We start from the raw sequence: 72089 nt of genomic DNA, 5'->3' as shown, positions 1-72089 counted from the left end.
TATATATTAAGGCTTATATATATTACCCCTACTCTCAGAACTTAAAATTCCTGCAGTGTTCACCCTCATTTTCTGCCACATTTTATAGCATAACTCAGTCAGTCTTGCTGTTCCTATTGGTAAGGTATTCATTCATTACAGTGGCTAGTTGCATCCACCACAGAAAGCAGGGAAGCAGTCAATTTGTTTTACCTAATGGCAACGAAACTCTGCTTCATCTGTGATGTGTAAACTCATTTGAACATGGCAGGTTAAAATGGGAAGCAATGCTGTATCGTAAAATAGCTCATTCTAAGCCAACACAACATTTTCAGTCTTGATCTATAGTGGCTTTACAGTATTGGACACCTAAAATATATACATTTTTGTGACATTTTTACTTTTTGGCTTAAATCATTAAGTACGTCTAGTACTTAAAAAACTACAACTGTAATTTTTTAACTAAAGGGAAATGTCAATTAATGTGATGAGCAAGCTGTCTTTAAGAACAGTGTCTTCTTACGGTTTCACAGCTGGGCGTGAGGTTTGAACAGGAAGCCCTCAGGGCAGATGCTTAATCGTTAGCATTCAGCAAATCCCTTTAAGTAACTGGCAAAGTTACAACAAACCAATAAAATATCAATCTAAGAGTGGATGTTCTGTCTCCTTTTTAAAAGATTAAAAGATATTCTACCGTAAATAGTGCTATTGTGTTACAAATTTGGTTTGTACAAAATGCAAGCATAAAGTTCTATCATAATTCAAAATCAATAGCCACCTTCAATGACAGGATGTAGTGCTTAGATAATATCGGGAAAAGCATAAGATAAGAGAAGAAGCATATGGGGTGTAAAGATAGCTAGAGATAGAGGATGCTTTTATGATGATGATGATGATTCCGGCTTTTCATCAATCCCATCACTCTAGTTAAAATTAACTTGATGTTTCCTGGTCAGCGCAAATCGAAACATCAGTGGTGCGCGGCCTCTTGCAAGGCAAAGAAACAGGAGACAGCATCACTTGAGCATTGCCATTTGTTTATACAGAGATTCTCAGCAAGGTAAAGGTCATGTGTTTTTGAATCAACATTATAAAATGGATTTATGCCTCAGGTATAGTTATCCACAGCACACAACGCTTTTTCACATCTGCAGAATGTACTTTCGTCAGGTCATAGAGACAATAAAAGCCTATGCAAGTCAGTTATAGGGCAAAACAAACACCATCAATTCCTATTTTAGTTTTGTTTTCCTGCTACCATGACATTTATATTAATGTAACTCCACAGTTATATGCAGCACTTCATTTACATTTTCTGACTTTCTCTCTTCAAGGGTATGTGTATCTACAGTTGCATATCATTTATACACTGAATGATAGTCACAGAGTGCACGTTGTATTTTGAGGTTCAACACAGCTTTGGTGTAGTTTCCTTGCAGCTCCACAGTTTGCATAGTGTTCACAGTGGAAGACATGCCCTCCATATTACTAAGCAATAGGAGTCACAGGAAACCTTGGGCTGTAAGTGCTGAAGGTCATTATCAAAGGATCCCTTTTCTCTCTATTTCTTTTAGTTTCTCCTCCTTTCCTCTTTCCATCCCCCTTTCTTTTGCTTTTCAGTACTTTGACACATTTGCGACGTGTGCGTGCATGCGTTTGTATTATTCAAATACTTGCCCATGCACTCTTTGTATATGTGTGTGTGTGGGGCCCCTTACCAAAAAAAACTCCCTTATTTTGAAACCTAAATGTTGGCAGGTATGCTGATGGGATGTTTCCATGGTACGTTGTGGTTACCATGGCAGCTGCTCTGCTTTACAATGAACAAATCCTGGTGCTGATTCCTCGTGTATTAGCCAGGAAATGATCAGATTATCAGTTTTAATTACTTTTTAAATTATTAAAGGAGGAAATTTACTTGGTAACCTAGCATTTTTTGGAATCTGGAAGAATCTATTTAGAAAATGGGGAAAAAAAATTAATGTAAATTGATTTATACTCAATGAAAATAAACACATTCTCTCAGAAAATTGCCTGCTGTTGAATCTGTTGACAACAAACTATCACTCTGGAAACCTTTTTATACATGACATCGATGAAAACCTACAAAAGTATTGAGGCCTACAGCTTTTTCTTTGTAGTTGGGTACATGATTGAGTGTGTGTGTGTGTGTGTGTGTCCCATAGTTGTCCATAGGCGTTTTTCCATACAAATGTGCTGGCTTAGCTGGTCTCAGTTTGACTCAGTGCATCAACCCATCGCAGCTGGGATTTGCATTTGCATCACAACAGGGCTAACCCCTTGAAAGTGTGTCTTTAAACTGATAACACGCTTGTCTTGTCTGCAGAACAGGCCCGCTAACTTCAGCTATATGTAACACTTGGCTGTATGAATGTCCGCTTCTGAAGTCATTGTTATGTAAAGTAGCTCTCTGCTCCTCCTCTCATTCCATTCCCAAAAACGTTCACATTCACACATTGGCAGAGTCCATAAAGCGAGAGAGTAAACAAAGTATGTTTGTCACTGCTGACTATTGTAGCCTCTGGTTCAGCGCTCAGTTGATGCCACTGATCTATAATATATTCTATAATATATTGTTTTTATTATAGTTCTAACATTGCTAGCACTTCCGAGTCCCCCCCCATGAACAGCAACGAGGCAGGCAAATATGGGATCTGCCTCCTTAGCAGAGGTCTGTGCTCTAATGAGCACATTTTCTAGTTCTAGTGAAGAAAACTTTATGAGGCAAAGTTGAAAACATGGCATGTAATTTAGTTAACTTACTTGGGTGCAAAGAAGACTCCTTTTTTGGAAGCAACAGTGATTTCTCACAATCCTGTGTCTACAATCTGATGTCACCACAGCACACTTGGAAGTGGGTCCAGCATGCTATGGTCCATCTCAGGTGCAGCTCGGCACAACTCAGCATGGTTAAAGTGGTAATGGAAACGCAAATCACTGTGGCATGGTTTGACTCGGCACAGCCAATAGTGCCAATGGAAAAACCCCACATGTTGACTGTGTGTGTCCCTATAGTTGTATTTGGGCTGTGTGATTTTGTGTATAACTGATATTACAATTATTTTGAATATGCAGTATTGTGATTATGATATGATATACATTTAACCCACGTGGCGCTGAGAGTCACTTTAAGTGGCCATTCACACTGAGACAAGCCTCCTAAGAAGAGAAGCTTGTGTAGGTCCAGCATTGGTCGAAACTTAAACTCATTCACAATGCAAAACTGTTGGCCCACAAGTGATCTAAGGAAGTGTGTGTGTGTGTGTGTGTGTGTGTGTGTGCGTGTGTGTGTGTGTGTGTGTGTGTGTGTGTGTGTGTGTGTTGACACTTGACAGACAGTGATGGATGAGGGGGGGCTTAAGAAGCATTACATGAAGACTTTTTTTGCATTTCATTTTGAGAGCACATTTGAGAGTTATAACTTGATTAATAAAAGGTACACATTTTGATTTGACATAAAATCATAGAGATGTTCTGTTGTAGTTGATATAACTTCTTAGTCCAACAGGCAACCTGTCAGACTGTTTGTCTACCAAACAAATAGGCTCACCCAAGTTCTGCACACATTCTGGAGATGTAATGGGCATTCAGACGATTTCAGGACATTTAAATATTTTAATTTTAAATGCTACCTGGAAGTGAATTTAAGACCAGTTAACAAGACAAAAACAAATTAAAAAACAAAAGAAAGCTGAGGGAAAGAGCTTATTTAGAAACAGACAGGATAGAGGACAAAACACTAAACATGTTCTGTACCTAACATTGGACATGCAGTAGATAAAACCTGTCACTGCATCATGAAAATTTGACTTTTCACAATTCCATTAATAAAAGTTTAATATTATTTAAGGCCTTGAATTATTTTAAGACTTTTTAAGAATCAGCTGATACTTTGATGATTTGTTGTCATGTCTCCAAACAGAAGAACGATGATACACTAGGAAGGTCACATTATAAAGGAATTATGTGCATGGTCGCTAAGTTGTCATTAGAAGTAAAATTAGAGGCTGACCAACATATCAGCCGATCATTAAGTAGTTTGTCCAGAAGACATTGTTTACGATACGTTGTGTAGCAGTTTGCCAGTGTATCATAGCTGAGCAGATGGCGGTAAGGATTGTGTTGAGAAGTTAAGTTTAAGTGGATAATTCAACCAGAATTATTGGATTACCAAATTTGAGCATTCCTTGCTATACAGGTGTTTGTTTGGTGTTTATTATAAATCATTATCAGATTTTTTTTTATTCCATACAAGTACACATTAAAAGCTATAAGCAGTAATGTTCACCTCTCCAAAGTACTATTGATATCTATGTCTAGTAACTTGTTTGGCATATTGTAATGTGACTCATATTTAAATATAGTAACTTTACCATTGTATGTGGCTCCAAAAGCAACCAATGCATGTGTTTATAGCCAGACTAAATGTACAAGATTCAAATCACAAACCTTGATTTTTCCTTTATTGTTTGCCGCAATCAGTACATCCTAAAAGACAAATGTGTTATTTACTGAAGTGCATGTTACTCCATGAATATTTAATTCCTTCTGAGGAAATCAAACCCTTTGGCTGACAAAAATCTCCAGTGCTTTGATGTGAGAAATAAACTCCATTGTGAAACATTTTTTCTTCAATTTCCTCTCTTGCGGGCAAGTTGGACATAAAACTGTGTCTGAATTTCTCACAACACAGTATAATAAACACTAAACGTAACAGAATATCATTTGTGTTGGTTTGCATGGCTGAAGAGACACCTCTCCATTGTGACAAGAGTGTGTTATTTTAGCATCTCTTTAACAATTTAGTAAAGGCAGACAGCAATGAGAACTCGGCTTCGCCCTCCAGCAGACAGCGCTGACAAACTTGTTGGTGTTGTCTTCCTTCATGTCCTTGTCCCGGATACTCCTCACTGTGTCAAACTTGAATGAAAACAGTGTTGTGGAAAAGTCCTTGTAGTCCATGTCACTGGGGGTCCTGGGCCTTGTTGATGAGGCCGGCTGCAGTCGGGAAGAAACTCCTCTTGAGGCGTGAGGTTTTGGTCTTCAGCCTCTTGCCAGAGGGGAGCGTTTCGGAAACTTTGTTCGGGGTAGGAGGGGTCAGCAATGATCTTTCTTGCTCTTTTTTGGAGGTGCTCAGGCCCTGGAGGGATGGCAGATTGCATCTGATCGCCTTCTCAGTGGATGATCTGCTGCAGTTTGCCCTTGTCCTTAGCAGTTGCAGCAGCGTACCAGATGGTGACGGAGGAAGTGAGGATGGACTCAATGATGGTGTTAAAGTGCACCATCATTGACTTTGGCTGGTTGAACTTTTTCAGCTGCCACAGGAAGTACATCTAAGCTTTCTTGGTGAGGCTACTGATAGTCAGTTCCCACCTGAGGTCCTGGATTATGATGGTTCCCAGGAAGTGGAAGAATTCTACCGTGTTGAATGAGGAGTCACACAGGGTGATTGGGGTGGGTGGGGCTGTGCCCACAGAAGCCCACAACCATCTCCACTGTCTTTAGAGTGTGGAGCTCCAAGTTGTTTTGTCCGCACCAAGTCACCAGGTAGTCAGTTTCCCCCCTGTAGGTGGTCTCATCTCCAACAGAGATAAGCCCAATTAGGATGGTGTCATCTGCAAACTTCAGGAGCTTGACAGACAGACAGACTTGACAGAAAAGAAGCAGCCTTGAGGGGAACTGGTGCTGATGGTCAGGGAGCTTCACATGCTGCTTTCTGTCAGACAGAAAGTTGGTGATCCATCTGCAGGTCAAGTCAGGCACATGCAGCTGAGAGAGCTTGTCCTTTAGCAGGGCCAGGTTGATTGTGTTAAAGGCAGAGGCGAAGTCCACAAACAGGATCCTGACATAGGTCCCTGCAGAGTCCAGGTGCTGGAGGATGAAGTGGAGGGCCATGTTTACAACATCGTCCACAGACTCTGTAAGCGAACTGCAGGGGGTCTAGGAGTACAAGGCACTCAAAAGACTTCATGACCACAGAGGTCAGGGCAATGGGTCTGTAGTCTTTAAGATCTGTAGGCCTTGTTTTTTGGGAACAGGGATGATAGTCAAGGTCTTGAAGCAGGCTGGTATTTGGCATGTCTCCAGTGAGATGTTAAAAATGTCTGTGAACATCAGAGACAGCTGGTCAGCACAGTGCTTCAGAGTGGAGGGAGAGATAGAGTCTGGTCCAGCTGCTTTGTTGGGGTTCTGTCTCTTAAAGAGGCTGACGTCACTCTCCGGGATGGAGAGAGGTGTCGAAGGGGGGAAAGGGGACCTCAGAGATGAGAGAGGCAGTTGTGGAAAGGCCCAGGTCCCTGCTGAGATGATTGAGGAGGGGTGGGTGATCTAGGGCTGATGGATGGAGTCACGGGGGATGAGGTCAGGACTGCATTGTCTTTCAAAGTGGCAATAAAACTCATTCAAGCTGCTGGCGAGGTGTAAGTTGTCAGTGGAGTTGGGGGCAGACAGCTTAAAGTTGGTTGACAGCCTCAGGCCCTTCCAGACAGAGGCCAAGTCATTGTCTGAGAACTCTGGAGTCTCTTTGAATGTAGGTGTTTAGCATATCTCACTGCCTTGCCGAACCTAAATTTAGACTCCTTAAAATGTCCTTTGTCCCACTCCTAAACGCTTCCTCCTTTTCCAACCTTAGCTGTAAATCCTCCTTTTCCAACCTTCTGCTGTAAATCAGGGTTTGTTGTTGTAAATAACCCTGGTGCATGATGGAATACAGCTGTCCTTGCAGAAGCTGATGTATGATGTCACAGACTCTGTGTACTCATCCAGACTGTTGGTAGCAGTCCTGAAAACATCCCAGTCAGTACAGTTCAAGTACATATGAAGACCCTTCATAGCTTCACTGGTCCACTTCTTAGATGTCTTCACAACAGGTTTAGACAGTTTTAATTTCTGTCTGTATGCAGGAATCAGATGAACCATCGAGTGACCTAGTGCAGCACTGGGGGCCTTGGAACACCATAAATGGCTGCTTAGTGTAGCATACATCATAGTAGTAGACAATAGTCGAATAGGTGTCTCATCATTGTTGGTAATCAGGCCTATCACTGTCATGTCGTCATTGTCATTGAACTCAATTACAAGTTGGAGCTGTACATGGCCACACAGTTGTGGGTGTACAGGGAGTAGAGGACAGGGCTCAGGACACAGCTTGGTGTTGAGGGGACTATGGTGTTGAATGCAGAATTATAGTCTACAAACAGCATCCTCACATAAGAATTCTTCTTCTCCAGGTGAGTGAGGGTAGTGTGGAGTGTTGTGGCTATGGCGTCATCTGCAGATTTGTGTAGGTGGTAAGCAAATTGATGGAGGTCCAGGGTGGGCAGTATCAGACTAGGTCTTTAACATACCTCTCAAAGCATTTGCTCACTATGGGAGTGAGGGCAACAGGGAGTGAAGCAGTGAGCAAACAGAAGAATACAGCACTGAATAAGAAATGGTATGTATTAAGACTGGAGGCAAGGCCAAGTGGTATAATCAATGATGTTTGGGGCAGCAGGGAGATATACAAGATAGCTCAACTAGACGTCCTTTATAATTGGCTATGTGACTGCAGACATACTCAAATGTTCACAATAGGTGGGTGTGAACCTCAATGTTGAATGTTAGTTATATGGAAAATTGATGTTTCTTTGTTGACATTTGTGTTAAAATTAGCTTTTCTAACAAACTGTTTTTCCATCAGTTGTGCTTTTAAATATTAGACATAAGATGCCAGCTGGCTTCAACCCTTAACGTCTGAGCTTTGCTGCAAACATTTCAACTGACAACTCCAAGGTCAAGGTGGCTTCCTTTTCTCAGCCCAGTGAACCTGGTGACAGTGGAGAAGGGCTAAATTAGCCAGGGCACTTAAGCCGCTGGATGACGCCAGCTGTCTGTGCTGCAACTCTTGGGCTGTGTTGCTCCAATGTTTTGTTTTTTTTTTTTTTTAAAGATAGTTTTCTTTGGCATTTCTGCTTTATTTGACAGCAACAGCATAGATAGACAGGGAAGATGGGGAAATGACATGCAGAAAAGGGCATCGGTCGGAATCGAACCTGCACCGCCGCAGCAACAATACATGGGATGTATTGTTGTACTCCACATAATGAGTCACCGGAGCACCCCGTATTACTCCAGTGTTAACTACTCAGAGAACCATTTGTCTGTAGAATACCTTAATATTTTTATTTTTCCTTAGGGAGAGCAACACATGAAATTTTCAGAAGCCAGGCTGGACCATCAGCATGTAACCAGAGGACTACTACAAGGAAAAACACTTGCTAAATAACAGCACACTGTAGCACTGTAGGTTGGTGTTAGCAAGAGCACCACCCTTGGATCAGAACAAAAGTAACACATAATGATGAATGTTGCTGGAGAAAAACATTCAAGTGTCCTTCACCCATGACTTTCACATTGCAAGCTTTCATGCTCCCTTCTGATTTTTCCTTTCACACTCATGTTTATATGTGATCCATGTCTGACATCACCATGAGCAGATCTCTGCCCTGGGCTGGTATTGATGCATCTTCCCATGTAGCTTTTATATTTACAACACCACTGTCCACATCAGTGCTGCTATCCATTTTTATGTTTTGGCTTGCTACTACCAACACTGAATGATGACACCCTAACAGTGATGAGGACCCTTGCATTGTTTTGGCAAGGCCTGGCCTCAAGCCCCATGGTACTGAATTGTAAAGATACTGAAAATTTCTTCTCATAATGAAAGAAGAACTAGAATACCTTCACGACAAAACAGTTGAGCTAGATTAACACAGAAAATTGAAAAACAGTTTTGTACATATAGCAATGTATTACACCATTAGACATTTGCATCAGTGACAATTTTGTCCATAAAAATTCTGACAAAATATTTGTTTACAACCATTTGTAAACCTCAGTCTTACCTGCACAGCTGAAGACCTGATGAAAACTGGAGGTTAGAGTGAATTTAACCTTGGCCTTGATGCTGCCCCGCAAGTTGGCAAGGTTCGTCGACCATAACTTCACTGAAAAACAAAACAGGCATTGAGGCGTGTGACTCAGGAAAAAAGGAAGGGTATTTTGCATGAGGCTTGAAGCAAGAAAACTTTCTGAGCCTGAGTCTTCCAAATATTATGGATTTTATGAATCTAAAACAGCTCTTTGCTTGCAATGAGACATGGTGCCTGAGACCTTTAAAAGCTAAAAACACATCCCTGTACATATGTACCCCAGATGCCTAGCCCCCTTTTACTCTATTGATAAGTATGACTAAATAATAATAATAATAATAATAATAATAATAATAATAATAATAATAATAATGATAATAATGATGATGATGATGATGATAATGATAATAATAAATAAGTATGACTACTTAAGCTAACTTAAAAAGTCAATCTTAAGATATTCAGTCTTAAAAGTCTTAAAATCTCCATTTTCTTAGGTGGAACTTGACTATGACATCTTGACAAATTCAACCATCTGCCATATTTCAAGATACTGCAGTAAAATCATGGATTATCCAATCACTGATAGGGAACGGCAAACAATTCAGAGCCGGCATGTTTCAATTACCTTTGTCATCACCGGAACCCGAAGCTAAGAACTTGGGATCCAACAGATTCAAGTCAACATTCATATATATTTTTTCATGCTCCTGAAAAGAGAGCAGCATGTATCTTAAAAAGGTGTAATGGCAAGGGTAAGTTTTAACCATTCTGCTTCTGTTGGTAATTCACACCAGGGATGTGCAGAGAGCCCAGTATTTGTTATCTGTATTTGTTGAAGCAGCAAAATTATTTGTATTTGTATTTAAATAAAAGTGGAAATAGGTGTAAAAATCCTGTTTTTGATATTAAAGTGTTAAAATAAAGTGCTCAGCAATAAACTTTTCTGCAAAGGAGGTCCCAACAGTGGGTCTTGAACTTGGGGGCCATTGATGACTGCCTTTAGCTGACTACTCAGCTAAAGGTCAGCTCTGCTATACACAGAGACCTGCAGCTATTTATACATTCATGATACAGAGGAGAGAGACAGAGACAGCAATGTAACCAGCCTGTGCACTGTTATTTTACATCCTTTTGTTTGTGCAAAATATATATGCCTTTAAAAAACACTATTTGTGCTATTCGGATTTGGCTCCATCCCTAATTTACACAGAGCATGGGCAATCAACTCCAGATTCAGCCCGGGGGACAGACACCCTCTCTATGTTTAAGAGTAGGAATAAAATTTTCGTTTTTGATAAAGCTTATAGTTAGGGCCGGCCAGGCTTGCCTTGGACCAGCCCCTAGTTATGCTGCTATAGGCCTAGACTACCAGGGGACATCCCATGACAGTGCTATTACTTAAACGTAACCATGGTTACAGCTGTAGCTGCTAGTTACTGGCTGGTTTTGGCTGGTTTACTTCTATTGCAGCTCCCGGGTTCACTATGCTCCCTGACGGATGGCTGTCAGTAGGAATTGTTTACTTTTGAAATAAATAAATGAAGAAATGTAGAATTACAGAAATGAATGAATGTAGAATTACAGAAATGAATGAATGTAGAAATACAGAAATATTCTAAATATAAGTTGATGTATTCAAATGTAGGAATAAATTCAAGACATTTGACAATTGACAATTATGTCCCTTTTCATTACCAAAATGCATTAATATATTAATTAATTAAGAGAGATATTCTGCTAATCCACAATCTCTTTTTAAAGCCAGATAAAATTCTAATCTATTTCAGCCTTAAGTTTCTTCTTTCCAATGTTCCAAATAGGTTTCTTTATATTGTGTTTTAATTTGGTTTACTCTGATTGGTGTTTGGAAAGCAGTGTAGGTGTGAGACTGGTCAGAGTGTGTCTGAGACAGGGGAATTAGTCTCAGCACCAACTGACCTAAGTGACTCTTTTCTGGGCTCAGCTCTTGGGTTTGAAGGGCTTTGGACTCTTTGGGCTCTCTGTCTGTCTCTCTCTCTCTCTGCCCCTCTCTCTTCCTCTCTCAACCCAACCAGTCGAGGCAGATGGCAGCCCACCCAGAGCCTGGTTCTGCTCGAGGTTTCTTCCCATTAAAAAGGAGTTTTTCTTTGCCACTGTCGCCAAGTGCTTGCTCATGGGGGAATGTTGGGTCTCTGTAAATAATATTGTAAAGAGTACCGTCTGGACCCGCTCTATATGAAAAATGCCCTGAGATAACTTCTGTTATGATTTGGCACTTTATGAATAAAATTTACTTGAGTTGACTTGATGGGCCAGTCACAGTATTGTGGGTGCTACCCCCTCCTTCTCCTCAAATTATGCAGACAATGTGTATATTGCTCTTAATTGGTCCAGTGTGCTTAAAGTAGTTGTATTCTTATATCCCAATAGTTTTGATATTGTCTGTGCCTGTCACACAGCCTTGCAATTTTCTGGACCAGTTAGGAATTCAATGAATTTTGGTTAATAGCCATCTTTATAATTAAATTTACCACTTCAAAACCCTGTGATAGTCTGGCTTTAACCTCAATCACAGCTGTATAGTCATTGTATAGACACTTCCAGAAGCAAAACATTAATAAATCTCATGCCCTGCAGCTTCAATCTGTCACCACTGGTTACAGGTTTAAAAGTGAAATTAGACAAAGCTGGATTTTACTAATACTACAAGCCTGTAAATACTGACTTTTGGATTTGGAGGCACTTACTCCAAGGCACTTTTCAGCCCTTATGAATCTCCTCAGTGGCTTACAGCAGAAGACAGTGGTGTGTATGTGGTTAAATTTGTTGCTAAGCCAACCCAGTCTCACATCAAAATGTTTAATAGCTACGTTGGTCCACAGAGCAAAACATATTAGTTTCACAATAATGGCTCTGAAGTTGTGAGATGCCTAAGTTATTTTGGCCTATTCTTTTCTGTTGCTCTGCGTCCACGTCACGTGACTGTCAAGTTTGTCACTATGAAAACAAAAAATAGCTGCCATTTCTTTTATTCTCAGTGGAAAATACAATATTTTAAGATAGTTCTGGCATCAAATGCATTTTGATACCATTTGATATCAAGATTTTTTCAGGCTTTCTATCATTGCTATAGTGGTTGCTATGGACACTGCCATCACTGAAACTAGGTAGTTACATGTTGTTTGAATCATTATCTTTGCATTGTGTAGGGGTTAATCTCTACTTTTATTCTTTAATTCAGCTCATCAGGCTACCACTTCCTTTTTAATGTCAGGAGTAAACATGTTTGATCAGTCTCGAATTAATCAGTCTCTGTTTGCTGTGCTCAAAGGAAATCACAACAACAACTTCTTAAGGTAAATGAGGACATTTATTAATACAGCAAAATGTCTTAATAATACATGATAAAGAAAATAAAACAACAGAATAATAAGGCCTTTCAATGAGAGTAGGAACTTTAAATCATTGGGAAATAGTGACTTGAAGTGTTTGACTTAAACCTAACTTAACGTTATAGCAGTGGGGAATGCTAAGAGAGCTTCAGCTTATCTAATGAAATTATTTATCATTTTATTTTATTCAACATCAACCTTGATCACAAAGCCATGTTGTGCCTTACTGTTGAAGAGTTTTGTTGTAGCTGATGTCATCTCAGCGTTGTGCAGGCTTTTTGGGCGGCTGTGGCAGAGTTTGGGCTGCTGGCGTGGTGGACCACCAGTGAAGCTGGGCAGTCTTGTTTCAGACTGCCAGGAAAAGTCTTTGTTACCGGCTGAGCTCCCAGGTGACAAAGTGAAAAGTGTCTGTTGCCAAATAGTGAGCCTGACAGAGGGTATTTCAGCTCATGTGTCCGTTTAGTTTTGGCAGATGACCAGGGGTCTGGCTGAGGTGCCACTGTCTTCTTCAGAATGACGTGAGTTGGCATTGAGCTCAGGCTTTTGTTGAGTCTTTGTGATCTTGTTGAGAGTCAGAAAATTTACTCTGGATGGTCTAACTCTTTAGTTGGCTAGAGTAATCACTTTGGTGGGATAAACTTCAAAAGGAAAAATTTGAGGTTTCCTCAAAAAAATTATAAAAGCAAAAATAACTGAACTTTTCAATAAAGGATTAAAAGGTGTGTATACTTTAGGTAGAAGAAATAAGTTCTTGAAATTATTGAGCGCCAGCCTAAAGGCATGGGGAATGCCTTCTGGCATTTTGCACCAAAGTTTGAATGAATATGTATTGTCTTTGTATGGGGAATTCTAAGGTGGGGTCGTTTTATGATCTCTCTATCTCTACACTAGTGACTTTTTATTGAAACTTTTTGTGAAAAATCACACTTAAGAGTCACTATACCTGAATCATTCCTGTCAACACTATAGTGTATCATAAGACTATTCAGAAAACATAGTTTTTATATGAATACACCAAACATTACACATAAACACATCTCATAATATCAAATCAACAAATCTGACATTCTTCAATGATTTAACTATCAAACAATATCAAACAATACATATACATTATAGTAAAGTTAAAACAACAGTTAGGTGACTGTAAACATAAGATGTTGTGACTAAACATTCAGGAAACACAGCTTCAAATATAAATTCCACATAACTATTATTTCATAATATGAAAAAAAAATCACCCTGAAATTCCTCAAACATTATATCTTTACCTTTCTCAAAAGTTTAAGTATATATAATATGTAATACTTGCATCAAGGTTAAAGCAACAGTTTAAGTGAAATTAATGCAGTTTTATGAAACAACCCATACTCTTTAATGTTAAAAAGACCAGATGGCAGATGGCAATGTTATCACAGGACGAAAAATGTAATAAAATTGAATTTTAATATTTCATCAATGGATTTTCGTACAGCTATCAAAGTTATATCATTATTCTTGAAATCTTAGGCAAAGCACCATTATCTGGTTCAAGTAATGATCAGATTCTTGCTTCACATTAATTCAGGCTTTGGCTTAAAGAAAGTCACTCAGCAATGTACTCTCAAATTAATGATAGTTCATGTGTTCATAAGTGAAACCCAAAAAGGGTTTTTTACCATTCCAGCAGTCCTGTTTGTGTGAAGTTATCTGGTTCTTTCCCTGGTTCAAATGATCCCAGAGGTCATTTATGCTTTTAGCTCAGGTGATAATTCAGTTATTTTTGTCCGAAATGTGCTCTCAGGAGGTCTGTTTAGCCTCTGTTCTGTCACAACCCCTACTGTACTTGGGAGAGTTGGAAAGGTCAGCTAATCTGCAGGTGTCTGCACTCACTTCCCCTGTCTGGAATTCAAGAAAGGTTTGTTGAATGGAGGAGTAAAGCAAGTCTGTCTTCCTTTCTTAGGAATAAAAATATTAGTTCAGAAAAGGTCAAAATGAACAAGCTGTCCTCCTACAATTGTGTAGTTATCTGAGCTGTTATGTTATTTGTGTTATTTTGTGTAACTATTGATAATGTTCTTTCAATAAAAACATATGTTTTAGAGCGCCCAGAATCCAGAAATTTGAAATCCAAAATTTGAGAATTTGTTCTGCGATTGGCTGACCAGAGGACCTGCTGCCCAGAAGTATTTTCCTCACCATCACTGTGTTAAGGTTTCTTTTAATGAAGGCCATCAGTTTTGATTATTTCTAAATAACAAAGTAATATTAAAATTTCATTGAAATTTTAAAATCTATTTACAGAATGGAATAGTAATAGTTTTGAAATGGGATATAAAACTTCAAAGTCTGAGCTTCAGAGCACAGGTTTGTAGAAGTGTGTCATGGCTCAAACAAAGGATATTTCTGAGGACCTTAGAAGAAGAGTTATTGATGCTCACCAAGCTGGAAAGCAAAACCATTTCTCCAAACTCCATCAGTCGACTGTCAGGCAAATCATGTACAAATTGAAGACATCCAACACCATTGTTACCCTCCCCAGGAGCGGTTGAACAACAAAGATCACACCAAGAGCAGGTGTGTAATAGTCCGGGAGGCCACAACGGACCCCAGAGTAACTGCCTCGCATGCAGTGGCTACAGTCGATGTTAATGAATCCACCATCAAGAGAACATTGAACATCAATGGTGTGCATTGCAGAGTTGCAAGGAAAAAAGCCACTTCTCTCCAAAAAGAACATTGCTGCCGTCTACAGTTTGCTCAAGACCATGTGGATAAGCCAGAAGGTGATTGGAACAATGTTCTGTGAATAGATGAGACCAAAGTCTTACTTTTTGGCTTGAATGAGAAGCGTTCTGTGTGGCGATGAGCAAACACTGCATTCCAGCATAAGAACCTTAACTCATCTGTTTGGGTTTGGGCTGCTTTGCTGCCTCTGAACCAGGACAGCTTGCAATCATTAATAGAGCTATGAGTCCTGAGTTGTACCAGCAAATTCTACACGAAAATGTCAAGGTATCTGTCTGTGAACTGAAGTTCAACAGAGAGTGTGTCATGCAGTAAGACAACAACACTAAACACACAAGTCGTTCTACCAAAGAATGGTTAAAGCAGAAGAAAGATAATGTTTTGGAACGGCCGAGTCAAAGTCCTGACCTTAATCCTAAAGAAATGCTGTGGCAGGACCTGAGGCATGTAGTTCATGCAAAGAAGCCCACCAACATCCTCGAGTTGAGACTGTTCTGTAAGGAGGAATGGGCTGAAATTCCTCCAAGCTGATGTGCAGGGCTGATAAACAGTTATCGGAAATGTTTGGTAGAAGTTATTGCTGCAAAAGGGGGTCACACAAGTTACTGAAAACCAGGGTTCACATACTTATGCCCCCCACAAATATGTAAGATTGAATAGTTTTCCTCAATAAATAAATGAAAAAGATGAAAAAATTTGTCTCATTTGTTCAATTGGGTTCACTTTATCTAGCAGCACTGTATTAAATAAGGGATGTGAAATCTAAAAGTTGATAACCTTGTTTTCATCCTGTTTATATGGCATGGCCATGGTACAGGATTTGATACACATACACACACACATATACACACATACAATGTTGGGTTGTTTTATTGGATGACTTGGCTCAATATTAATTGAGGTAGACTGTGTTTTTAAGAAAGATGATTTCATATTAAATATCCTCACATATTGTTGGAAATAGGAAATTGAATGAGCAACTTCACATTTTACAATCACAGGCTTGCAAGAAATAAAATCTTTGGATTTGGGTTGTCTGTAGCCTACAGCTATCAAAACCTGACAGAAGAAACTTCTTCAGAAATGAAGGAGAAATAATTAAAACTGATGGCCTTAACATTAACCATTAATCATTTTGTTGAGTCATCAAGGACATTTTTGTGTTTTTGTGTTGAGAAATGATAAAGATATCATTAAATGAAAACCTTAAGATGGTGACAGTGAGGAAAATACTTCCAGGCAGGTCATCCAGTCAGCCAATCACAAAGCTTCAAATTCTGGATTTCAAATGCAATTCAATTCCCTGGGGCGCTCTGAAATCTACATTGGTTTTTTTTTGTTTGTTTGTTTGTTTTATTGAAAGAACATCAAACAGTTACATAAAATAACACAAAAAACAGCGCAGATAATTACACGTCAATGATTCAAACAACATACAATTACGTGGTTCCAGCGACAGCAACCACCATAGCAACAATATCAAGCAACTAAACATCATTTAAATTCATTCGTTCAATTCTAAATGAAGATTAAAATGCACATTTCTCACTAGCAGTGTTATCAAAATGCATTTTAATGCCAAAACTAACTTAAAATATTGCATTTTCCACGAGAATAAAAGGAATGTCCGCCATTTTCGTTTGTTTTCACAGACAGAAACTTGACAGTCACGTGACATGGACACAGGCCAATAGAAAAGGATGAGCCAAAAAATGTAGGCATCTCACAACTTTAGAGCTGTTATTGTGAAACTAATACATTGTGCACCGTGGACCAATGTAGCTATTACACATTTTGATGTCTAAGCATGCTCGGCAGAAAGCACAACCCAGATAAGGCCCATGTTAGGATCATTTCAAGGTTAAAACAGTTGCTCTCGATAAAAACATCACATACATGAATGTGAGTATACATTGCTTCATGAGCTGGTAGAAGGCCATGCAGTTTAATGTGAACTCTCATATGTATTCATTAATTCCCTCAGTCCCATGGGCATGCTCGGATATTATCTTGAATCTGCACGTTAAGCATATGTCAGGGTTGGGTAGAGTATAATTTCAGACACGATGCATTGATTTTTATCTGTTTCAGACATTTCCTGATTTATTGTGTCATTTCTGTCAGTAGAGCGGGGACATTCATCAATATTTTGTGCATACATTTTTTAAAGACAGAGGGCAGGGCAGGACCTAGATTACTCAAAGTCATGAAACATTCATAGAATATGCTTTTTTAAAATAAGATTCATTACTGTGTAGAGTGCATGTGCTTATGAGCTTTTGGACTTCAATTTGACAGCAGAACTTTGAGGACATATGTCATATATCATTTGTATAATAGCATATGCCTTAAAGCTCATGTGATGCCATGCAATTTAAATGGTGTCATATTTCACATGTGTCAAACATACATGACTGCAAAAGTTGGGGTTTGCTTTGGAGGACAAAATAAAGGTCAAAGTTAAAGCAGGACTTTATATGTATCTTCATATTGATATTTCAGGACAGTCCAAACACTGCTAAACAGCACTTGGAATAGAACTTTGGCTAAAGATCAGATTGTTATTTTTGTTTTATTTGATACAGATATTATGACACAGCATGCTCGCAGGCATATTCTGTTTGTAACATCCCCAAAAGGACACTTCCGTCACAGAATTATATAACAAATCTTTGTTGTCATCATCACCATCATCACGGCAGGCCGCTGCTGCCCCAGAGAAAACTTTGAAACCTCTGAAATTTAGTCAGACATATTCTGGGTACAGCTCCACAAATAGAGCTTTTTTGCATAGGCTGGAGGAGAGGGCTATGGGCAAATTGCTTAGGTTAATGACTTTGTGCATTATTCATGTTCAGGTCTAAGTGAAATGGGGGAGTCTGAGTAATCAGGATGATAGTGGTAGTCATGGAACATTGTTTTGCACTCGCAACTAAAAACTACCTGATGTGAAACAGGGAACATGTCTTCTTTTAACTCTATCTCGTGTTCCACTTTCTTCTTCTTCTTGTTTTTTAAAACAGTGTCTAACAGAAATATTCACGCAAAAGTATTGCAAGTTTTCTTTTCTTTTATTGTTTTACAGCTCTGAATTAAATATGTGGCGTATCTTGACACTAATTAACAGAAAAATACTTTAATTTCAAATCGAAAACATATTTGAGTGAAGTGATCTCAGTCAATTACAAATATAAAATACTAAATATGTTTGCATACATTTTGGTAACGCTTTCTTAAAAACTCTTTATTTTACGGGTCCCTTATTTTCCTACTGCAGTAATTTTAAAGTGCTACTGAAATTATTGATTAGTTTTATAAGAAACAACCTAATTATGCTAATATTATCGTATTTTCTGTCTGTTAAAGACATGAACCCACATATAATGAGTGGGAACCACCTAAATCAACATTTTTTTCTGTTATTCTTATCATTTGTACCAAATTGTACTACCCTATTTTAAAAAAATAACTGTTAAATACCTGCAAATAATTCAGAAAATTTCCAGGAAATTTGTATGAAATTAAAGGACCCGTCAAATAAAGCATTACCTAAATATTCACACACCTAAATCATCACTAGTGTAGCCAATGTAGTCAAGGGGTTGCAACTGATTATAAATTAAGTACACCTGTATCTGGAACATCCAACCTTTGATGAGTCAGTATTGTGGGAAAACCTCAACCATGAAGACAAAAGGACACTCTAAGCAACTCAGCAAAGAGGTGAAAAGCACAAGTGAGGGGTGGATAGAAGAAAAATTTCCAAGTTACTGGACATCCCTTGGAGTACAGTCAAATAAATCATTAAGAAATTGAGACCAAAAAATGGCACCGCTCTAAATCTGTTCTAAGGAGGTTCTATGGTCTGGCCCTGGAAGACTTGTGAGGTTGGAGGGTAAAATAAATGCAGCAAAGTACAGAAAAGTCCTGTAGGAAAACCTGATGCAGTCTGCCATTTGGGAGAAGATTTTCCCAGCAAGACAACAAGCTTGAGCATAAAGCTACACAGGAGCGGCTTAAAAGCAACAATATTAATGTTCTTGAGTGGCTGAGTCAGACTCCAGATCTCAATCTAATCGAGGATTTGTGGCTGGATTTGAAAAAGGCTGTTCACTCACAATGCCCATGTAACCTCACAGAGCAGTTTTGAAATGAAGGAGGACATTATTAAAGGCTCTATTTCTGTTGATCGGTGTCAAAAAAGCCACATTTAATCTACCTTAATTCAATATTCTAAGACAATAAAACATAAAAACTTCCAAATACTGTATTTCTGAATACTTTTCATAGGCACTGTAAATTTCCGTCATGTTTGAGAGGTTCAGAGCTCCCTCCTAGAGCACCGTTACACAGTTTTAACTTCAAAAATGAGCCAGAAAATACTGCTCCTCAGTGGAATTTCTTGCTTTATCTGACTGACTGTGAAGCTTTTAATGGCTCATTTTCAGCAGAGTTCCCTCTTTTTCTTATTTGTTGAGAGCGAGAGGAGTCAGTTTCTTGAAACATGAACATAATTAGTTTTGTGGAGGGTTTTGACTGATGCTGAATTTCAGTTGAATATAGAGTAGGATTCCTGCTATATTCAATCATCTCACACACAATGTTACCACCACTGCTACAGAAAATGTTTCAGGTAATATTTGGGTGATTTTCATCCAGAAATAAAACCGTGAAAATCCTAGTATGGCGTATAAGTTTCATCACCTAATGATTTCTTTTTTCCTTTGAACCTTCCAAAGATCAAACATATACATCCCATTATTTGTGGATTTACCTCAACAGAAGCTTTTGCATCATTTTTGAGTGCACCCCTCCACCCCACCCTCCTTAAATCCAACCACCCACTCCACACACACACACACACACGCACACATATTTGATCATCCACTCTGGCACAAATCACCTTTTCCCCAAGAGATTGCTTCCTCCCTTGTGCAGTTTTAACTTCAATGGGGTTAGAAACACAATTACCTCATCTTCCCTTGAAATATAATCTGGGACTGTAAAGAAAAATGAAGGGAGAGAGAGGTGGTGGTGGTGGTGGTGATGGTGGTGGTGAAGGGAAGCGAGCAGAAATGAGGGCAGGTGTAAGGGAGATAAGGAACGTTAGCTGTGCTCATAAGATGATGATTCAGAAAAGGAACGGTAGGGAACAGAGTTCAAATGGGCTGAGCTTTCAAACGGCGCCTTAATCATCCCCACCGTGTATAGCCTCTTATGGTTTGCCAAAACCTCTGCAGGAGGAAAGGATGATTCCTGCATATAAAACTGCGGAATAGAGATTAGAATCAAGTTAAATCACTGCAGGAAGACATCCCGCAGACATGACTGTACAACATGTGGAAGCATTTCACTCTATATGATCACACAAATGTGTCATAAGAGCAGAATAATGTCACTTCTCCCCGTGAAACCTTTTTGAGCTTAAAGTTACAGATGCAAAGTCATATCTGACTGAAAACATGATGTCAGCTATTAGAAGGAATTAATAAAACCTGTCTAAAACCTAGTGAGGCCGTCCTCCCCAAGCTTTTAAATCAAATTAGATAGCATTCAAAACGACAGAGCTTTCAAGCTTTAATTGCATGAGATCACACAATAAAAGGTTTAGCGGATCTGTCTGTTTCATAGCAAAAAAAGTCTTTTACAAGACCACGCACTACTTTCACAGTACTGGGTGACTCATGCCACAAGTCAATCACACACATACATAAAAATGACACAGGTACACTCAGGGCCAGCCCTGACAGTGTTAGAGCCCTAGAGGAGATTTTAGATTGCCCCTCCCCATATTTGCCCAACCCTAAACACTAAATAACACCATTTTATTTCTAATTATCTTCTCACCATTGACTAATGTTGAATAAATGTAATGATGAAGGCAACTCCGTTCATCCTCTATTTTAGGGAAAATATAATCCCTTTCGACCTGATAAGGTCCTCTCGTGACTAATTCACTCCTCACTTTATCAGTGAGGACAGGCCAGTCTGCAGGATCCAGAGGTGATGGTTTGACAGACTCGCTAGCAACAGAGATAGATTCTCAGGGGGAAGTGGAAGAACCTGTGGTCTCCCCAGCAGCAATTGGTGACTCTGTAGAGGTAGATGAGCAGCTAGAGGCCTCTTCAAAGTACAAGTAGACAGAGAGCTTGAGGTCTTTTACAAAGTTTAGAAGAGGTAGATGGAGAGGCTGGCTCACCTTGTTCACTGGGAACTGGTTGGTATGAGGTAGATGGAGAGGTTGGCTCACCTTGGTCACTTGGGGCTGGTTGAGATGAGGTGGATGGAGAGGCTGGAGTCGCTTGTAAATACTTCATTAGAGAATCTGTTAGAATATGGAAGATACCAGACATGAGTCTTTAACACAAATAAAGACAAGCACAGGCGCACACCCACACAGACAAACAAACACAAATGCAAATGTTCCTTCACTCAGTAGGTTACACTCACTAGTTAATAAAAGAGAGGGTTAAAGAATTTTAAAATATGAAATATGTACCTAAAGTAAGATAATATTATTTAAAGTGTGCTAATCACTTAAATCAGCTGCTGTAGTGTTGGGTTGGAATGAAACCCTGCATTTACATGGCCCTCCAAACATCAGTTTGCTGCAGGCGTCCATGTTTTCCTGAGCAGATGTGCTGGGATGCATTTAGATTGGAAGTTGGGAATACCGACTCGGAACTACCGACTTCTGACTTGCAATGGATTGCAGCACTAGAATGTCTTGGAGGAAAGTGTGTAATATCGTGCATGCTGATTGGTTACATGTTATACACATATCACATCATGATAGCAGGCAGTGTTTATTCCATAATGTTGTCAGCTTATGACTAACAGTTCAGGGGGTGCAGTATGTTTATTATTGTAATTAAAAGGCTAATGTTACTTCCTCATGACATTTTGCACTTATGTCGTCTATGCCATGGGCCACCCCCTGGTATACTGAGTAGTGACAATATTAAAGTGTTTCATGTTTATTTTAACATCAATACAACATTCCAGAATTGAATAAACTGAATCATTCTTTTCAATTCGACTAGTCTGACTACATTATTTCAACTCACGTTAAATAACTGTACTGAGGCTTTTTTCTCAAGGGATGTTAGCAGCTCTTGATCCTTTTCTTCCTCCGCATAAAAAATACATAATGCATAAGCAAATGAAAAATGATAATAAGGAAAACTTGAGGCCAGTTCTTCCAGTGACTCACCAAGTAGTTCATCATAATACGTCAATGTACTGTTTATGTTCGTCAGAATACTGTTATTAATATACTGTTATTTTTGCAAAGGTGATTAATAGTGGTTTTTGGAAAGCACTGAAAGGTGATGTTGTTTTGCTGATAGGGATATCAGATCTGAAAATGATTATTTCTGGAGGACAATTACAAACATTGCATTTGTTGGTTTAATGTTTAGGACAGACAAGAAGCCCCCACCACAACCAATTACAAGAGAAAATGCCCCCATTTTACAGTTGCCACCAGAACACTGGATGAAGTGAAGATAGGCACCGAGATTTGAAAAATATATTTTCAGTACTTAAATGTTCAAGTTTTCTTGAAGCTCTTGTGGCCACATTTAGAACTGCAGCTTTAGACACTGTGGCTTCAATGGTGGTCAACTTTGGCTGCGGTCAATGTGCTTTCGTCTTGTTTTTCCCCCTTGTTTTGTGAAAACTAAACTACTATAGGTGTTTCTATAAAAAAAAAAAAATAAAAAAAAAATACATCACTCAGGTACCAGAGGTTTTTTCCCTGGAAACCACTACCTACTCTGAGATGTTCACAACAGCTTTCATTAAGTAGAAATACCTTCACTATTTCTATAGAGAGCATAAAGCATTTCGCTTCTGTATTAATCAACCAGAATACTGTTCCTATGTTCTTTTTAAGAAATGGTGTTTACAGAAAAGTAGTAGAAACAGAAAAAATAAGATTTTACAGTACCTCAGTCAGGGAAAAGGTTGGAAGTAATATAATTCTGACCTACAAACTAAGCTGTGAAAATGTTATCAGCCTCGTCTTTGGTATCTCCGCTGCAGTTCAGCCTCTCTCGACAATATCTTTTCCCAAGCTGCAAAACTTTACTGCTCTGACTTTTCTTCTCAAGCACAGTTCTTATCTGCCAAGAGACCTTCACCCAGTTTTGCACGTACAAAGAGTGTGTGAGGTTTCACGGTGCATGTACAGGACTTAGGTATAGTCTGCTCAACCCAGTTTACTTTACCCATATTTAACTGGCTGACCTGAATTCATGTAGATATTAAATTGCTGCTTGGATGGCACTTGAAAACAACACTAGTGTTTACTTCTTAAAGAATGCTAAGTGGAATAAAATCAACATATGGACTTCATTTACGTCCCTCACATGTATCAGATATTTCTGTTGGCTGAATACATAATAAATGAACAGCAGGGAAAGGGGATGCAGTAAACCGTGTCCCACTCGACACACTTTAGAACATGAGATCAAGGCTTGCTCAATTAAGAATAATTTTCCATGGAGCTTTATGCTAATCCAGCGCCATTGCTGCATTACTAGCAAGACTGGTGTGCATATTTAATACATGCGCGTCTATACGAGAGACGATCTTCAAAGCAGAGTGTGTGTCAGCGGCTACGTGTTGCAATCCCTCACCACTATCGTCTACCGTTTGGTCTTCTCAACACTGTTTCAGAATGACTCACACAGCTGGAGACTAAAAATAGCCCATAAGTCTCCCTCCTTGGCTCACAATCTCTCCCTCTTATCTCTTTACCCCCCCTCTGCTTCTGTTTCTCCAGTTCTGCTCCTCTCTTCATTTGTCTCTCGCTATTCCCGCTCTCTGTATTTTCCACACAAATACCCCAAACTGGTGAATTAGAGTATGAATCATCAGTGTCCTCTGGAAAAATAAAAAATAACACAGGAGGGGAGGGGAAAAAAAAGAAAAGATGATGTAGCACAGCTGGGGAATGATGAACTCCGAATATAGGTCATAGCAAGATGGTGTTATCAAAGCTTAAATCAGACAAAGGGAAATGATATGGCTTCGTTCCATGTTTGTTATTATCAAACGTAACCTACTTTCCCTACCCAACTGTGCCATGATATGATGATATTATTTTTATTATCTATTTAAAAAAAAAAAAGCTAAGTCAAATTAATCCAAATAAAAATTGTTCTGCAAAATTGCATTCCATATTGGAAAATACACTCTCATAAAGGATCTCTTTTTCCTCAAATGCCATGCTTCACTCTAATTCACTGACACTGATTTTCACGTGGGAGCTGCAGAGTATAACCACAGGCTTGTACCAGTGGTGTGTCAGTGTCAGTACACCAGGCTGATATCAATATCAGTCTTTTATTAAACATTATCAATTAGACATGTGTTTCCCATTGCTGTCTTTCACCAAAACTAAAACTGTCTGTAAAATATGCAATTATATTAGATTTTCTTCGATTTTTTAAAAATTCAAATTCTTATGGTATCCAAATTCCATTTTCACACCCGGGTGTGTACTGTCTGTGTGGAAGGATGTGGGAAAGAAGAGTTTATAACCACGTCTTGAGGACAGGGTCAGCTCCAGAGCAATTTGGATAGAAATAGGCTTTCATTGTGGGTCCGACATGTAGGGGTTTTTTTGTGTTGTAATTACAATACTCTCAATTTTACAGCAGGTATGTATTAAAGCCCAAATATTTGAGAGTTACAAAAATCTTAAATACTGACAGACTTTTTTTTTTTTACTCAAACATACATGATTTACTGAAGATTTTTTTATCCAAGATATGGACTAAGCAAGACTTGTCACTCTAGCAACCTCAAAGATCTCTTTGGCATTTCTGGTCTGCAATTTTTTATTGACTGACATATACGCATTTACCTGCAAAAGGCTAATGTCGGCCAGTATATCAGCTTGGCCAATTTATCAGCCTGGTACAGCCTCTAGTACATGTGAGAGTGACTAGACAGTGAAAAGGCAGAGAAAACAAAGTGTTAGCCAACACAAAACTTCAGCCGTTTCAGGTTCACAATACAAGAATGCAGAAATAACTGATCTGATTTTAATAAGTGACAGTATTTTTTTCAGATTTTTTATTCAATAGTATATTGTTCAGGTATTAAAATATTTTTTACAGTCTGTAGAAGGGAGTGATATTGTCTATCTGGAGAAGCCTTGAATACAGTAATGGTAGATCAAAAATGAACTTTTTGTAATGGTTTTGGAAGATACTAACAAAGGCAATATACTTAGTTTTGAGGACCTGTTAAATATTTTTGCTAGTATGGGTCTAAAATTAAAATGCAGTCCAATTTACTTTTTATTTTTGTGATTGAAATGTGTTAAATACAGACATACTATTTTTAACCTTCAGTCTAACAATACAGATACAGTATCTATAAGCTGAACCGCAATTCAGACTGTCAACTTTCCAGCTACAAGCCTGTTTTTGTGGCAGAGCACTATACATGTTGTACGTGATGTTTCAGTAATGCCTGCAGGTGGTTTGGGATCTGCCATTTATTCTTTTTTCTATCATTTCACAATAGTTTGACTGTATAATGTTCAAAGTCTAACCAGCAGCTGTCCTACACTACACATCCTCGCCAACTTAACTTTCCCTCTACCAACTCCTGGCGAAGAACATTTGTTCATTAGAGAAACAGTTCAGTCCTAATAGACTTTCATCTGTGTATTCTGTGTACTCAACATTCTCCAAAATATTACCAAGTGGGGTTTGGCAAGAACAGTGAGTGGAAATTCTATCCAGTGAACCTTGTTTACCTTAATAGGTTTGATACTAGCGGTGTTAATTCTGAGCACTATAGCTGCTAATAACAGGCACAGTTCCATATGGCCCGATGCTGGCACCTGTACTGCTAGAGTGGTAACGCAGAACACTCTGTGCTGTATAGAGAGCCTGTCATCTGGAAGCAGACTGTAATCACTAATCTCTTGGTGTTCCTTTTTTTTCTTTGTACATAGGCATTGAAGCAAATAACAGGAGGAGATCCAATAAGTGCATTTTTATTCTGCATTTCATTCATTAATATTCATGCAATTTGCCAGCATCAGTTCTGCGTGGAAGGCTCAGAGCAGCCGCAAGTCGTGCACTAGGGAGGACTTCCTCTAAAATGCAATTAGCCATAGAAGTGTCGGTGACAGAAAACAAAAAAAAAAACAAAAGTTTGCAGGGGAAGCTACACTGAATTAATGAAAACAACCAAAAATAGAAGCAAAAAGTGTTTGGTAGCCAATAAAAATGAATACAATATGACATTTGACTTAATTTTAAAGGTGTTGTGTTCAGTGACCCTGCATTGGTTACGATGCACACTGGGATGCAGACACCTTGGAACATAGGAAGTGACAGAGGAAGTTGTGTATGACTCATCTCTCTTCTCCTGCAGTTCTCAAACTTGTTTTATTACAAGCAAGCTTTTATTTTCTGTCTTTTAGGATATCTTGATTTTGTTTTTTTTTTTCTTTTTTTTTTCTTTTGTTTTTTTGGGTTGTTTCCCCTCAGGCAGACTTGAGTTGCAGCCATGTGAAATGTTTTGTACTTACTCACTATATTTCAGTATTGTTGACTTTTTTTTATTTCTTTTCTTTCCTGAGCTTGTTAATAGTTCCACCCTTGAGAAATTCTACCACCATGTGCATTAGGCTCTCCTTCACTCACGAAATACAATTAGTAGGCAGTCCCAGTGACGCTGTCCCATTACACTAACTGCGTAATTACAGTGGCTGCTGCTTTAGTAAATCAGACATTAATTTCACAGAGATTGCAAGTGCACATTGCATGAAAGGCGCTGCGAAAGATCCACTGCACCTTATCATGCATGTAAACCTGGCCTTGACTGGCTAAGTTATTATATATTATGATGGGAAGCCACCTACAGTAAGTGGAATGTTATTGATATTATTAAAGTGACTGCTGACTGTAAGGTAACATTTTTTGTGCTAAAGTGAGGCTTCACCATTGTTAAACTAGCAAGCATAAATGTCAGGGTGACAACATGGTGATTTAGCTTTGTATCTGAACTACAAGCAAATGGATGAAACCAAAGTAAGCTTTTGTTCTGCACACTTACACTGCCTTAACAGGTTCCTTCAAAGTAACACTACACACACAGGAGTGGGAGGAGAGCGAGAATGCCCGCTAACTAGCTCCCTTGTTGCTGCAACAGTTGGTGTAGCAATCAATAAAGCATGGACAGCTCTGCTCTGGGAATTATCAGCAGGGCTGGAATACATCTTTTGACCAATCAGATGGCTCAGATGACAGTACCTGTTGCGTAAATTATCTAAAAGGCCCAGAGACAGCTGAGTCCAGCGCCATATGCTACAGTAGGTGGATATATGAATGTGTGTGTGAGTATTCATCTCATATCTAAACCCTGACTACCTCGCAGGATGGCAGCGTCTGTTCCTCGTCGGGGTACAGACTCCAAGCCACTTCCCATCCATTTTTGATTGTTGCAGCGCCTGTCAGTCATCTGATATAGAGGGAAACTGCCACAGCCATGTTATCCATCGTGGAGACAGTCTGACTTGACAGACTCGCTCTGAAAGCCTGCAGGAGGAGCTCAGCTCACCGAAGCGGCGGAAACATCAGGGTATGTCAGGTAAAGACCGAGAGAGTTAAACTCCCTGATGGGTCTTCAGGGGAATTTTTTTTTTATCAAATCAATTTTGCATGTTTTTATCTTTTGTTTTGAACACTGGTAGCCAATTTAAACCAGAAACCATCAAACCATTATTGTCATTATTTTTCCTTTATTTACCCATAATTACACGTAGATTTTAGGCATCCAACTGGCAGTTGTGTCCACTGACACTAAAAGCAAGTATTTCACAGAAGAATTTATTTATGCTCTGCCAACATTTTTAGTACCAGCCAATAGTAATGTGTGCAACTGTCAAATCAAGTGCATGTTGTCTTTTCTTTTTACCAGACAGAAGCAGATTCATTTTAAATGTTTAAATGGACATGTACATATGGGTAATAGAGGCTTGTGAGCACACACGTGCATACACCAACCAGACAGCATGCACAGTATACTTAAAGTCTGTCTATCACCGCCCACCCACACATACACACACACACACACACACACACACACACACACACACAGAGTGTTGCTGTGTTACCATTTCTCATTCCCTTTATATCTCTCTGTTCTCTCTTTTCAGCTTCCAAGAGCAGGGTGTGGGGAGTCATTTGCTAATTGGTTTTGCAGAGGAAACGTATTCACTCACCTCTTTCTCCTCAATACCCCAGGGCTGTCTTCCTCTTAGATGATTCCCCTGTCTCTTGCTCCTGCTAACTCAGCCAAGCATTCACCGAGGCTTGTTATTCTTCTGCGCAGTGTAAATCTGCGGAGCTGCAGGGGCTTCAAAAACCACTTCCCCCAGACCTGGAATCCATAAAGTGTTTAAGGGAAGGACTCTGTTGCCTTACGCTTGTCTCACACAGATAGTAAATTATATGACTTTGACCAACTTTTGCCACTAAAAGGCTCAATAAATAAATGTAAGGTCACAATCACTTAGAAGATTGCAGTGGAAAAACTCTGCATCGCACAGTTCCTTGAGTTCGACAACATGGTGAGGATTTTCAATTTTGGTTTTCTAATCAATTAGTTCAGGAGGTCTTGTAGCAGGCATGAGCATGTGCAGTGGGAACACAAAAAAGCAGCAAACTCTCAAATCCACTGAATCGCCCCCAGCGAGAACTGAGAGTTTATATTTGGACATGGCACTCACGACACAATCCAGTTTTCAGTTTTTTATTAGAAAAAAGAGAAAGAAGCCTGACTTTTGCTCTACAAATTAAAGAAAACAAATTATATGGTACAAATATAGGGTTCTATTTTAGTGTGTTTTTTAGAAAGACCAGCTAAAAGTGCAAGCTCACAGGTCTTGGTGACCTAGTGGTTATACTATATACTGAAATCACAATGTTCCTGATGTTCCTGGTTCAATTCCAGTGGACCTTTTTATTGTCATGTCACGTCTGGATTGTTTGGCTTTTTATTGACAGTCAACTGTAGAAAAAGTGAATTCATACCATATATTACGCAAGGTGAATCTAAAAAGACCTGGCATTTCTGTTCATATAGGTGCAATACATAAGGGCAAAATGGTTGGTTAAAGTGGAATATAAATAAGATTGGATTCACAGGACATTGATTTTCATCATCAAAACACCAAATGAGGGAATATCTTTTTGAAGAATGGTGTTCATCCCTCTAGAAGAGTTCCAGAGATTTGTAGAATCAATGCCAAGGCTGAGGAACATCATTCTTCAAAAGATATTCCCTCATTTGGTGTTTTGATGATGGTGGTGGAGAGTGCTGTCTAATACTTTAGTCCAAAATCTCCCATAGCTGTTCAATTGGGTCGAGATATGGTGACTGCAAAGGCCATAGCATCTGATTCACATCATTTTCATACTCATCAAACCATTCAGTGACCCCTAGTGCCCTGTGAAATGGGGCATTGTCATCCTGGAAGAGACCACTCCCATCAGGATAGAAATGTTTTAGGATAAAGGTTATCACTCAGAACAACTTTATATTGATTTGCAGTGACCCTTCCCTCTAAGGAGATGAGTGGACCCAAACCATGCCAGCAAAATGCCCCCCACAGCATAACAGAGCCACCAGATCCCCTCACTGTAGGGGTCAAGCATTCAGACGTGGACCAGTTTTTCCTTTAATTTGTCACCTATCTGTATGTATATGTGTTTTTTTTTTTAATCTTTTTTAAAATCTTATTCAATGAAGGTCTCTGTGATTCCTCTTCATGTGGTGGGTGGTGGGACGGCGCCCTAGTCCCCTTGTTGACCAGCAGCCACTGTTTCAAAGTATGTCATTCTCACAGCTTACACAACCTTTCAGTTTAACTGTGTTAACATACCGTGCGTACTGTGGATGTGTCTTGAGCCTCGGCAAGCTGTTTTCCCCTCTTTCATCGTGTCTGAAACGAAACAAACCACAGATGGGCACATCTGCTCAGGGGTATTTAGGAGCTTGTAAAAAAAAAAAAAAAAAAAACAGTGCGAAAGTCATGAAAACTTCAAAAACATCCCTCATTTGCATGAGGGGATCGAGGTGCATTGAGGATGAGGAAATGCCTGAAAACAGTTTGTTCTCATTTCAGATACCCATTAGTCAAGCCTCAAGCATTTCTTAGAGTCAGAAGTTGTAAGTCTAGATGCAGGCTCTCAGGTGTTAACTCAGTGTTAATCAGAGGATGGTGGGTCAATTACAAAACCAGTCATTCATTAAAATAAATCAGATAATTAGCTTGCCAGTAAGTCAATCAATCGTTCAGTTAATCAGCGGGCCAATTATTTCTTCATGCTGAGTTCCTAAACTTAGTTGTACCTGAAATGAAAACTCTGCATGTGTTCAGCTCCAAATAGTAGTAAGAGGCCACTTTCACATTTTTATCTCCTGAAATCTTCTTAATTTGTTATTAAGTTCATAAACTTAATAAAGTGCATGCATTTTTTCCAACTCTGACAGTTTGTGATAACTTTATTTCAAAGGGACATGAGTTAAAAATCACAATGTTTCCAGCTTTCTGTGGAGAAGCACTCACCCGCTATTAAGGAGACAGCCTGGACTTTGCTCTCAAGTTTCCATTTGTCAGTTCCTTTAAGCCAAGAAGTGTCCATACCTAACATCATAGTTATATTTCAGTACTGAGTTTCAGCAGCGAATGGACACTCAAAACATGGGTTTTTTTCCTACATAAGGGTGCTAAGTATAGCTTTAAACCTACCACAGTTTTCTTGCTTCCATCAGGAATGAAAAAAGCCAGGAAGAGCAGACATACTCATACTCACTGTCACCCTCTTGACAAGTTCATAGATAAACTCTCAAGTTTCACCCATGTGACTGCCACTGTCTAGCTGGTCCCTGGGTGACAGAGAAAAAGTCGTGTCCTCAGGGTTATGTGTGCATCTTGGAGCAGAGATGAAACTCCATAGGCAATGTTTTGTCTGCTGTCATGCTGAGCTTTATTTACACCCTAAGCAGCTATGACTTTTGGGACTTTGCTGCTGTCTCACTACTCATCGCATCTCTCTTACACTGATAAAAGCAATGCAAGCAAATTGCTGACTTTATTGTAGAAAGAAAATGAGGTAGAAAATATGTTCTAATGTTGTAGAATAAATGCAATAGTGGTTGTGTATTTTATGATTAAATGATTGCAATGGGGAAAATACTGAATACAATATACCATCATGGATTTAAGTAGACACAGAAAAAGAAAAAAACAACCATAAAAAAACTAGGATTTATTGCATACAAAACAGATATAAAAATTTAAGATGTTAAAATGTGACAAATAAATTATTATTGTATTATTATTCTAGTTATATGATTAAAGGAGGGGTCCTTCAACAGGATTCAATGGGTTCAACCTCTCATCCAACCAGGGAAGAGCCCGCAAACCACCGCTGCAAGTTCAAGGCCTAGTGCAAGGTAGATGAATTAGAAGGTGAAGCTTGTGTTCAGAGAAATATATAATACAGAATCATCACGGGTTCATTCAGGATTCAATAACATATAATATCAGGTTTGGTTGACTGTGGCCTTAAAGAAAAAAAGGCAATCATAGTGATCGAGTCTTGCCACCATGCCAGCCTTTGATGGCCAATTAATTGGAATGACTGATCTCTGCAGACCTACTGAGACACTGCCTTAGTCCATGCCCTAACTTGTCCAAGTCTGAGAATTCTAAACATGGGCCAGGGTACATGTGTTGTGCTAGCACACTCACTCCTGCCAGGTCCTGGGGGTGCTAAGTGCAGGCCAGTCACTTTCCCCAAAAAAAGCCCATCCAAAAAGGGGGTAAACTGTAGGCTAAAAGAGAGCAGTTGACCTCTTATACTGTAAGTGGTTGGGGCCAGAATTTAAAATGGACCTGGACACCCTGACACATCAAGCATATAGAATCGGTTTTCGGGATGGGGTGTTGACCGTGCTGTGTTTACCAACCACTCTGTCAACAGAACAGAGAAAAAGGTGGTACATAGGTTGTAGCACAAACTTGTATTACATATAACACATGATGGCATTTACAGGGCATACTCTATGCAGTTTTTCCTCCCTTTCACCCCTGTGAGGCAGAGGGCAGAAAGTATGCAAGTGGGGCGTTCAGTTTGGGTGTGTTCAAACCTATAGCTTGTTTGCTCTGGTTTCGGATTCTTTTCACATAGGCAAAAATTCAAGTGAACCAAAATGCATCACTAAAAGCCACATAAGAACGCTAACTCCTCTCATTGGTTAGTTGTATCTGGGGCATGAGGAAGAACGTAACACAAGAGGAAGGTCCTGAAGGCCAAATAACAAGAATGCATCATACTTTGTTTTGTTAGTTCAGCTGGGAGCTGCTTAGCTCAAACTTGTAGAGTATGCCTAATAGTCCGGGTTGGTTCGAGGTTGGATCACCTTCCCACTGCAAACAAACCACTCCAGAGTATGTTTGGAACCAGACTGAAACCGAGACCACATTCTCCCAGGGTCTCAATACGGTTGTTTTGGTGCGCACCTGAGTTTGATTGCTGTGTTCTGATCTGCCCAAACCAATCGTACCAACTTGGTTGGGTTTGAAAGGTCATGAAGGTAATTTTGAGGTCCTTTCAAACTTATCAACCTAACTCATCAATCCCACAATAACCTGCAAGAGGGTCTTTTCAAACCTGCCTCTTGCCTGTGGCAGAGTTAAACATGAGAAGCCTTAACCCACAAGAGATCAGACCATACTACATCATCAAACTCCCAGACTATGATGTGAACAATGGACACTGGCTTTGCTGTCATCCCCAAGCTTGTAAACAGCATGGTGCTACAGAATGTCTCTGCAGCAACTCTGACAACCATCGAGAGGCCAGTTCACAGCAACGGTGGAAGCTTCTTTCCAGCAGCAGGGGTATCACCACTGTCAGATGAAGATAGGGTCCCATTACCTCCCTCATCCATCTCCTCATTCTCTCCCTCTTCTTGGGGAGGTAAGCAAAAATAGACAGAAACAGATGGTCCAGCCTCACCAGAACTGTGGCCAGTGTCCGGCTAGCCATCCTCCAGACGGACCTCACACAGAGGCTCAGCTTGGGCAAAGTAATCCCGGCATTGCTTACACTGGCCGATCTTGGAGAACAAGCCATACCGTGAGCATGAGGACCAGGCAGCACCTTTAATGGACAAAGCTATCTTGGACCACTTCTTCTTGTCTGACTCTGAAAGAAGCCGATTTTTGCTTTTTTAGTAATTATTCAACTGTTGTGTGGAAAGATGCTCTTTAAATTTGCTGAATAAAAGTAGATGCAATGGTTAGTCAGCCCCATTTCTTTAGAGCTGATATTCTTGGGTTCATCCCAAGATGGCCAGCTGAGGGTGCATTATGCTAATGTTCTATGTGTATCTACAAGAATTAAAGGTTAAACCCACAGAGCCCTTTAGATGGTGAAGCCTGTATGAAATCAAACCGTAGATTAAAAGATCAAACATTTACTGATAGTTCAGCAACCGATTGTACATTTATTTAACATGTAACTTTGATGTTGAGCTCTGTTTCATATTTTCATAACTCAAGATTTATTATCATGGTATGTATATAAACTGTAGTTCATGCCATTTTATCAACAATGGATCAGTGAACAGTTGAGTGTGCCACAGAGACAGTTTGGATTTAAGTGCCAAAAGCTGTATATTTAAATGCATTTTTTTCCCTTTTTTAATATTTGATGACCTTCCATAAATGTTACATAGCAGTTAGTCTCACTCTGCAAACATTTGTGTTAGCAGCAGTTCAGTGTTTTAGAGGTTAGGAAGTAGCTTAACAGCATTTTAATAACACAATATGTAACATCTGCCACTAGGGGTCTCTCAATCAAAACTATAACAAAAGATGGAGTTTGATGACATTGTGAAGTAGCATGGGATCATGGGAGTTGTTGTCTTCATTGTTAAACAACCAGCTTCTCCAGCTTAGGATTACTTCAGTGTTTATCATTCAGGATGTTTTTACCAGGAGCTGAATTATAAAGCAGTTTCACACAATAATCAGTATTTCTCTGACGCTGTTCGGCAGGCACAGGATGTCTGGGAGGGACTGCTAGACGAGCTGCTGCTAACATTTGCTCAGCTTGTTTCTCTGAAAACTTAAGACTTAATGTGGAATAGTTACATATTATAGCTTTAATGGTAATTATAACTGATACATTGCAATATTTCCATGTGAGTCATTTGTATGCTACCATACTGTAGCTATTTAGCTGCATCTGCATCTAGGTTAGTAAATGTCAACACTTCATGCTAACAACATCAGCATCTAAATATGCACACAATGTTTTTCTCAGTGACTGATTCGTTCTGGAGGCTGTCATAATCATATGAACATGACCTGTTTAGCCCATTTGTATTGTGTGTTGTGATTGTGTTCATTATTTCAATCTATGGAGGCATGTTTGCACCTTTGGCACATGCATTCCTACAAAGCTGAAAGTGATCAGTTGTCAGACATGGCAGCACCAGTGTCATATATACAATGAAAACACAGTATAGAATTGTAGAAGATGGGAGCAGCTGTGCATTTAATTCCTTGCATTATCTCAGGATCAACTTTAATTGCCCCACTATATTGAGATAACAAATGGGTTTTTTCCATGCCTAGTGAGCCTGAAAGTATTATTAATGTACAGAAAGTTTGAGATAGAACTGAATCAAAAATATTTGGGGAAACCAATCCTTGACTATTGCTCAGTTCCTCCCAGCCAGGATATTTAAAAAATGCCATGTGGGGAGTGGGGGCAAACCTGAGGAACCAGCTAAGCAGTACTGCAGCTTTTCGGAGCACATGCAACTTTCCTATCATAACTGAAGAAGGAGCTCAGTATATCAAGTAAGAGCTCTGTAACAACTCCAGATTATTTATTTATTATAGTTTTGTTTTTTTGTTTGTTTGTTTGTTTTTTGCACTGTACACATAATCACATAGATTCTTGTTTTTATTATGCAGCTCATTTTTCCAACAATACAGACATTGTGTGCCAAAAGTGCTTCCGCTGCTCAAAGCCAGCTTGTCGATGCATATCCTTTGAGTTGAAAAGTCAGTTAATCCGAATGGTCTGAGTGGTCCCGCCTCAACTGTGAAGAAATGGCAAAGACTCTGAGGAGTTTTTTGTTTGTTGATCTGTGGTAGCAATTGCTGTGCCAAGCTAAACACAGGCTGACCCGCTCTTCAGTGACAGCTGTCAGGGTAGCCAATACAAAAATATTTTGGGTAGTGAGTTGAATTAAAAACTGACCATTAGAGACTAATTACTCTATCTTGTAAGTGAAAGAGCAAAAGCAGCACTAGCTAGCTTTGTGCCACTCCCTGACATCTCCTGTCTTCTCTTGGACCTCCACCATCTTTGCGCCTACAGCCGAAGCTCCAGGAGGTGCTGACCCAGCCAGAGGTTAAAACTGGTAAGGCCTGGTGGAGACAGGTTCTCCACTTCATGTGACCCTTTCGTGGCAGAAGTGCCCTGAGAGTCGCCGCTTTCCATACTTGCCAAAAGTAGCTGACCCCTCCTCACAACTGTTTGCCCCCACTCCCCACATGGCATTTTTTAAATATCTTGGCTGGGAGGAACTGAGCAAAAGTCAAGGGTTGGTTTCCCCAAGTGTTTCTGTTTTAATCTGTTAAAGATTCCCCAACTCTCTCTGCCCTTTTTTGATTTAGATTTGGAGGAACATAATGACTGTATCTACTAGTATGTGTGTCCTTGTTTTTTTGTTTGATGCCATTCAGTTCTCTTGTGAGAATTAGTATCTAGCTTTTTCAGTGTGGTAGTGCCTGAACAGTTTGACAATTTTTTATTAAAGGAAAGAATAAGTTTCCTGTCTCTAAGATAGTCCCAGTGCTAGTGTTACTGGGTTAGCTTTGTGGATAAACAGATTGATTTGAGTAACCCAAGCTGTCTCTCCCTCCATATGTGTGTCCCCGGGCACCTACCAACTGCTGTCTGACTCATTATTTAATAAAAAGACTGTGTTTTCACCACACTTACCATCTTAGTCTATGTCTCTGCCACAAAGCAAAAAGAGAGCATAACAGGCAGTATGCCAAAACAATCATTTTTCATGGTTCTGCGTTCGGCCAATGGATTAAAATAAAGATCAGTAGCTTCTTTAAAGTAAGAAATGTTAAGCTGCACTATGATTCTGTTATTTTTAATTTATTCATTAATTTAAAAAAAACAGGCTACGCTGGGCACAGTTAGCTTTTGTGAGTAGCACTACATTTATTCAAAAGACAACACAGTCTTATAATAAGTTGCATTGTAGTAATTGTATAATTGTGGGAAAACCTCAGCTTGTGGGATGAATAAATAAGTCCTTTACTGTTCATTCTTCATGAAGCAGCACAGAAATGAACAATAGATCTCTTAACTGTAGCTTGAAGATCCTCTCCAGACATATATTAAGACAAATAAAAATACTACAATGTGTGTATGATTTGGTTATTCCACAAAAAAAGTATGATTATCACATGAACATCCTTAAAATTACTCCACATCTACTCCCTCTCACACATTAAAAACTCCATAATCTATGAATATGAAAATCTTTTTCATTTCAGAAGTTTAACTGTTGGACACAACAGACTGTAAAGTCTATTCTCAGTCTACTCCAGGATTGGCTTCAAAACTAGTTGTGATGTCACAAATCATGCTCGTAGGCCCGCCCCTTAAAATCAGATTTTATGTGAGCACAGAGAAACTTTCTGTCTTCAGCAGATGAATGTGAATACAGCCTTCTAGTGTCAAACTCTGCACATACATCATTCTGCACAATGAAGCTCAAATATCCAACTGTAGGAACAAGAAGAACATTTTTTAGTGGAGTGAGACTTTAACATAATAACAGACTGTTGAATCTGTTTTTTGCTGCTGTACAAGTACATGAATGCACATACACCATGTCCCCAAACCTGTATGTAGTATATCTACGCACAAACATATACACACGTACCCACAGCCACTCTCTTCCAGCCAATCTAACTCACACAAAGCTGAATTAACTAATAATCCCTGTTTTCTCCCTGCGGCTGTCTTCACTTTACACTTGTCTCAGTGAATTATTGGAGGTACTGCCGTCTCTTTCCAGGGCTCTGTTTACATCGGAGTGCTTAATGTTGCACACTCAGCCACTGCTGACACATTTATATTTTTACCTTTTTATATGAAGCTTCAATAGTAGTAAATTTACTTTGCTCCCATAATCCAAAACCAGTTTTTCATGAAATTGTTAGTTGCTAGAAGTAGAATATTCCCCAGAGCTTGACATAGTAATATTGCAACCATGGCAACAAATCTAAGTAGGTAATCTTGAAGGTGGGCTAAATGTGAGGACAATTAATTTCTGCTTGAAAATAGGTTAAGTAGTCATCTTTCATTACTGCAAATAAGAACAAGTGTTTACTCCCATCTCACAATTGTAACCAGAGGAATATAGAGTAAGTTGGACAGAGCTTATATAATAGGCTTAATGTGGGACAAGTCCTTTCATATGGAACAGAAGTGCTCATTTTGCATGAAGGATGCAAGGACAGACAGGCTTTTTATCAATCTGTGTCATGCTCTCAGTCATAATGTCAAGTTTTCTTTCAGTTCAATGACTCTCTAGTCAATCAGTTGGAGAGGGAGGATGAGCCATGCCTGGAGGCTGTACTGTATCTGTGCATCCATACACTTCAGACTCCACTGGCCACAGCTCGCCTGCTGTCATGATGAGAATCAAACTTATCTCCATCTTCTGTTCGTCTTTTCGCCGCCATCCTGCTATTAATCAAAGCCTTGTGCCGAATATGCTAAAGCAATGTAAGCAATTTGTAGATTAAGCTGAAAACAAACGCAGCCATATACATCCGCTTTGCATGGAAAAGCCTGGTAAAGCATTGTGCTTAGTCTGAGATTTTGTGCAGTGAGTATGCAAAATGATAGGGACCTCCAGGGACGTTTGAGGTTTCAGGGCAGTGCTAATTTTGGCAGGGGTTTTCATTACTGAAGTTGTTAGTTACAGTCCGGCTAGAGTTTTAGACTAAAATGCATTAGCTGTGGTAAAAAGAGATATACTAATCTTTCAGTGGACATTAATTGATTTGTCATTTCCTTTGACATGACACAGGCATTGACATACATGAGAAAACTCAAAAATTAATTAACATAATTAATTGATCAATGAAATGTTGTTAGTGAACATATTTTCCAAGTTTTGATCTCTACATGTAGAGATCTGTGTGGTCGTGTCTCTTGATGACACCGGGATGATTGACTCACTTTTTAACTGTATTTTAGATATAAAGTCCTGGATGTCAAAGAATTCTTTTGCAGCTCAACCAGGATAAAACTGAAGTATTGATCACTGGTTCAAAGACTCAGGGAGAGAAACTGGCCTCCAAACTAAACACACTAGGATTCAACCCAAGCCAAGAAGCAAGGAATATTAGAGTGATTTTTTATTCTGATTTTACTTTCAAGGCTCATGTGCAGGGTGTCACAAAAACAGCATTTTTATCATTTGAAGAACATCTCCAAAGTGAGGCCATTTCTCTCTCGGAGCAATACAGAGAAAGAGTGATGCAAGCTTTTATAACTAGCAGGCTAGACTATTGTAACGCTCTCCTTTCTGGTCCACTGAAGAATACAATTAATCAGCTACAATTAATTAAAAATTCTGCTGTGCAAGTGCTGACTAAGACCAGGAGGAGAGCACACATTCAAATTGCCTTAGTCTTAACACTGGTTACCTGTTGTTGTTTTTGTACTGATTTTAAAATTATTTTATGAGTTTATAAGGCAGTACATGGCCTTGTACCAGACTACCTCTCAGAAATGTTTTTGGTGTATGAACCAGAAAGGCCCCTCAGATCCTCCAGTTCTTCTGTTTTAGCTTTTCCATAAAGCAGGACAAAAACATTTGGTGATGCTGCTTTTAGCCGTCACACTCTGAGCTGCTGGAAAAGCCTTCAGATGATCTGAGAGGAGCTGAAAATATATTTTTAAACATAAACTAAAAACCCATCTATTTAGTCTGGCTTTTATATAATGTTTTATAATTTTATGGTTTTATCACTACTTACACTCCTATTTATCATTATGACTTATTTTATTCTATTTTATTATTTTATTTTTTTATTAACATTTTACTGTTTTACTAATCTATTTTTTGTAGTATTTCATGATTTTATTTTATTTTTATTGCTTGTATTATCGTTTATTATTTATATTTTATTATCTTAAAGGTCCAGTGTGTAAGATTTAGTGGCCTCTAGCGGTGAGGTTGCAGATTGCAACCAACTGAACACCCCTCACTTCCCCCACCCCTCCAAGCATGAAGAAGAACCTATGGTGACCATAAAACTCATAAAAAACACAAAAGGCCCTCTCTAGAGCCAGTGTTTGGTTTGTCTGTGGTCTTCTTCCATAACATTTGGAAGGCTATAAAAAAAAAAATTTTTTAATTCTTTAATTATTTATCAACAATCAGTCTGCTGTCATCATCACTGATTGTCCATAAAAATGTATTATCATCATTTTCATTAACACATTTCTCAAGTACAAATTTTCTGTTTCATACTATACTACTTCCCTTACATTCAAGAATAACAGTAAAAATTCACATGCTCACTATACAAGCCCTGCACTATATCATGAGTGATCTAACTGCACCAGACTGTTAACAGTTGTCTCTCCACCTCTGCGGGGACTGAGATGACTGCAGTTTCACCGATGAGGATTGCTCGTAAAAAGTAATTTGAGTGAACACAGACCTCATTCGCAGTGGCAAGGGTCGACCACTTTGATCAGATTTGCCAGCCTGTTGGAAATTCTCACTGCACACAGACAAATCTCATTGGTTTGTTTTCAGTCTACATGTTTGTGGTGACAGTGCTGGGAAATTAGTATAAACCTTTAGGATTTAAAGTGGAAAGAACAGTTAAAAACACTTATTTTTCTTTGTTTATGGAGTATTTGCATTCAAATTTAAAATATTTCCACACGTATAAAAGTCTAAGCACGCAATCTAAATTCAAATCAACAACAATAACAATAAAAATAGTGGCTTTTCGTGTTCGCTCAGTGTCTGTGAAGGCCTGCTGTACGTTTGCAAGCAGGATACATGTTTTTTTTTTCTTTCTCTGTTATTTGAGGCTGAGTTCAATGAAAAATATTCATGACTGCTGACAAGTCCCTGTGTGTGGGCTCTGCATCTCACAGTTTTCACCATGGAAACTGCAGATGGTTGGAATTAGAATGACAATGGCTGATATTACAATCCAAATGGTCCTTGTTGTTGCAGATAGCGAAGCATGATGATGATGTGCACTCCAGCATGATGATGTCGCTTGCTCCTACGAAACCCAAATGAACCACTTGACTCAGTGCCCTGGTTGAATTCCTGCCTTTAATTTCCTTCTTTTCTTTTAAGACTCAACCACCTCTGCAGCAGTAGACTGATCAGGAAGGATGAACATATCAAGAAGTAAGTTTGTGATTAAAATGTCACCCAGTCAGACCTGGTTTGGCAAATCCAGCTGAGGCTTAGTAAAGACGACACACTCTGCCCTTGCTCAACAGTTACTGTCATGGTCTGGCCAAAAGTAAAAGATTGTGGCAATACTACAGTACAGTAGGTGGATCCAAGATATGAGTCTGTCCATGTGTAACACTCCACTCCCCCGCAACCACTCCCACCAGGTTATTGCTGTCACTTTACATACTAGAGAATCCTAAAGAATCAGAGATGTGTGTGATTTAGTTAGGATCACACACAAAAGACTTTGTCTACATTGAAAGGATCTTTACAAAAAAAGGATTTGAGAACATAGACTGTATATAAAAATAGATGTAGTGAGGGGAGACGTCACCCATTGTTTGCATTGGGTTTCTGCTTATGGTCGGCACCAGGATTCTCCACATAAGGAGGGTGGGATGTTGCCTTTCACACTCCGGAAACACGCCCCCACCAGCACACTTATTAGAAGGCCTGAATTTAGCAATTGAGATCATAATGATTCGCTGAAAAAAAGTATAAAGTTTGGGGGTTTGACTATATATAGTCAGTTGTAGCCAGGGATTTTTTTGGAGCCAGCATCTAACCATCGCACACTGGCTTCAGCCTCAAGTCATAGTAGTTGCTGCTTGTTTGGGAATCACACACTCAGCACCATCATCATTTGCTTTCCTTAACATGGCATCGTCACCTTCAAATTTCACCACCAGTTGGAATTTTGCACCTTAGCTGAGGTCAGATGTCAGGTCATCTGAACACTTTGTAAAAATAATACTATACCATAAAAAAAGTCTGTAAGGAAATGCACTCTCACTCTGAAGACCTGTGTGCCTTCAAAATGTGTGTGTGCCATTTCTTTACTCACTTTCTGAAAGTTCACCTGAGTCCTCCCCGACTTGCATCTGGTCATTCATGACTTCTTTTAGCAAGGTATAAATACGGAATGAGGTGGCACATGGGCCAAATCCCTTAAGCTTCTATTACCATGGGTATGTAAAAATACCTACAAACCTTGTATTAAAGCCATGTGATGAACCTGACTGGGGCAAAAAGCAATTCTGGTTTTCTTGCATGCACACTGAGGCAGGTAGATAAAGTAACATTCTTGTATTTGAGTATTTGGGCGTTTGTAGAAGTCTGTCATGTTTTGGGGTCACCAAGTACCAAAAGTACAAGCTACCTCTACAAAGCAATCTAAAATTCTTGCCAGAGTGGGGAGGCACCTGCTGTTGTCAAGCAAGTTCAAGCAGCTGGGGTTTGTTAAGCCAAGTTCAAAGGTCAGATAGAGATTTTTGGACACCAACACCAGAAGCTGGCTTGGGGCAAAAATGAGGATGTTACAATCGTAGAATCCAAATGCCAGGAGGTTTTAGACTAAACTCTGTCTGCTTCTGACAGGAGGTTAAACTCACTCATAGTTGGATGTTCTAACAGGAAGGTGATAACCTCCAAATCCACACAAACATTCTTGATTGACTGAAGAATCAAGGATTTGTAGTGGACATCTCAGTTCCCTGACCTTTATCTTGGGGTGAGTCCACATTCGAGGATTCTGTAGATGATCCGCACAGAATCTCCTTCAATGTGAACTCTCACCTCATCAAACTTGATAGAAGAAGACTTTTGTTTCGGCTTTTGTCCTCCCAGCCTAATGGTATCACATGCAAAACCTACTTTTTCCCTCATATTTCAAGACATTTGATAAAAGATGTATACATCAATATCCACCCTAAAGCTTTCAGGATCTTTACTTCACTATAAGTCCAGTTTTATATTAATTACATTAAAATGGTTTAAGCTCTGGTACCGTAACTTCAGTTTTATGTTAAGACATTAAAATGGTTTAAGCTCTTGTGCTGTTGGGCATGTGCTGCCACTTGAGACAGAAGCTTTACATCATTTCCACTGAGCAGGATTCTATTGTTTGTTGTTTACAGAGCAAAGGATGAAGAACAGTCAAGTCAAGATCCTCAAAGTGGATCACATGACAATGAGATGCTTAAGATCATGTTTTCCAAAAGCAGACAATGTAAGAAAAGGCATTTTCAAAAGAGCCTGGAAGAAAAGTGACGGTTATAATTCTTGGAACTATTAATGGTGTATTTTAAACTTTCAGAGTACCAAGAACTTCCTATTGGAGCTTAAAACTTCTCCTATCTGTGTTTACACTGTGGACTAATCGACTTCATTTATTTTCACAGCATGTTCATTTTAATTTTTGATTGTTTTTCCAGTAAAAGTATATTCAGTATTTTAATAATATACTTATTTTTATTGAAGTTGCTATTGCTGTTGCTTTTGCTCAGATTATTTACCTGAATTGTGACCCATCCATCCATCCATTTTCTTTATTGCTTATCTCCTAGAGGGTCGTGGGAGAGCTGGAGCCAATCTTAGCTGACATTAGTGACCTTTCCAGGGTGTACCCCGCCTCTCAGCCAGTCAGTCACAAGGCTTACATATGCACTGCAACCCGGAAATTTTCCAGACATTACGCGGAGGAGCTGTGTGTGTGATCACAAATGTCCGAGTCAGTCAGACCAGACATTAAATAGACTTTACCCTGCCAGCCCCCTAGTACAAAGTCTCTGTTATGTCCGATTGAGCCCATGTGTGAATACAGCAGTGAATTCTCCACAGAATTCACAGCGAGCGAGTGGGCTACAACTGTTCGCTGCTGCAAGTGCAACAAAATCCAGCAGTTATGGAGAAGGTACAAGCAATTTATCAAACAATTGTTGAACAAGCAGGACATGAACTTAAATATGATGTCTAATCCACAGCTGCTATTTTACACATGCAGCTGGCGCTGGATAAACGTAGCAGGCCAGCTAAGCCGCATTGTTTTGACTGGGTCTGAATGCTCCATTGCGAAACTACACTGTAACAAATTTCCCTGTAAAATTACAGTAAACTACTGGCAGCTGTAGTTGCCAGCATTTTACTGTTTTTTTACAGTGTCAATACCGTAATTTACTTTAACGCTTCATTGCTGTAAAAATTATTACAGTATTCTGCTGTAGAATGTGAGGTTTACAGTTTGATACTGTAGCTAGGCCTGCAGTAATATACAGTATTTTTACAGTGTTGCTATTGTAATCTACATGTAGTTTCTTACTGTAAATGTTACAATAACTGAAAAGTTTTCTTCTTATTCATATTAATAAAAACAACTATAAATTGCATAGACATATACTGTAAATAATGTCTTCAATCTTAATGGTCCAGTAACGAGATCAGATCAGTTTTACATTTAAATACACATAACCCTTGACATCTATCACAAAAGAGGATAAGACAAGTGACAGCTTCATGCAACTGAACATTTATTCAAAGGCTTTCAAATTTGTCAAGTATATTCAAGTAAGTGTGTTTGAAAAAAAACAGTTCTCAAGTTTCATGCCCTTTCAAAGGGGGTCAATGTAAATCTGTTAATTATAATATCCTGAGCTGTCAGCATAGGTCATAGGTCTAAACAGCAACTGCTTTGAAATCTACTGTTTAAAAAGTATAAAAGCACAAATAAATAGATAGAATAGATTGCGAGATACACAATATTTTACCTTCAAATGTCCTCTGTTATAATCAGCAGAAGGTTGGCAACCAGGCTACAAGGTCACAGCTCACTGAGTGAGAAAGAAACAAGAATAAAAATCAAGCATGTGGTGAAAGAAAGAGAAATTAAACAATTGAATGGCAGAGAGAGAAACATTTTAAACAAGAGGGAAAACTAACTTAGCTTCATGAAGTTACATCGAGTTCTTCAGAAGAGTGGTGACAAGGATTCACTGTGAGCTCGCCTGTCTTCTTGGCATTACTTTCCCCAGCTGGCCTTTGTTCCCCTCTCAGGGTTGATCACAATGAAGTACCTGAAAACATCATGTAATAAATCACCTATTATGCCGCAGGTTTTAGCACAGCTTGGCAACAAACTAAAATATATTTGCAGCAACCTAGCTACAGCTCAGAAACATATTTGGGTTGAGGTAAGACAACCAATATAACCACTATGTTTTTTGATTCTCAGCAGCAAACATATCTTAATCAACTTGGCTTCATATCTGAATAGACTTCAATTGTTAACTTAGATAGAAGGCTATTATTAATCATGAAAAGCAAGTTGGATAAACAAGGTGTAGGTATAGACCAGCCCGGACTAATGTTAGCATTAACTGATATACAGTTCAAGAGAAAACAGTCATCCAAAAATAATTTTTAAACTACACTTGCAGGCAGCAGTGAAAATAACGTTAAAATACTGGTAATTCAAACTTCCAACTGCTGAAGACACTACCTGAAAATGCTCTCTTGTGTCTGCCAGGTGCTTGCTAGGATTATACCAATTAAATGTTAGCAAAAATTAAACGTAGTCACTAATTGGGTAACCAGTTGCACAAATGTAATTCTATTTTCTGAGTAAGATCTTACTGACCTTTTGGTTTGATTCCACAAAGGAGGGTGAATGATAATTATATGATATTGATGGTTGCATGTGGCTTCTGTCCCTCCTTTACTGCGGCAGTGAAATTTAAAATATTGTAGTTAAATATTATTCTAATGTTTATCCAAGATTTTTATGTGGAGGATGGATTTACAGAGAAATTATTTGTATTTTTTATATTAAGTTTATGCCTCTTACTAAAGGAGCTATACCTGATATTTACATGAATATATTTATATTTATTTATATTTCTTCACTTTTGCATGGCTATATTATATAAATATGATATAATTTTTTTTTTCATTGTCCCCTGTGGCTATGGAGTGGTTCAGCGGTGCGACAGGTAAATGTGGGAAAGAGTTCACCTTGCTGTCGAGCACCCACTCCAGCCTGAATAGATTTGGGACAAAGGATTTAAGCAGCCAGTGCTATCTTTAAAACCTCCTCAAGGTTGTGCCACATACCCTGTCAGGGCCACATACTGGTTCTTTACACAACATGACCCACTGCGCCGCTGCTGCATAATACATCACCTCCTTGACACCAAACGGGAGAGACACCATTGCGGCTTACATCTTCCGACACTTGAAAGACACGTCTTTGAAGCTCCACTGCGTGTTAACTCCACAGAGTGTCAGGAGCATCGCGACCTGACATTGCCTCTGAAATAAATAAGGGGAAAAAAATAGAACTTTGAATGCACAACAGCATTTGGAGAGCCAGACTGTCTGTGTAAAGATACATTCTCTGCTGGGATGGAGGAGGGGGAAAGACTGAGTTTATCTCAAACACAGTGTTGCACGCTATGACAGGCAAATAATGATGCGTTGTTATCAGGACGAGGCCAAAAAAGGCCCCTGTTTTCTTCCAACCTGACAATTTAATGTCCTTGTCATGTGCAACAAAGAGTGAAGTTACAAAATCAGGCCTGCTCTCATTTCCCCAACTGCTGTCACTGGGGAGCAAATAGGATGCCTGTCCTTGGAGACAGGCACAAGGGAACATGCAATACTGCATGCTAAACTGTGCCATAGTTTTGTGTTCAGTCAGTTTAAAATCAACTGTCTTGCTAATTTGTCTTAAATACCACTTAAAAGTATAACAAGTAATGACTTAAGTGTTGCATGATTAAAATTTAATTTTGTCTTTAAATATTATCACTTTCAAATCTGACACTGCCAAACTAACGGTTTCTGTCGTCTCAAAATGGTCATTGCTGTCAAGTAAAGTTGACTGCAATTATGTGCTCATTTCACAAAAAACTTTTAATCAAATACATTATTGATTTGAGCTCAGACTTAAATTAGGGGCAGGAAACAAAGAGTTTACTTCCAAAACCACAGACTTTAAATTGCAATCAAGCCACCATGTCGGTGCTGTTACAGAAAAAATAAAATATTTGCGTTATTTCAGCAGCATATGCACCTTCATGATCAATAATGAAATGTTATTATTGTGTCAAGCAATCTAGGTTGAACTGCAGCAGAACATATAATTAGACTACTATTGAATCTTGTCCATGTCTATTCGGCAGCAAAAGCTCTCGCTAAATGACAGAACAAAAGAAAAAAGAGACTGTGTTGCACAAAATGTTATCATTAAGGCTTCTAAGTGTCTGTTCCCTTTTGTGACAGATTAATACCATTCTCCAAAACGAAATAAAAAAGGCAGCAAATTATATGTTCAAACAAAAAAGAATATAGCCTAATGAAATCAGTGACATAACATCAATACCTTCCCAGCAGCCATTTGGCATACCAAATTTTATTTCTATAAATGGATGCTCACAGCCAAGTGTGCTGCTGTCTCAACTCTTTAAACTTCTTCAGGTGAAATAACAGAGTACTTTTTTTAAAAGTATTAGATGTTTGCATGGAGGGGAGTCACGTCACCATTTAAAACATCAAAATTTGCAACTATATCAATTCATTTCAATCAAATTGCTACAATCACTGGATTGGCAAATGTTTTGTGTTGAGTTTGACTTTGGTGAAGTTTGCCACATGAATTCTTAGCATTAGCAATTGACAGTGCTGATCTTTTAAGGAACATGTAGTCATACTGTAGAGTTCAAAATGGATGAACTATTTCACAAACGAGGCATAGTTTTTTGAGCAGTTCTGAGACAGGAGTCAATGGAACAAATACATCTCTGGAATAAACAGTGTAAAGTTACTGTCCTGTTAGCCGCCCAACTAATGAGCGAACTGACAGTTAACAAGCTAGCTAACTCTGACAACTATTGTGAACATGATTGTGACTGACTTGTGCTAGCATGTTCCTGGCTGGCTAGTGTATTAGCCGTTAGCTTGCCAGCTAAAGAAGTTCACCCGCTAATCCTGCTAATATTTCCTATGTCACAAAGCTACAGTGACCAGATGTCTTGTTTGTCCCAGTTTCAAGCTAGGTGTCCTGAGTCCCCAACAAATATCTGTAAAACGCTAAAATGTCCTTGTTTTCAACATTCATTACCAAATAGTCCCAGTTTTATCCACAATCAAAATAATAATTATAATATTATACTTGTTGTCAGCGCTTGTATAGATGTTGAACATGTTCTGTCCCACTTATTATTACCTAACTACCTTTATCTGTATCTGTGTTAATCAATCAATGTGTCGTTGTCAAGGCTGTTGCTAGCCTATGATGCTTGTGTCAAGTTATTTTTATGTTATAGCCTATAAAGTTATTTATAGGCCACAAAGAAATTTGTAAGCTGGCAGAAAAAAGCTGGCAGAGAATGTGTCACAGTTGGCCACTGAGCTGGCAGCCTGCGCTTGTGCACACTGACAAATACCTTGGTGGAGTTTGGGAGACAAAACATAATTTTTTTTGTCTGCTGAGGCGCTGTCCATTGTGTTGAAAGGTGTGCTCAGTAGGTGCTAAGCGCTGAAATAATTGTCCCCCATACTGATGAAAATGTCTATAGTGCGCCCATAAGTGCATACATGTGTGCGTGCATGAACGTGCGGTACATGTAGGGGTCCCAGTTTGGGGGTTTGAAAATATGGTCAACCTACACAAAGCTTCTAACTACCTTAAGGACATATGGATGAACTTTGTTTTGCCACTTTCTATTGTCACCAGGCCTTAGGTCTCCAACTTTTGATTGGATACCTGAAGCCTACAGGCCAATGACAGACAGCATTTTGTCAGCAGTATGCTCACCATTTAGTATCTAAACTGACCAAACTTGACATTACAGGTAGTTTTGTTCAATGTTCTACAGCTAACAAGCTAATGTAGCTTGCAAACTGAAGCTAACAGTGCACTTTCTTCCTGGTGGATGTTTGTTGGTAACTAGCCTAATTCAGCAGGCCATTATTTATTTGATGGTGTGCTGGATTTTTTTTAAAATATTGCTACTTTTTTGTTTATCATATTTGTCCTTTAGTTAACCAGAATGGTCTTCTTGAGAAAGACCAAAATAGCAGCACAGTGTGTTGTTGCCTATCCCATCATGGAACAACATGTTCAGTTGCCTTTAAAACACAGATAGGCCAAGACAGACTGTAGATACTTTTCTCATTGAATGTGACTTGAAGTCTAGTTCCAAGCGATAATGGACTTGATGCTCGCCTTGTGCACTTCTCCACTGCCATGACACTGCCGACAACTCTCCCCACGATTCATTCAGTCCTGTTTTTCCTGCAGTCAAAACGCTCTTCCTGACTCACCGAAACTATGAATTCAGCAAGGGAGAACAACGTTGCTAATCTGAACAGATTTCCTGTCCGTTGTGTCGTAACTGAGCGACCATCCGACAGACCAACCATTAACTCACACATACACACACATATGAGGAGAAATCAATTACCCGCTGTTGCCTAAAACAAAGCTTGAGTAAGCAGAAGTGTAAAAATGTAAAGGTAATTAGCAAAAGGCGTCAAGTCGATTTGGGGCCTGGTGAGAGTGTTTGTGTGTGCATTCGTGCGTATTTGTGTGTGTGTGCGCCTGAGTCTCTATGTGTGTGTGTGTGTGTTTGCTCTGGCCATTGACTTACCATTGTCTCCTGCATTCTCTGCCCTCACCAAACATTATTGCCTGCCCCTTTCATCTACACAGAAGGGATGACATACAGGATAGCTAATAAAGGAGCAAAAACCATCTCTTCATATCTACCCTATGTGACCAAAAGTATGTGGTCACCCAAATAAAATATGTAGACACTGGGGCATTACACCCTTATGTGACTGGTGAAAATGCCATTCCAGCAGCATTGGCATTAATATGCAGCTATATGCAGCTTCAACTCTTCTGCAAAAGGGTTTCCAAAAGATTTTGGAACTCAGCTGCAGGAATTTGCACCCATTAAAACACAAGAGCGAAGTCGGCCATTGATGTTGGGTGAAAAAAGGCCTGGCTCACAGTTATTATGCATGGAATAACATGGCACTGAAATTGCAAAAAAAAAAAAAAAAATTCAAATGGGGATCTAGAAATGTGGACTTGGACAAAGAAAACCGGTTAATTCATGAAATATAAATGTACGATTATGTGGGAAACTACAGTGAAATACCTAAACATATTGAAGTCATTTAGGAATTCATAAGGAAAGAGATACAGGAATTATGTGCATGAGGGAATAAAGTACACTGCCAAAAGTATGTAGACACCTGAACCCATATGTGATTGCTGAACATGTAAGTTCATGGGCATCCATTCAGCCACAGGAGCCTTATTAAAGCTGGGCGCTGATGTTGGGTGATGTGGCATCCCAAAGGTGTAGGAAGGGCTTAAAGTCAGGGCTCTGTTCAGGTCAGTCAAGGTCTCCCAGACCAAACTAGGGAAACCATTTCTTTATGGACATGGTTTTGTGCATGAGGGCATTGTTCAACCTATGGACACAAAGATAGATAGATTGCAATGTTACAGCAGCTACTTAACATAAATCACAAAAAGCAAAAGAGGTAACAGCTAGTAACAGCACAAATGACACAGTAACTAAAATAGACTAAAAAAAAGTAGAATAAAATATCTGTCTTGTGTGTTTAATAGTATGTACCTTGTTATCTGTTTGTCTCTGTCTTTTCCTCCCGCTCCCAACGCTCAAGGTGAGTTAAGCCCTTCACAGCCCAGTGGGCTGGTAACATTTCCTACCCATTAGGATGGCTAGCTATGCACACGCATTCACACACACACACACACACACACACACATACACACACTCACTCACAAAGACAGAGAAGAAAAGGGAAGGCGAGGCAAGTGCCAGGCGGAATGCAGGCAGGCAAGCCAAGGTTTTCCGGTACACGGGTCTCATCCCGCCACACGTCACCCTCAATTGTGGTTAACGCCGCCGTGATCAGAGGCTCCCTGACACTCTTCTGTTGCTTCGGCGCCCAAAGGCGAAGGAGGGGTGGAGAGCAGGAGATTTGGGTAGAGAGCGGGAGAGAAGAGGAGGGTGGTAGATAGTAGGGAAAATAAGAAAGAGGAAAGAGCGGAGGGGAAAGGGACAGAGAGAAGAATGTGGGGTCAGAAGGAAAGAGAGAGGGGGAGGAAATGAGGATGAAGGAACAAAAAGTGGCGGAGGAGGAGAGGAGTGACGGAGGCGACAAGAAGGCAGCGGGTGAATAAGGAAGGAGGCGGGAATGCGTGTATGTGTGTGGGTTGAGTTGAAAAAGAGGAGGAAAAAGGTGAAAAGAGAGTGGAAGAGGAATGTGTGTGTGTGTGTGCGTGCGTGTGTGAGACAGAGCAGATATACGTTGAAAGGAACATCAGGGCTGGTGCCCCATCGTTTTAACTGTGAAAATGATTACATGTGACAAATAAACTTGATTGATTGATTGTTATTTCTGCTCCACTCTCCTGTCATTAGCCAGCATCACTACTGCAGCAATTATCTTCACAACAGTGTGTGTGAGCGTGTGCGTGTGTGTGTGTGTGTAAATTAATTAGGAGTGAGAAAATGAGAGATGGAGGGAAGGAGAAAAGGGAAGAGTGATCATTCTCATCATCAAGCACTGACTAAATACAGGAGACACACACACACAGCCCCTCTAGAGAAGAGGTGTGTCTGTGTTTATATGTATTTTATGTTCCAACCAATCAAGCTGTTATGTATCTGATGTGTCTGTTCACTGCATGTTTCTCTCTTTTTTTTGTATGTGTGTTAGTGTATGTGTGTGTGTATGTTCTCTACTGCTCCATGCCTCATGCTGGACTCAGTCACGCAATCATATGTGTGAGTAGGTGTGTTTCTCACTTCATATGTGACTTTTTTCGTGACTCAGTCTGAGCATGTGTGTGTGTGTGTGTGTGTGTGTGTGTGTGTTTGGTGCCAGACCCAGTCAAGTAGCCTCCCTCAGTCTGTACTCATTCCTCTCTGCATGTAGCTACTCTCTCTGCCTTCCCTCCTGTGTTGTTTCTTCTCTTCTTCTTCCTCTCTCGCTCTGTGATAACAGTGTGTGTGTGTGTGTGTGTGTGTGTGTGTTTGCGAATGTGTCCCCATCAGTGTATATGTGTGTTTAGGTAATGGTAGACTAAGCCGAGCAATTTTGTTGCCCCAGTGTGGCCTGGTGATTCACCTTTTCTCCTCCAGGTTTCCACCTGGTCACCGGAGCGAGGCACTGATACGACCTGACACCTGTCTGCTTGGATGGCCAGCAACAGGCCTCACACACACACACACACATACACACGCACACTATGCATCCATGCATAAACACACATTCAGGCTAGACCCCTTATTCTCGCACACACGTGCATACAGATGAAGGTGCATTCATGCTCCTGCACAAGCTTGAAGACAAAAGGTAGGCAAATGTGCACACACATACACAAAGATAAGACACACAGATTCCCTTTGCTTCCTTTCTCATCCATAACCTTCCAACGCACGCAAAATCCTGACATTATTGCGCTCACGGTGCCTCGAAAGCTGACAAAACCCTCCTGTGTTCTGTAAAAGAGTCTCACCGTGATGTGTGTAAATATGTCACAGTTTATCTAGTGCTGTTTTCATAAGGCAACAAGGCACAGTGATTCACAGCCAGCTGACTGCATTCATGCAACGCCATGCTGCATACTATAAAAAAGTATTTGTATCTCGTATTTGTAGATATGTCTGCCAAGGCAAAAAGAGGCATCTTCTTGTTGGACTTTATGGCGTTTTAAATACATTGGGGCTCTGAGTCACAAATAGTCAGAATTATGGATTTTTTTTGTATTTTGTCTACCTTTCTGCTGCCATGAAATAAATTTAGATTCCATACGATTTCAGTTCAGTAGTTAAAAGAACAAAATATTCAGAAAACGTTGTCATTAAAACATCTCCTGCAACCTTATTAGCTTATGTCATTGACCAAGAGTTAATACAGTGGGGAGAATGGTTGAGATACATCCGTGTGAGCAATAAAAGCAAATGCAGCGTGCGTAACCGTACTCATCTCTTTTATGACGCTCTCTCTCTCCCTAGCTGGCATTATTATCATCACTGAGGACAATAGCAGCAAGTGCAATCACAACTGGATAATGAGTCATTGCTGTGATACTTTAAATAGCACTGTCAAAGTGAATTTGTTGGCATTAGACAATTCAGAATGTAGGCCATGTCAATATGTCTCTGTGTTCTTAGCTTTTATCATTTTCACTAAGGATGGCTCTGTCAGATAAATTGTGGTATTTTTTTTAAAGATGGATGAAATACAACAAAGTCTTATATAAAAAGAGAGACTGATATTATTTTTTTAGTATGATCTCCCTTGCACCCAGTGTCTATCTGAAGTCATTCCACAGAGCTGAAGTTCCTCTTCAAAGCATGTGGGTGTTTGGGAATGTGTTGAAGGCCAGGCTGCAGTACACAGACTACACATTTCACAACTGCATCATTACAAATTCTGTGTGTGTGTGTGTAGGTGTTGGGATATTGTTAAAAATCCATAGGAAACATCAACATAACGGTATATTTATAATTCAGCTGCTCCATGAAGGAGGAAGTAAGCAAGTCATCAAAGATTCAAGACACATGAGATTCCAGTCAATGCATGATTTAACAAGTGCAAGGGTTAATTAACAGCGTACGTGCTGTTTCCTTAGCAAACTTGGGACGTTTTTCATTAATTACACTCACTTGTTAAGTCGTTCACATCAGTGGGTCAATGCTATATATATAACATAATTCACACACATGCCTAGACGATTGATGATTGTGCTACAGGAAGAGTTAAGGGATCACCAAAGGTATTACAATTCATCCTCAGGTGAACATAAAAGTGTGTACCAGATTTCATGGCAATACATCCTATAGTTGTTGAGACATTTCAGTCAAAACCACAACTGTCAACCTCATGGTGGCGCTAGTCAAAGGATCACCAAAGTCAGTATGATACATTGTCTGGAAACAAGATTGTACAAGATTTTGTGCCAAACCATCTTATAGGTTTTGAGATGCGTATCTCACAGGATAAAGGTTTCGGTCACATGATGTTTACATTATCCAAAAGGTTTCCGTCAGAGGCCAAAGGAAGCCTGACCTTCCCATAAATATATTCTAATAGAGAAAACAAAATGTATTATTCACATGTCTGTGTCCTTTACTAAGTTATGCCATTTCCCTTGTTATCAAAATATTCTCAGTATTATTATATTTTTCTTCTTTAGCTGGTGTAGCGAGCAAGTTAGCAGAATGGATGGAGATGGGGACCTCGAGTTTCTTGTAAAAAATGAATTTACTAAGCTTGCTTTTCAGCTGCAACTGAAGATCAAACAGAATGGTAGGCCTAACCTGAAGCTGGACCTGACTTGAGCGAGTGCTAAGGGAAAATACTCTAGAACGGAATGGCTAATGGCAAACACGAAGATAAACTGGCTTTACTGCTGGCATTGCCTCCTGTTTGACTGGTCAAGCAGCTTCTTGAACAATACCGTGTGATAATGTGTTTTTCATCACCATTTTTAGTACAAGAATAATAATTTCTCCATTTCCAAACACAATGCAGTAGTATTTCTACTGGCTGACCGAGTACATCCATCCAAAGTTGAACAAAGGTGACTGACCTGATAAACTACCAGAGCCTGCTGGACATTGCACCAAAACAGGAAACAGATGCTTGAATTTGTCCGTCAGATGGGCTTCAATAGAAGTGAATGAGAAATGGAGCAAATATTCGGAAATGTCTTGTGAAAAGGTGACAGAAGGAAAATCAAGGTGAAATTTAACCAAGTCCACAATTTTTCCCAAAACTTAAGAAAATTCTTCAAGATCATGAATCATGATTTAGTTGCACATATGTTCAATTTAAAGATTCTTTGTTACAATTTCGCAAAACTTGTTCTATGTTATTTTAAGAGACAGTTTTTTGCAAGACAATTATGTGAGTTTTTCACATCAACAAAAACGTTACATTTCACTAGTAACTATGAACTGACATTCACTCTGATGTTCTAAAGTAGACATGTTTTCAAAGAAATGATCATGGTCAAAAGCTAGTAACCAAGGTGGCGGTTCACTGATAATTGTTCAAAGCTTCAGTTTTCTCATCAGCTTAGTCTAATTTATTTTTGTTACGTTATTGGTTTGTTATGCTCAGACCATTTATGTGTTACAGGCCTCTTCTACATTGGTTTACTGGATGCAGTTATTGAAGATGAGTGCCGTATTGTAGTTCATGTCCTCCCCCCTGTGGTCAAGTTTTCTTTATTTGGGTTGGGGCAACAGTGTAACAGCATTCGGCTGCATCTGTCCCCATGAATTCTTACCTCTCGTATTTACTCAAAGAATGAATATGTCTATATGTGCTCGGGCTTTTCATCCTGAACTAAGTTTTATCTTCCATTCTTGGAGTGTTTCCTTTAGTGTGCCCAAAGTGCTGCATTTGGGGGCCAAAAAAGTAATACTTCATTATTTCACTGGCTCCTACGGATGTAATAACTGTAGATGAACTACTTTTAACAACATGGCCTCCATGGCAACAGTGTACTAATGATGCACTGTTGCTCCATCCCCTGATTCACATTGTTTGGGTTGTCATTGTGAGCTTCTCTCAGCCTGGGAAAGAGTGAGGAATGATGAGGCACTCATCAGTCACTCAGGGAACACAAGAACTGGGCTATAAGGTTTTTTAAAAAAAACATTTTTTTTAAAAACATAAGCAAATAAGCAGAACAATGCAGTACACATGTGCAATTTGGTGATTCTCACTTCTATAATAGCCTCAATACACATAAGAAAGTATTGAGAGATTTGTCGTCTGTGGGTGGAGAGAGTATTTAAGCACTCATCCCAAAGACAGCCAGTCCCTCCCTTATCATAAAAGGCCCTTAAGCAACTCTCTGAGACTCTAGCCACTCTGGTGTCAGAGGTCGACTAGCCATCTGGAGTTGCAGTCCACCTGTCCACAAGAGCTGAATCCAACATCACCTTAGAACGTCCCATGATGTTTGGAAGTGCTGATGTAGACTGGAGGCTGCCTCCATTCCTGTGTTTGTCAGAGAAGGGGTCACAAGTTCCTCACATCTAATGAGTCCATCGCCCCCCCACCCCCGGCCATCTTTACTTTGAGTCATTCCAACTTTCAAACTGAGCAGAACATTGAGGATCAGCAGACCAAAAGTGCAAAAATTAGGTTAGAAAATGAAGTCACAACTGTCCCTTGTGGCCAAATGTGACCAAATGTCACATTTGGTTGCAATGAAACTGGCAGAGCGTGACAACATTCACACTGTGATGTATTAAGATACGTTTAGCTTTGGATCTTGCCTGTTAAGTCAGAAGGACACTCTTTGCATGCAGGTAACAGCTGAGTTAGACTAGACCAATGACTGGACAGTTTCTATTCAATAATATTAGGGATGCACGATATTGGATTTTTTACCGATATTCCAATATGCCGATATTTCCAAGTCATTGTGGTCAATTGCTGATGCCGATACCGATATATACACATATTCTTTTCCAGTGGGTTGAGGAGACTATTATGCATGCAAGCATAGATTGTACTAATTATGATCAAGAGAGACAATATACGAAGGAAGAACTTAGTAAGACTGGAGTTCAGGAGCTCAGCATTAAAACTTTAATGAACCTGCCAAGTGGGTGGAGCAGTAGAGTTTTCTTTGAGTTTATTAGACAGACAGGATCAATGTGTAGGATTTCATTTCTGGTCCACACTTCGGAGGAAAGGTGGCAGTAATGCACCTAATACGCTGGTTGCCCACCGCCGTTATAAACCAAAAAGAAGTTTTTCTTTTTCCAAACAGAGTGGTACATCCTTCCGAAGTGTTTCCTATCTGTGCAGCCGAACATAGTAGTTCCTCGACGACTGTTTCACCCTGACGGTCCCAGTGTTTCCTCCACAGGCTCCACTTCACTCAGCCGCCCGTCAGACCCAGAGGAAGCACCAGGACCGTCAGGGTGAAACAGTCCGTCAAGGGAGGCACAGTCAGGCGGTGGAGGAGATGGCAGCATATCGGCCTCTCATAATCGGCAGAATTCGCCGATGCCAATATTTCATTTTAGAGCTTTTATCGTCTGATACCGATGACATGCCGATAATATCGTGTGCATCCCTAAATTATGCTCTGGTCAAAACCAGTCGGCTCTCAGGGAACACATGTAGCAGGTGCTGGTGCAGTAAATTGAATTTTAAAGCCAAACTGAAACTTTAAAATATAAAATACAATGAATCTACAGCTATTGTGAACATGTTTTCATTTTAAAAAGGAGGATAAGGATAAAAAGGAGCATAAAAGGAGGCTATTTGTGGAAACATCTGTGTCTGGGTGGGTGCTTCTCATGGCACTGATTGACTGACATTTGAGTGTCAGACTTGCTATGAGGTGCTGTCAACTTCTCTGTAGCACAGAAACATTGATAAAAAAAAGGTTTTGTTTTTATCTTTCTCAAACATAATGTTATGTACCATTAGCAATTTAAGAAGTCTGTCTCTTTACAACATTCAGCATTTGTGGGGATACACCAGGTTGTAAAATGTGTGTTCCACTTGGCAAGTGGAAGCTAGTTAGCTTAGCTTGCTAATGTTAGCACTGACTCCTATCTGCTGAGTCATTGGCAGCTCCCTCACACACATCGCTATGTTTCTCACACATTAGACAAAGGAAGGGGGTGTTTAGATAGTGCTCTCTTTTTCATGGGCATTGTGGTGATGGCAAATGACCAGACAGAACTCCCCTGCAATGGGTAGTCCTGTAACTTTAGCACGCCGTATGTTACAGTGTGATTTGAACCATGACACAAAGTTACTCCTTAGTCGCAGAGTAATATAGGGAGTGCAGAAATCACAGATGGTAGTAAGCAACAGCTAACAAAGCCTACCTCCAGCTAAATCCATTTGTGACCACTAGTGTCACATAGCCAGACCTGGCATAGCGCTGGAAAAAGGTCTGGTTGCACCCGCTATCATTCTATTATAGGGGGAAAAAAACGCACTGGCTTGTTTGTATTTCTTTAAACCAATCACAATTGTCTTGGGCAGCACTAAGCACATGATGCTACAACTGTGCCCTTGCAAAATAGTGTCGGGAGTAAAAGACATATGTAGACTATGTTATACAACTTTTACTGATAAAAGGGGCAAACATAACTTGCCATTTTCAGCATGTACATTGCTAGCTTGGAGGTTGCTGTTGTTTTTTCACGACGGGGATTTTGAAAACGGTAGCACGCAGGTAGCGGAAGGGGAGGAGAATGCTGCCTGAAATAGGCGGCCAATGTCAGCCTTATACCCTCAGTGAGTCAGACTGATGGAAACTGAAAAAATCTCTTCTTTTTGGTTATTACAATTTTGACAAATAAGTAGGCTAGTGAAAACAAACAACAATGATATATAGGCTACTGATTTCACAAACATTTAATTGTCATTTTGACTTTAATAGGACTGTGTGTAGGGCTTGATGTGGAACTGTTAGTTTTTACCGGATCTTTCAAAAAAAAATCTTTTTTTTCAATATATCTACCTAATGGAAAATTCAGTCATTTTTAGTATTAACACATACCAACAACTGCCATTGTACCCAACTTGCAACTGGCTGCCAGTCCCTGTTGACTGATCCCACTCATTAAGTATCCCACTGAGACATGCAGCGATGGATTGCAGTGGCTGCTGCCAGGGCTAATCAGAGGCATGAAGGAGGAGGTTAGCGAATTTTAATGCCAACATCCAAGAATATTGGAAATGTTTCCTCTTACTTAGGTTCCAAATGCCAAAATGGCTAAATAGCATTGTCTATCTTGTTTTCTCAACCTAACAGCAAATGTACTATCTCATAGCAGCTGTTGAGAATACAAAAAGACATTTTTATACACAGTTCATGGTCACTAAGATGGCTTTGCTTCACAGTTGCGGAAAAGGAATTCTGTATGACATAGCATTTTTAAATACTAGAATACTGGATACTTTCACCTCTGCATGCCCCTGAAAATCATTCAAATTTAACAAACTGAGAAGGAAAAGAGTAGACATACCAAGGGGTCACAACTCTAAAAGTTTGAGTTTATGGTCAGTTATTTGTCATGGTTTGCCATGGTTAATATTTAAAAAATCAGCAAAGCAAATTTGAGTATTAAAAACATCTCTCTTCATTTAAATATGCATTAATTTGTTGTGCAAACAAGCTCTGGCGCCTGCTTGTGGCAGCGTATAGTCTTGTTTATAATGCACCAGCCCTTAAAGAGCAATCAGGTGCTCATAATTCTTACATTCCCCAAATCCTAACACGTCCATCAATCCATCACTCATACTGAATCCGTTCCTGATAGCAATATGACCCCAGTCTGATGCCAGATCTGCAGAGGATTGCAGTTTCCCGTCCTCCATTCCGCTGGCCTCTATGGTGCCAAGCGGGATCAATCAAGGCCTGCTGAGGCATCTGAGAGGAAGTGAAGTTGGGTTTGACCCTGTAGGTTTGCTGCCAGATGATGATAGTAAGCAGAGTGGACAGGTGCAGCCTGCCTCCACTCTCCAGACGATCAACCTGGACTAGACCGGACAGCCAGGGGAATAGAGATGAGCAGTGGGATGATGACCGTATGTGTGTGTGTGTGTAGATATGTAGGTGAGCGGCCTCTCCGGTGAGAGTATGCACTTGTATTTGCATGTGTGCATGTGTTCTATTGGTGAAGTGTTTGTGTGAGTGGGGTTATGAACTTGAGTGATGCAGTGGGGGCTGTGGCTCTGAGAGGTAGAGAGTGTGCGTGTGTGCGACCGGTAGAGTGGTTGCGAATGCCTGTGACTTTGCTATCTAAGCATTTTTAAGTTTGTAAAGTCACGCCATCGCAAGAAACTACCAGCAAAGTGATCACTTATGAGTTGGATTTTCTAGAAAGAAGTGTTATTTTAAAAGTAAGAGTTAGAATTCAGTTACACCCATCTTTTAGAGGTTTATCTTATTAAAAAAAAAAAAAAAAAAACTTCAGTGGTCTTCTTTGCTGTGTTGACAGCCTCTTGATGCCTGTGATTGAGCTGCTCATTAAAAAAATATCATAAACCAGGCTGCACTTCTTTGATACAATGTTTTTTTTTTTTTTTTAATGTCATTAACTCTGGCTACAAAAGAGCCACCACAGATAAAAGAGAGAAAATACCTTATACATCCTTTCTTTTTTTCTTTTGTTGCTGCATCATTTTTTTTTTTTCATTTTTAGGTACAAGAAAAAGTCTTTGATAACTATGCAGGATAGATGACTGTGAATGGGATAGACCTTTGCTGTGATTACTTTTTTTTTTCCCTATTTCTGGCAAATAGATTGATATACTGAACAAAATGATAATAAGGACAAAATAAATAACAGGATAAGATGAAACTTGAGAAACTGATGTTCTCTAGGGGGCTGAGCCATAGAAAATAGAAATGGAATAAAGTGAAGAGGAATCAAGGATATGGCAGTTTCTATGTGCATGTGGTAGCAAATAAAAAGGTGCATAGGAACACTTGTGAACGAATGTCATACCAATCATATTAAATAAAGGCTTCCCGCAGGTGACATTCATCCTCCAAAGGCGACCTTGCTGCAAACCACATACTGTACATTCTTAAACCAAAGAAAGAGAATAGAAACACAATGTACAAGCTACCTATACAGTACTGTACAATATATAGGACTCACATAAGAGCCAAAATACAGTACAGCAACATTGTGTTCATTTATCCATTTAACCTTTTTTTGCCCGCTTTCTGTACATTCCGTATATCTTCACACACATAATCAATCTGCTTCCTCCTATACAGTGCAAGAAACACATGCTGCTTTTCTTCTAATAGGGAACTCAAAGATCACGCGGTTCACAAAACACACACAAAGGCAGGTGGAAACTGCCATCCAGAACAAACAGCACATTGATTTCCAGTCATTGTTTCTGTGTGCATTTCCCATTTGCTGCACATGGCATGGGAGGAAGAGGGGTGGGTGGGAAGTAAGGGAGGAAGAGTCTCGGTGGGATTACATTATTGAAAAGCAGTAATTGGCTAGGTATTATAGAATTTGTCCCATTCATCTCCAGTGCACTGTAATCCGAGAGAGTCCGTGTAATGACACCGTGAGTTAAATATCTGATGAAGGTGGCGCATTATTGTGGCAGGATTGATGACGTTAATTAACGTAGACGTGGCTTTGAGGTCATGTGATGTCACAATCAGTGTCAATACTAACAATGTGCCCTTAAACACAGTGTTTCTGCAATCTAATATCTGCTTTCTCAAATTCTAAAAATGCCCCCCTCCTCACCCTCTACAGCTTTGACATTATCTGTTAAAGTTTTATAGGCAAGGGACCCATAAAACCAGCTGTACCTGAGCCTTAACCCAACTCCGCCAGGGGCCCCTATGTAGTGAAGGTTATAGGAGAGAGGCCGTAAAGATTTGCCGTCCAAAATGAGATACCCACCACTTTAAAAATATTGACACTTTACTCCTTACAAAATGATTGCTGACATGAAAAGCTAAGCTTGGGATGTAGTGCTGTGGAGGGTATTCAGTTTGTGCATGCGTGTGTGTGTGTGAGTGTGTGAACGATTACAAGCTCGACTATGGCAAACATCTCAGTGCAAATTAGCATTAATAACACAATTTATTCCAAATAAAAGGTCCAAACAACTGCACGCACACACACACCTGGCTTTACAAATTCAGTCAACAGATGGTTACGCTGCAGGCCAGTTATTGTGGAGAGACTTACCAGGAAAAATAATGCTAATGAGCGTTCACTGTAGGGCACAATCACAGAGAAACAGGGGGAATGGCCACTATTTTTGGCCAGCATGTTGTCCAAGGTGACGGCAATGCCCAGAAATGAGGTCCTCGGAAGCGGGGTACAACGATGTTTGAGTCTTGGTCTTTGCTTTTTGGCCAGCTGCTGGCTGAGCCACCACTCTCCTCTGCCATCGCTGAAATTCCTGGCTAACATGTGCAAACATTGAAAATTTCCACTTTGTAGACTTTTCCTTTTGAGGGCCAGTTGCACAACCAAATGCCATAACATGATCTTAATCCCAGACTTGCAGTCTGGTGAAAATTTTCACGGCCAGTTTACTGCCTCACTTTTTTTCGACGGGGTAGAGCAAGGACAGAGCATATTGTACCAGAGAAGAAAAAAAAAAAAAAAAGAGCAGGGAAAAGTTGAGACCTGTGCAATTTCATGCAAATAAGGTAACACCAATTTGCAAAATGTCATTCAGCATTTAGAATTTTTGCAGGACATGGGGCATTGGTGAGGTTGTGGCATATACTGATCCAACGGAAGAGTGAAATAGCCTTCAAACAGCTAGGACAGAGAAAGCAAATAAGTATTAAGGTGCTTTCTCAAGACTGAGCCTCTGGATGCACACGTGTCCCTGAGAGCCAAAAGAGAAATATGCACTCAGCATGTTGCCCACAGTTGCTTCAGGAAAAAAGGCCACCAAATGGCATATTTAACAGCTTCCATTCACTGTGACAGTTTTTAGTCAGTCAGTTTTTTTTTTTTTTTAGCTCTCTCTCTCTCTCTCCCTGTTGTCACCTCTATTTGAGCCCTTTTTTTCTGTGGCATTAATGGAATGGGACTGACATATACACATTTTTCTTCTCTAAAAGTGTTGTTGTTGTTTTTTTTAGCATTGACCTTTTAAATGTGTGAAAATACTTAGCCAGATGGAGATTAAAGAGTGTGTGTGTGTGAGTGTGTTTGCGTGCATGTGCGGTATGTGTGAAAAGCCCCAAATTATCTTTCAAACACAGTTATACTTCCACTATCATGCCCTGATTTTAGCTTTCAGTCATTTTTCATTTTTTTATATATATATATAAATATATTGTTGTTGTTGTTGTTTATTTTTAAAACATTTAAAAGCTCTCTTTTTAACGATATCCTTAATTTCATGGCTATTTACAGATGTATGCAAAAGTTTGGGCATCCCAGTGAAAAATAACATATTTTGGTGATTTTTTAATTGAAAAGATGTAAACACAACCTCTCTAGGATATGGAACATAAAACATAATATTTTCAGCAACATTAATGCATAGATACTTTTTATGTCATAAATTGAACACAAATAATATAATATATATACTTTCTTTTATTACCAAACTTGAAAAAATGATGACATAAAAACTAATTACATGTTAAACTAAGAAAGTGAACATTGTACACATTATACTTCGAAATAACAACACCACTGTGTCTCAGTATAGCCTCACAGTGCCAGTAGCTTAGTTAAGACTCTTAAATTGTGTCCCAAATCCATACTACATACTAATTCTAAGCTGGTTTTGGGTATGTAGTGTCTTAACACTGGAAAAGTGACAAAATTAAGTACACTAAAAACAGTCAGTATGCCAAAGAAAAACAGAACAACAGAAATGGAGCTGCCCACAGCTGTATAAAATTATAGCTAATTGTAGATAATGGTGGAGCAGCCCCAGGAAAAGCTCAAAATAGCAAAAGTTTTTGTTCTCTCTTTGTGAAGTTGTATTGAAGGTAGCATTCTAAAGTTGAAGTTTGATACAGACATCTGATTGCGCATGTAGTACACATCATCTGGCCCCCTCAAGCAAGTCCTTGGTCAAATCCCATCTACCCATTGGCACCAGCTGGGAATAGTTGTCAGGCAACAGTTTTACCACTGTCAGCTACTGAGGTCTTGGAAGGAGCACACCTGTGGATGGTTATTAATTAGCCAGCCAAGCAGTGAGAGTGGCCCTTAAAAAGCTCCAGTAGTGAACAGACAGCAAGAAGAGAGGGCTGGGGAAGTGTTTTCTGAGTTTCAAGTGGTAAGCAACTGTTAGTTTTGAGGATACTGTGGTGCTGAGAAAACAGGAGGGAGTGGATTTTGTTTCTATTTGCCTGCAGGGAAGCAACACTGCTACAGAGAGCCCCTAAGAGTATACCCTGGTCTAGTACAACCCCCCTTCACCAACCCTCTCCATTAGTCAATAAAGTTAGGTTGTGTTTGAGCCTTACTCCTTGTCCGAGTGATTTATTTTTTGAATATTAGGGACGCTGCAATTTAACATGCAGTAGTTCCAATACAAAGCATGAAGCTGATGTGTTTATAGCTATTGCTAATATTCAGCTCTTATCCCTAGTTGGGCTTTACATGTACAGTGTAATTATTCATTATCATAAAACCACAATTACACAAGTACAATAAAATACACATAAGGGAAAAAAACCTTAGTAATTTAGAGTACAATTAGCTAAAAAGGGTACAGCTCTGGTTTGCTTTTAGCCAGCACCCAACCTTTGTTATAGAAGATTTTATATCAGGAATTAATCTGATTTCAGTTCATAATGTGATCCAAAGTTGACAGCCCTTTATGGAGAAAGCTCATTGTCCGAATTTCACCATGCTCCTACTTACTCTGTTACTGTCTTATCTAGATTGTTGCTACATTTGAGAAAACAAAACTGAGCAAAGCTCTCAAAGCTGAGCAGATTGTATCTTTTCAGTATGTGACAGTGATGATAGTGGACAGGCTTCACTTGGATTAAACCCCCCCCCCCAGTTACCACAATGTTGATTTCTTGTATATCAATTGCAGACCAAAGTCTACCAAAAATATTAGCATATAGGATATACAGTATACAATTCATATGTACTATAGAATTTGGGCACTGCATTGGTCTTGTTTCCATCAGTTTGGCATGACTGATAGCTCTAAATCTTATGATACTCACCAGAGTCCTTTGCTGTGGGGAAGGAGCCAGTCAGAGGTGTAAATCAAAGCTGTAACAAATTCAGAACACTTTGTCGTTGCAGTGGTGAAGAAAACGCTGTACCATAGCTGCTGGATTCATCCAAAATCCACTCAAAGTCTAACAGACAGTCGATTTTAAACTGCTGAATGTCTTACCAAGTTTCTCCAAATTGTAATGTTCACCTTTATCTCGTCATTACCAGTGAATTTAAAGGGTAGAAGTTGGATGTGTCTCACTCAAATGCTCCTCAGGAGTTATGGTAGACTCTCCTCCTCTGCTTAACTTTTTATGACTTGTACCTTTTTTCACTTTTCTAACTCATCTTTTGTGCTGACAATTCAATCAGTTTCTTGTCCATCCAAGCCGAGAAGTGCTCCGACTGTGTGTCACCTAAGGCTGCATCCACATTAATATGTTTGCGTTTTAAAATGCATAACTTTTGCTACTTTTACACCTAGCGTCCACTCTACTCTGGTGTTTTCATACCCCTAAAATGACTTTTGAAAATGCTGCTGACACCATTTTAATTAGAAAACTCTGGGATTGTGTTTTAGTCTGGATGGGCGGAAACAGAGACTTTTTAAAATAATGCAGACACCCACATTCACAGCATGTCCCTACCCTGATTCGTCACGCCCCTATCACATGACCCTTTTCCAGAATAAAATAAATCAGCCTTGACTACCAGTGCTGAATACAACACGGATAATGAATTACAGGAGTTGCTGACCTTGTTGTCTATGCTAGCAGCTGTTGTGCAGTTGAATTTTGCATTTTATAATGCTAATACAGCCTACAACTCCTCTAAAATTCACAACTGTATAGGGATCACTGACATCAGACACACCCTGCATGCTTGTTCTGCTAGCTTATACAAATCAGGAGTGTAAAATCAATGCATCAGACCTTTTACTGAGCCTAAATTACTAAACCAGAATCAAAACAAATGATGGTACTTTTAAAGATGATACATCTGCAAAGTGCAACCCCTTTGGATCTAACTCATTTAGCAAAATTAACTCTGATGTTAATGCTGTGTCTTATGGGGCCGGTGCTATGCAGAAAATGTCGTGCACTCGAGGAGGAGCGAGCAGTAAGTCATGACCTCAGAGGATTCAGGCAGAGGTGTGTCAGCTCAGCAGAGCTGGTTTCAGGTTGGCAGTATTATAGCAGGGTGATAATGCTGCTGGATCAGAATCACTCACTCTGTTTGAGGATGCCGGTGCTCTCTGTGTTAATTAGGCCTCTCTCTGCTACTCTCTCTCTGACAGCAGCGTTCAGTAGCAAGGTCTGTAAATCTGACAACTCTCTGCCTCCTCCTGTCCCCCCCCCCCCTTAACTTCCTCTTCTTCCCCACTCTTTTCTTCTCTGCGTTTCATTGTGCTGCAACGTTGCCCTCACTATCTTGACATTTTAGATTATGTTTACATAGGGCTTTGAGATTATGAAGCAATCATGTCAAAAGACACGCTCATGACGTCTGTTGACATTTTCTCTGAAGGTGAAGAGTTATTGATAACTCTCTGTAGGAGTAAGTTTTCTTTACATCTCCCCTTCCAGTTGTGATTCAAGCCAGATTAAACTCGAGATAATACAAGATAGCGCCTTTCTTGGATTTACAATTGTCAGTCTCTTATACAAAAAAACTTAAATGTTCCTTTCAGGATCCTCAGAGGATTTAGCACCTTTTTTGTTTTCATTTGCTGCCTTCTTGGCCCAGGTCTTACCTTGGAAAGAGAGACTGTCTTCCTCTCTACGGCACCGGTTGAATAAATAGCTTAACTGACATCTTACTCTGTCGCCTTCTCACCCTTTTATTTTGCTGTCTTTATCTCTCTCCACCACGCTTTCTCCCCGTCAGCAGAAAGTGAGTATCAAATTGCAGAGCAATAACATTCTTATAGCACTTTGGTCTGACCCACAGTTATTAGAAAATCAGGAGAGTAGAAGAAGAGCTCACTGCAGACCTTTTGTAGTTTACACCCAAACTCATGCACACTTGCATATATAGTAGTCTCAAAGAGGCTCATGTATGGACTATACATGTGCAAGAGAGAGAAACAAAACAAATTACATGAATAGATGAATCCATAATAATAAAAATTCAGCTCTCTTTGCAACTAGACCCTGCCAAGACCTCTGACTGGCTGCTTTTGAATTATAAATGCCTGAGTGACAGATGAATACTGGGAGGAGATTAATGTCTGTCGCTATCCTGGTGTGTCCGACACGTGCACACACACAGTCCTGCATAAATATAATCCCCAAAACTCCCTCTTTTTTATCACTAAAATCACGGTTAAACTGTACAGCACAGTTGTACGCCGATGCCGCATGGCTTTACCCACAAATATATATACACACACTCGCAGAGGCACCCACACGTATGAGTGTCAACAGCAGGTTTCAGTGACTCCTTGAACCACATGAGGTATTCACTGTTGTGGTGGAGAATAATGATTGACTGGCTGGAGCCTGATCTGCGTCAGACAGAGTAGGAGACTCTGAACTGTGCTGCAGGCAATTACTTTGTTTTAGAGGAAAAGAAGGAGGGAGAGAAAGAGAGAGAGAGACAGAGAAAGGGAGGAGTGGATGGAGTGTATGGGGGAGAGAGGAGAAGAAAGGGGGAGGGATTTGACAAGCTGGGGGGGAAGGGCTGCTGTGAGTTAACAGTGGCACCTGCTGGTAAAGCAAAGTATTGTGTGAATCATTTTCACTGAAGAAAATGGAATGCTTTTATAATTTTGCTCCAATCTAATGTTAGAAATCACCCTTTTTTTTATTCTGTTACCATGCATCCCTACGTCACTGGCAGAGAATAACTCATATTCTACATATGCTCACATGTATTTCTGTCTGTACCCTTGAGGACTTTCTATTGATTGCATTGATTTCCAGCCTCTAACCCTACAACCTCAAAGGTGCTACATAAAGCATTTGATACTTCGACACTTCTCGCTCCCCAATTAATTACATCCTACATCTTTCTAATTACACATCTTGCAATTACCTTGAGACTTATAGTATTGAGTCTGTATTTGCACGTTGCTCATCAGTTCAGTTATGATATTACTCTAATTAAGCTGTCAAGCAGCTTCCAGGATGGTGAAGACCGACTGTCTCTTGTATGCAAAGTAAATGCAGTTTTAATGTCTATGTTGGTAGACGTGGCTGTTAAAGGGGACGTATCATGCTTTTTGTGATTTTTCTGTCAGTTTCATACTGTTATGATGTTGGATGTCCGTGTTAAATATGGTCAAAGATCCCAAACTTGAGATGAACATATAAATGCTCCCTGCAAGTCAAAATCCAGGGCTTCCTGCTCTGACCACTTCATTTGCAATGTTACCTCTACTTCCTATTGTGATGACATCATATTGTTGGTGCACGCCCACAAATGACCGTCCGTTCCATAGTCCTTGTTGCTAAGGCTGTTCCACGGATTGTTCACGTTGTCTATTCTTGTATTTCAGATCGGAGAAGTGGACATTTCAAGTAAAGAACGAGAAAAAGAAGTGAAATCTGGCTGCTACTGTTTGTTGACGTAGCCGGCAGAAGTCTGCCAAGGTACCTCCAGGGAACATCATCGGGAGGGGGACCTTAAAGAGACAGGAGCTAAAACGGCCTGTTTCAGATAGAGGCTGAACTGAGGGGCTGCATAAAGGGCCAGTATAAGATAAATAAGGAGCTTTTTTAACTTTAAATCATGCAAAGATATTCCAGTAGAGTCCCAGAATATAAATGCAGACATGGAAATGTGCATGATAGCCATAACCTAATGAAGGAGAGAGGTGCAACTTCACTGTCCACAATCTTTCCTACTTGGGTGTCTGTTATGTAAATGTTCGTTTTGGCTTCATTCAGATGCGACAGAACCTTTTTTGGGAAAGAGCCAGAGTGCCTCCATGATATCTTGCCACCTGGCAACGAGGAAGGAGAATTTTTTCCGTTCCCTCACAGGCTGAATAAGTGATGGATTTTAAAACTGATTTTGCCAGTGAAGCCTTAATTAACGACCATCAAGAGCATGAGGGACGCTTCTCACAGGGAATCCCCCTGATACATTTCTCTCATAAGTTTCATCATTTTTTAGTTAGTGAATTCTGCTGCCTATTTTGTAATGTTCAACGCTGCCCAAGCATAGAATAAATGGCAAGTCATTAGGACTCTTAATCCCTATTTTCTCACATGCTGTACGTAAATGTTTTGCTGGATATTCTATGCAGGTAGTATGATTGACATTTTAAAATATAGAGAGGGAGTGCAGGTCTCTTTTATTATTACCTTTTTTCATCCTCTTTTGCAGCACATCACAATGAGAAAAAAACAGTTTAATAGACTGATCTGTCAACGAAACATCAGCTTATTCACAGTGTTTTATAATTAAATTGATTTGATTTTCTTTGAGCTTAGGAGATAATGATAAAGAAGACAATTTCTCTCTGTGCATTCAACATTGTGCTGTTAGATTCAATTCAGATTCGTGCCGTGTTGGTAGTGTTAATGAAATTTTAACACACCCAAATTAAGATTGCTATTGTGACTGTAAACAGTGACTAAGATATTGGATCAGATATGAGATGTGTAAATTACCATCCTATTTGTCTAACAAGGTCTGAAAGGGGTGTTAAAGTTGCAAACTTTAACTGTTTATCACAACAAGAAAGAAGTACAAGAACATTGTCACTAGCATGTCAAGATTCATAGAAGTTCTTTAAAAAATGCATTACAAACACATCCAAGGACAGATGTGAAGAGAAATTGTCATATAACAAGACACCTTCAGGTATTCCTCAAACGGCAGCTGTAACAAAAGACAGAATTGAAAGGCTGCCTCATGATTGCAGGATGGTGCAATTTCTTGAAACACTGTCACCTCGCTGTTATTCATTTGATTCAGGTTTTGTTGCTCTTTCATAGTTCGTGTTTTCTGGGTTCAACTGCAACCTGTATTTCTTACTTCATATGTGTCGCGGCTGCTCGGATGAAAGGCAAGGTTGGCTACAGCTCTCAAGATTTGTTATGTTAAATAAATTATCTCTACAGATCAGCAGACTGAAAGACAGACAGTTTTAAGATTTTAAGACAGATGTACGTCCTTTGTCAGCTAAATCTTAGATTCTAATTCAAAGATGCACACATTCACACCTGCCCCATACAAGTACAATTTTGTGCTGCTGGCCATTCAACAGCTCAGGGGTGTTGGGGGTTAATTGCCACGTTAAAGGGCACCCACACAGAGGTTGTTAAAAGAGAGGAGTGCATTACTCATTCTCTTTTCCTTTACTAAAATTTGCCCAAATAGGTGGCCTGCAGATTTGAAGTTGCAGTCCGCCCACGAGCCTGCGTCTCGGAGCTTCTAAGAATTAGAAACAGTCGTGCCTGATACATTTTGTCAGACATTTATCGGCTTCAGCACTGGACACACTACTTTCAAGACAAATATTCAGGGAATGTATTCAATTACTAAATCACCTTGGTCTGGTTGCCAGGCAACATTAGTGCAAGAACTGCTGCTTCCATTTTCTTTCAGCCTCTCTGGTGATTTGTCTTGTGTTGTTTATGTACATTAGTCTGAGAGAAAAGGAGTTGGGGGAGAAAAAAGAAAAACATATAAGAATGGATTTACAATGGTAGAGACACAAACACAGCTCTGCTGTAATGCATGCAGCCTCCCACATAGCAGCACACACAGACAAACACATACATTTGTACTTCAGATTTTTGGTGTGTTGTTTTTGGTTGCTTCCCCTGCTTGTTAATTACGTTCATGGTGTTCCTGGCTTCCCTGTCAAGCACTTTGTGATGTTCTACATAATGTTCCTCATGAGTAAATTGTCTCTCTTACACACACAGAGAGAAATTGTCTTTAAGTGATGGAGTGTACACACAGGCTGTTTTATGGTAAATGTTGTTGTCAAATGCATTTGCAGACAGATGGAAGAGAGGAATCTGTCTTCTACCATTGATCTGTTGTCCAGCTGTGAGCATGTGTGTGTGTGAGTGTGCATGAGAGCTGCAAGCTAGCAAACATTTAACTGTCAATTACAATCAACAAAATTATTGATAAATGTGTGCATAATAATATGTGATACAATTAGTGTAGGTAATTAAAGATTTCATGTGTGTATAATAGCATACAGGAAATGTGTGCATGCACGTTTTTGTTACCTCATTGGGACCTTTTGTGGTATAAACACCAACCTTGTCAGGACCATTAGTCCTCATGGGGACCAAAGCCCAGTCCTAATGAGGCAAAACGTCATTTCTGAGGTCCTGGTTAAGGTTAAGGGTAAGGTGTGAATTGAGGTTAGGTTAAGGTTAGGGTTTGGGTTAGGATGTCCGCTATGAATGGTTGTCAATGCAACGTCCTCACAAGGATACAGTAGCTGCACAGACTTGTGTGTGTGTGCAAGAGAGGTAGGGAGGAGGAGACAGGCGCACTCTATCATCCTCAGCTTCATCTGTCACCACAGGACAGCCGACAAACACACACGTACAGATGCCCGTCCAAAGGTTAACGAGCACACTGTGCTATGTGTGTTTTGCTCTAAGTGGCTGCGTCGTGTGATGTATGTGTTGTTCCTTGTGCCAGGCTCCATCACGTTTTTCTTCCCGCTTGAATTGGTAAACGAGTGAATTGTTGTTATCCGAGGCACATGGGAATTTGTCTTTCTTTCAGATTTGGCATAACTTTATTTTGCTGAGGCGAAAATAAATGGTCCACGGGTTTGTCTTGGGGACACTAATGCAGCAACACTTCGATAGATAAGATTACAGTGACAGTTTGTGCTGTTACACATGGTACAGTCTTGAAACCTCTTTTTTGACAGCTTTGATGTGTTTTGGGTTCATTTTAACTCTGGCTTGTCTTGATTTCAAGCCCTTTTGGAACTTTTTTATACCTATCCAAGATTTGTTCATCTCTTTGTGGTCCACTTTTGTTTGTGTCCTCAATAGCAACACCATTTTTATAGTATGTACTGTATGAATCTCAAATAACTCAAAAAAAGATAGATCTACAGTATGTCTCTGTTGAAAACAGTCGCCTCTTTTCAATTTCAGAAGCCTTGTCACATTTATTCATTTATTTATTTGCCTATTTCAGTTTGTGACTTTAAATTGCAGCTTTGGACCAAACCTGACTAAACCAAGTTTTGTAGTCTACTGGAGTTAAATTAGGGTGGCCTTGACTAAACTCAAAACCCCCAGATTACTAGTAGTCCAACAATTACGTCACATGCCTCCTTATATCAAATAGACTTCCCCAGTAGCTGAGCAGTGTGCAATTTAAGCAGAAGCTTGAAAGAGCATGAGAGCAGTGCTGCCAATAAATGAACAAACAAATATTTTATATCTTCACCATTACATTTTCAAGTTTGGTATGTATAGCTTTCAGGAAATAGCTGCGGTCTAGCACTCCCATTAAGCAGTCACATTCTCCTGCCAATGGATACAGTTGTCACAAAATTAAAGTGTTGTAGCTTAAACCTGCATTAACTCTTTTTGTGGACACTTGGGGAAGTGGATAAGCTTTGAACACAACACATTTCATTTTAAGTTAATATGACAAACCTCCAAGCAAACCGTTGCCTATTTACACGTCCATTAGCATTCATTTGAAATCATGTTTCTGTCCACCTGGCGGATGCGTGTCCAATATTCACTCTGCTTTTGGCTCTGTTTTGGTAATTGCTGACTCCTGAGGGATATTATCTGGATTTTTAGCTGCTTGATGTGATATTATGTTCACCAGCTAGTCACTAACTATGTCTGGATGCTGTATGGTTTGCTGGGCAGGTAGTGTACAGTGGGAACTGAAAAGTCCACCACAGATATTTAGAGCATTTAATTAAATTTAAAATACAAGCAGTTATTTGATCTATTGTTAATCTAGAAATATTGACTATAGCAACTTTAATGTAG

This window comes from Thunnus thynnus, chromosome 24 (genome assembly GCF_963924715.1).
Source record: "Thunnus thynnus chromosome 24, fThuThy2.1, whole genome shotgun sequence".
NCBI lineage: Eukaryota > Metazoa > Chordata > Actinopteri > Scombriformes > Scombridae > Thunnus > Thunnus thynnus.
The sequence above is the reverse complement of the archived record's forward strand: the minus strand, read 5'-3'. Positions refer to the sequence as shown.